The 72,089-nt window shown below is 38.7% G+C and overlaps 1 long non-coding RNA gene across 2 annotated transcripts; it reads left to right on the top strand.

The window, feature by feature from the left end:
- Nucleotides 1-44,821: 44,821 nt before the first annotated feature.
- On the top strand, nt 44,822-48,944 carry LOC148127978 (uncharacterized). Of its 2 annotated transcripts, XR_015741274.1 has the most exons (4): nt 44,822-44,974; nt 45,906-46,034; nt 47,311-47,423; nt 48,317-48,944. It is a non-coding gene; the product is annotated as an uncharacterized LOC148127978 (long non-coding RNA). The 2 variants fall into 2 exon arrangements; XR_015741273.1 differs by lacking the exon at nt 45,906-46,034.
- Nucleotides 48,945-72,089: the final 23,145 nt, after the last annotated feature.

Below are 72,089 nucleotides of genomic sequence, written 5' to 3'. Positions count from 1 at the left end.
CTCTTGTAAGGTAGCTGTACAAAATGCTTCTCTTTCTTCATCTTCTCCAGGCTTCTGGTCAGAATGGAGCAGCCAGATTGGCCATCAGAAGGAATCATGATTTATTTATTTATGGTCACCTGTACTGCCTTTATAAATACAGAATGCTACATTTATTGCCACGAGAGTAAATGGGTAGATTAGGTAGGCAAAGTTAATTAGAGATATAGGAATGGGTAAAGGGGGTGGGGAAATAGACGGTATGAGTATGCCAAGCTGACATGCTCTGTCTCAAAGCCTTACTTTAGCATTAGAGCCAGCACTCTGTTACGATGCTTCATTTTGCTTTAAGTGTGTGCAGGAGACAGCGGCATCCATGTCACCAAGCTTACTTACCTTGACTGACAGAAGCAAATATGCTTGGAGGGGCAGTTTCACTCCGAACTTCATTGAGCAAGACCCCCGCCCCCTGATACTCTGCACATCTCTAGTAGATAGATAGTAAATTATGCACCCACAAGGTAAGGCTTGGATTTGCCTGCCGTTATCATCCTCGCAAACAGGGTGTCCATTAATCTTATGTGCCATTCCGCCCATCCTCAGACAAAATTTATCAGAAAAGCTGGAAACTGAGAGATTCCTATTTGCTCATCCCCCTGACCTTTTTTTTCCCCCCTTCTCCATTCCTTGATCATTCTCTTTTTAAACAGGGGAGAAAAGTTCTTCCGTACGAAGAATGAGATTTTAGTAATTAGAGCATCATTTTCCAACCTTGGTAACTTGCAGGTGTGGACTTCAAATGCCAGAATTCAACAGCCAGCATGGCCACTGATGAGAATTCTGGGAGATTAATTCCAAAACAGCTGGAAATTAATAAGGTTGGAAAACATGGAATTTGAGACTTCAACAGAGATTCCATCTCTGCATATATTTTGCAAAAAAAGAATGATCAAATTGGTTTCAAATGAGGCAAATTCATAACGTTATCAAAGTATCTAAAACTCTGAAAACCACTAACACTTGAAGAAAGATGTATAGCTAAAGAGAGAGTCCCTTAAATTGATTTCAACTGATGTCTACATTGTCCATGTAGTTTGGGCAACAGTACTGATTAATATGCATCACACACGTTTTATACACATAAAAGCAGTTGAGGCTTTGATCAGACCAGTTGTGGCCACCATTATGACACTTTTTACATCACTTCCCTGGGCACTCTTGTTTAAGCATGCCTTCTTCCAGGATGTCTTTTCCACCCCCTCCAGTCTAAACCAGGGGTGTCCAACCTTGGAAACTTTAAGATTTGTGGACTTCAACTCCCAGGAGCATGGCTGGCTGGGGAATTCTGGGAATTGAAGTCCATAAATCTTAAACTTGCCAAGGTTGGACACCTCTGGTCTAGACTACAGGTGTCAAACTCACGGTGTCACTTTGCAATCACATGATGTTTCACAACAATTTTTCCCTTTGCAGAGCTGGGTGGGCATGGCCTGCGCATGACGCATCCGGCCCATGGATGGGCTGCCATTTTGGCATCCCTTATCTAGACTATAACCTTAGGTTTTCTGATGGTTTCCTATTCAAATATTAATCAGGTCCTTCTTCACTTTTTCAAATTTGTCAAATTTGGCTAAATGCTTCATTCAATAATAGAGTAATCTGATCAATGTTACACAAAGAATGAGAAATTGTCTTGAGGTTAGCAAAATTGTTGGAAAAGAAATTTGGATTTGAACTTGAATATCTCTGGAACTCATTGTAGTATAGACATTCAAATCACTTCCATAAAGATAATTTGCACGTGGTTCTGCACTGTGATAAAATGGCAAACATACATTGTAAATGTTACAGAATGCTTTTGAAGAGTTGGCAGAAATTATTATATCGACTGTGATGCCCAATTAGCTGGTTCTTTTGGTTGAAAGTTTTTGAAACATTGAGAAAAATCATCCGCAAATCTTTTTTTTTTTAAATGAAGCTTACTGTGGTTTGTACATTGTTAGCCACCACACTTGTTTAAAATAAAAATAGAAATAAGTAAAAAATGAAAAGAAAAATGAAAATGCATATTCATTTAATCAGTGGCATGCAGTGTGGAAATTGTCCTGGGTGAAAATTTCATACCATAAGGTGCTGTGAAAAACCTGCCAAGTACAAGATAAATTTACTCATGTCCACCCACAGTTTATTAGCTATATTAATAGTGTTTTAATAATTGTTCTTTCCCTGTAAAAATGTCATTTTGGATCGAATTATTAAACATGGAGGTTGAAAATTTTGTATTCTAAAAGATTGACTTGCCAAGTTTTTATTCTGGTTTTCCCTTTTACTTCAGTCATTTTCGTTTTGTTTTAATTATCTATATTTAGTGTTCACAGGCGATAATGATTAGGGTGAGTGATGATGGAAAGCCACACAGAGCTTTCAGTTGTAAATAAATGTGTGTGTGGCCCTAGGATATATTATTAAATAGAACAAGAGGTGAGGGGCAAGCCTTATCTCACCATTTCCATGCATTAAAAGTAATTAATGAATTAAATCTTCCCTTAAAGGTAAAGAAGGACAGTGGAGGGAATGGTCTGAGTTCTGGTGCCCCCTAGAAAGATTTTCTACAATTTCTATTTATTGTGCTGACACGGGATGTAGAAATTCTGGTCAAACATACCCAAATATGTAGCTGTAGTAAGAACAAAGCATTTCCCATTTTTTACAGAGGGCTTTTGCTGTGTATCATAGTGCTCAACTGATGCGTAATATAATTTTCTATAACTGAGGATCCACAAGGTCATTTTAATGAGCTGTTTTTAAGTAAATCTTAATTATTTGCTTTGCAGATTCAAAGTGCATTATGGTTAGGAGAAAAAAATGTCGGAGAATCATTGAGTGTTGACAACTTCTATAAAGCTGGGAAAGGCTGGTAATTATTTTGGAAGGCAAGTTTATTTTTTTAATTTTTTTTTAAAACATTTAACTAGAAAACAAAGTACCCATTTAGAGTTCACTTCAGCTTTCCTCAGGCAAGCAGAGTCCCCAGGAGGCTTCAACTGCCTCAATACGGCATGTAAGATGAATACGGAAAGTAGTTGGAACAAGCGTTATTTACACTACTGAACCCTTTGTTTGCCTGCAAGACAAAAAATGCAGCTTGGGTTTCTTTTTCTCAGCCAGTCGCAGATCTGTCATTTCTTTATTAAAGCACTTCATTACATGAAATAATACACTGGATTTATGAAAGAGAGCGACATGCATATTATTTCTATTTCAAGTTCTTATTTATCCCCAGTATGAGGAAATTCAAAAAACTCTGTACAGTGAAGACTGTATAAGTACAAAAGTACTGTAAAAGCATTCCTATTAGGAAGTCTCTTACTTTGGATCTCCTTTCAGTCTAAGATAATATTGTTCAATAGCTTTTAGGGCCTATTGCTATCCTTGCTTAGGATGAGCAACTCTATTACCAAATTCTGGGCTTTGCTTCAACATTGTTTGAGGGCCTACTTACAGAAATTCTCTCCCCCGTGTAAGATAGGGTGTCCTAGGCCTCTGGCAAGGTAGGATAGTTTTGCCCCTGAATCCCCATCATAAACCCACTGAAAGCAATACTATAAGTTTCTATATTAAAGCATGAACCATGCAATGCTGCTTTAACATGCAAGAATTTTGGAAAGGTTTTGAGCTGCGTGGTGAGGTGATGGATGGTTCCTTCTCTTTTGACGAAGTGGATCAACCGGTCATGCCTCAACCTTGGCAAGGGTGGTTGGAGCTGTAGGATGTCCAACCTTGGCAACTTTAAGACTTGTGGACTTCAACTCCCAGAATTCCCCAGCCAGAATTCTGCCTGGGCAACTTTTAAGACTTGTGGACTTCAGTTCCTAGTTCTGGGAGCTGAAGTCCAAAAGTCTTAAAAGTTCTGCCAAGGTTGGATACCCCTGATCTAGACAGTTAAAAATTATCCAACTGCAATTTTAAAATATGTGAATCTGGAATTGTTTAGGATTCACTTGGCAATGTCTTGCTTCAGAGGGCTCAGCAGGCCTCACTGCATTAGTACCAAAACTGAAGAGCTGCTACTCTTGTTCTTGGAGGAGAAAGAGCCTAGCCCGAGGAATAGTGGAGGTGAGGCAACCACAGGTTAAGGTTAACCTCCATCCCTTCCTCTTTACTACTTCTAGTATATTTCTTCTCCCACTTTCCCTTCCCCGCTCCCTAGCAACAGTAGCTCTCCATTACAGTTGTACATGGGGTCGCGATAGGCTGGACATGACTTAGCAACTAACAACAAAAACATTTCTTTTAATTTTGAAAAGCATTTGAGTGTGCCATAAAGCAAACCTGGAACACCTAGAATCCTAATTTTTTTCTAAAAATTCTCTAGGTGAAAGATGGGAGAGGACAAGAGAGAATGGCAAAATACACCCCTGCTGATTTTGTTTTTAAAGATGTGAAACATTGAATTTGGAGCCTTTCCTCCTTATGGGTTTCTGGATGCATAGCCAGCAGCACCTCAGGGGTCAGGTATTTAGTAGGTTCATGCAAGGGGGCTTGGCTTAACCTCAGTAAGGCCCTTTGTACCAAGGGGGGCAATGATACGATTCTCCACACTGAGGTGAAGAGGCAATGCAATTCTCCTCAACAAGGCTCTTCTCCTTGACAAGGTGTCACCTTGAGGCCTTATCTGTCAGCCTCTTCTGGCTATTGAACTGTTGGATAAAGCCTCAAAATGAAATAACACAACCCATTCACTTCAATTTTAGAAGTGAGGGGGGCAGGGAGAACATTACTTCATGACACAATTTCGAAGAGATGCTTTGCACAGACCTTCACTAAAGGTGAAGCACCTCTTTGGAGCTCTGCAAAATTCTTGCCTACACCCCCAGTGACTCTTTTGTCACCCTGTTCAGTATGACACCTTACGCGAGGGCTCTCTTGTACACATGGAGTGTCCTCCATCAGCCCCATGGGGAGCCATCACAACTGAGGAAGGCTCTGCTATTAGTTCTACGTGATAGATGGCAGCAGGGATGGGGCAGACAGAGTTGTGTGACTTCAGAGACATGACAAAAGGTGCCATTCATTTGTGTTGAAAATAATCTGAAAATAAATCCACTTCTGTCTTTCTATTGTTCTAAGCCTCATCTATAGATCTAAATCCTACTATATATATTTATACATCTCTTTTAATTATAGATACCAATGTTTACCTTGTTGTTAAACTTTTCTGGCTCATGATTGAAACAGTCCCACATTTGGGACATGTGCCATCATCTTTTTTTTTTTTAAAGGGGGTTTGGTGCAATTTAATTATACTATTAGTTTACCTTAATCCTTCACAATATTTCTGATAAAAGTTGTTTGTTATTATGATGTTTCTTTCTTGCAAACCATTAGATTGCATTAGTATCAAAGAGTGCTGATAACTTGTTTTATTACACTCCACGAACATAGAAAAATGATGCTTGATCTCAAAGAGAAGAGCGTTGTCCAGACTTCAGGCTTATGATATGGAGGCATGGATGCCTGAGTGTTACATTCATTAGTATAATTTTTATGAAAGCAGAATTAACCCTCCTCCCCCCTCAACAATAGCCTTCACCACGCAGGGTGCATGGTCTCAATTTTTATATTTGCAAAGCTTAATTAAGCCATAGATTCTACTTTGAAAGGCACACTAAATTTAATGAATCCCTCAAGAGGAATAATATACAACAAAAGATAATCACAACATTCATTTGTTAAACTGATGTATATCTTTAGATTTACAGTTATTTGGACTTTTATTGCATCAGGCTATAAAGGCCGATACAAGTATAACTTAAACCTATCATTGTAAATATTTATGGAATTTAATCCATTCAAAATGATACCTATCATTATTTTGATTGCTGTGACATATGTTAGCCTAGGAAACTTCCTTGCCTTAATTATATCTGTTATAAAATGGATGCATATTGTGTTAATGTAAAGCCAATACCAATGAAATCTATAACACTCAACAAATAATGGAGTCACAGTGTTCAGTATTTTGGTCTAGTGGTCAAGGTACAAGGCTAGAAACTGGGAAACTGTGAGTTCTAGTGCCACCTTAGCCATGAAAGCCAACTGGGTGACCTTGGGCCAATCACCCTCTCTCAGCCCAACCCACCTGGTTGTTGTTGTGGGGAAAATAGGTGGAGAAAGATGTGTTAACTAGGTTTACGCCTTGAGTTATTTGTAGAAATAATAAAGTCAGGATATAAATAAACAAACAAACTAGTGCTCGGCCAGTCAGTGGGGTATTTCAAAAGAGGGTGAGGCCAAATCTCAGACAACATGAGGTACATTTGTACAAAGAAGGTCCTTGGATTAGCTGGCTTGCTAAACTTCAGCATTTATGATTGCTCAGTGCCAGAGTTCAAACGTGAACAACCCAAGAACTGAGAGCCCCATTTGTTACTTGTTCCCTACCTTCAAAAAGGAGAAAGAAAAGTGGCAAAGGCTTTGGTTCAAGGGGTTGGCCATTCACCAGCCACAGGGCTGACTCTCCCTCCCCCCCCCGCTCCCCCCCATCCAAAAGCAAAAAGAGAGAGTTGCTTTCATGAGTTAATGTAAGTCACTCCCAAAGATGGCCGCACAGGTGATTATGCTTAGTGATATTCCAGTTCACACCACGGAGGGAGTTTGTGCAGGATGTTTTAGAGTGTCACAGCAAAAGATAAAATAAGTGATCCGTTTGCTGATGTCTCTAATGCCAGGTGACCAGGTGAGTGCCTCAGGACTTGTAGTAAAGGTTTTCAGAACATAGAATGGGGAAAACGGAAACAGAGGTTTCTGCTGTGTTTGTGGGTATGTGAGTATATGTTGAGCCAATAAATGAAATTACTGGCACATGAAAGTTTGTTGCATGGCATAATTGAGTTCTAAACCTTTTCACCTCTAAATATGGCAATGCAACTAATGAAACAGATAGTTCTAAAATAAGGGTTAGTTAGATTAATGCAGGAGGATAGGATTATATTAGGGAAGGCAATTCACAACTTGCAAGCAACCTTAAGCACCTCTGTGTTTATTGCTAAATCACCTAAGATTGACCCCCTTGCAGTACAGAGCAATTCCTATACCAAGAAACAAACAGAAATAGTTTAATTAAACAAAGGCTTAATGCATTTATCACACTGAAATTGGGAGTGAAAAACACCATCCTTCTCTTGCATTTATGTTACCACTATACCTCCTACACCTTTGGTGACCAAGATTCTTTTCAAATGCATAAGCAAAAGATTTCTAGTCCCTGATCTAACTCAAAAGCAACATATCATGTCAGCTATATACAGAATGTCTACATTCGTTGAGCTATCGAATATCACTAGCTAATTAATTGTATTTTCCCTGTTCCCATAAATGTTCTCTAGGGGATTACATGGCTAGTTATAAACCCAGGCCCCAAAATGGGGACTTTCCAATGCCAAACTGTACTTCATTATGTTTTGTATTTGTGGTGTGCTAGAATGTTTGGGAAACAAGAAGTGTGAACATTTAGATAACAGTTAATTAGTATAGTCAAGCATAATTGGTTTTCACTTTCAACTCTTCTCTATTCATCGACTGAAGGTAATTATATAATAGCAATCCTTGAGCAAGTTATTGTTACATGGCATCAGAAGATAGGGCTGTTTTCACACTTAAGTCCACACCAATTAACTGAATTTATCTGAAACAATTTATTCAGGCTGAATCCAATTGAGCAATATTTCAGGCAGTGTTGGGCTGCCCTTACATGGTAGGTCCAAAATATATGCTTCTACCAGTGGACACTTCCTGTGCTTCTAGGTGCAGCTTATAGCTTACAAACATAAAACATGTTCCCTGCCCTGAAAAGCTGATAATGGAGAGCTGGGGGAAGGGAGGTGATTCCATGAAGCTACACTAATTGGGCTTTGTGCCATTGACTCAGAAGCTCTTGTAGAAAGGAAATATTGCATTCTTTCCAAGGTCAAAATAACTACAGAGTGCTGCTTCCCATCCCAGCATGTAAACTAGAACTTTACTTCACAGCCTTTTCCACATCAGCTAAGCATCCAGCTTTTGTATCTCTCCTGAGGAATGTTTATGCATGAGAGTGTTTTGGGAATATTAGAGTTAGTCCTGGCTCCCTTAGAAGACTCTTCATCCAAAAAGGAAGAGCTGGATTAGATGGGGTCCTAAGGAAGCCACCTTTCATGGGTATTGAGTACCGTATCTACTCTTTTGGGGCCTACCAGCCAGGCTACACAAAACCTGCAAGCCAAATTACTGCTATGAAAACAACACTGAGGCAGAATAAAATCAGACTCAGAATAGAGACAAAATGGAGATTGGGAACACCATGTGCCATCTTGTCATGTGATCTCCAAGCCGTACACATGTATGGCTGATCATTTGACTTCTGGAAAAAATGTAGCTGAGAGAAGAACTGATAGAGGTTGCACATATACTCAAGGGAATTGGAAAAGGTGATAGTAGCACTGGAGATTTTGAAGAAAAAATGTCTAGCAAGCAAAGATGGAACCAGGCAATTTGGGGCCACTGAAGAGTTTAATGATGGTTCTATCCAACAAGAGGAGAATGATGTGAGCTGGAATTTTTTGTCCAGCTGATACATATTTCCATAAGGCGGAGAGAAAGCAAAGAAACTGAAGAAAAAAAAATCCTGGTTTTATTAGTCATGAGAGATTGTCAGCAATGCTTTAACTGAAGCCTTTGATGAATTCTTTGGAGAATATAGTTATAGCTATAACCTGGCTACAGTTTAGGTTACGGACACTATTATAGTAGCAAAAGCAATATTATTGTAAGCAGGGAGATAATTAATCTCAGAATGGAAGAGCAATTGGGTCATAAGGCAATTCACTATATTCCATTTTCCTTAGAAGCTGGACCCCAGAAAACAGGGGAAAGACCTGGAGCTTTGGTTGTGCGCATTAGCTGAATGCTGTTTGCATAGTTATCTGAATGAAACATTCAGCTTCATAGAAAAACCAATATCCTAATATCCCTGATTATGCTACAAAAAAATTTGACTCATTCCACAAGAAGGTTCTTATGTCCTACATTTTGCCTAATCAGTTCTAAGGAATCATACATGGATAGGAATGGCATGAATTGAAGGTAAATAGCAAAAGAATGCACTGATCAGTGAACAAATCCCAAGTTTTAAGATCAAGCTCCTTAAGATTAAAAGTCTACATAGGAGTGTACATTCCCTCTAAGCAGATCAGATTCCCTGGTCTGGGAGCAGTTGGAACAATCCATAGTTGAAATATTTCTTATGTTCTTTTCTTAATCTCTGGTCCTTTTTGGAATCTTAAGTCTGGCATGCATGTTCTTTGGATTCTTGTTCACACTTGATCTCTGCAAACTCTGTTGTTCTGATTCTTCATTTGGACTTCTTTTTTTTGCTTTCCTCCCCACTGTAATGTCTTCTACGCTTCTCTCTTTGGTTTTTCCGAGCTACTAATTCTGACCTTCTTTTGGGACAAGATGAACAGATGTGGTATTCAGCAGGTTCTGACCAGTTCTGGAGAACCAGTAGCAGAAATTTTGAGTAGTTCAGAGACCACCTCTGACTGGCTCTGCCCCCATCTATTCTCTGCCTCCCGAGTCCCAGCTGATTGGCTGGGTCTTCTTTTGTTGCCCTGCACAGGAGAACGGAGCTAGAAAGCAGGTTAATGGGGTGGGGAGGGAATGGGATTTTGTAGTAACCTTCCCCCAGGAGTGGAGAGGGAATGGAGATTTTGCAGTATCCTTCCCCTGCCACGCCCGCCACGCCATGCCCACCAAGCCACGCCCACAGAACCGCTAGTAAAAAAATTTGAATCCCTCCACTGAAGATGAAGATATACAAGATATACTCTGGCAAGTGTTTGTTCCATCTCCCTTTCTTCCTCAAAAGCACACTACATGTAATAGAAAAGAGACATTATGAAGTATGTGATTGAAGAATAGTTATTTTAATTGTACTGAAATTTATTGCAATAGACATGGAGCTGAAGTAAAACCAAACATAGATATTATCCTGCTTTCATTGGCTTCTTTTTTAAAATATGGCCTCCTGGCTTGTCACCCAAAGTGCAAGCGTGAGCCTTAGTTTGGGAAAAGTTATTGAGCCCACTTCAAAGAAACGAAGTTAGTTAAATCCTTTGTGTTAAGTTTGAGCAATGAGAGGCTGAACCAGAGCATGAGTGCAACAGTACTTTATTTTACAAATAAAGGGCTGACCGTGCTGCCAAGCCTGGAACTGGCTCGCAGCAATCAGCAGCCAGTTGGACCCCGCAGCCTGCTTTTATAGCTGGCTGCTGGGGAGAACCGACCAATGGGAATGGGGGAATAACGCCCACACAAAGTGAGTGGACCTGAGTGAGAACTCCTTGAGTCCTCAGGACATAACACCCCTTCCCCCAGATGCGAACACGCATAGTCCTTGAGGTAGATGGGGGTTTGTGTTGGCGCCCGGAGCGGCGCAACTCGGGAACATTGTCTGACTGTTCGGTATCAGTCTGTGACGGTTGAGCTGGCATAGTGTCGCCAACACTCTCTCTGGACTGGCATCCTCGGAAACCACCGGGTTGGTTTCTGAGTCAAACTCTCGTGGGTTGGATCCGGTTGGTCAACTCTCTGGGCGCTGTTGTCCGAGTTTGGGCTGACCTGGAATGACCGCTGGCGCAGACTGGTCACTGGGTGCGGTGTGGCTGGGTGGCGGATGGGACGGATCCCCTTCGACTGGAGACTCTGGATTCTTGTTTGCGAGGTTGCTGAGGCGCCTTCTGAGTTGGTCTATGTGTCTCCTCCAGGCGCGACCATCCTCCAGCCTGACTCAATATGATCTCGGCCGGTGACGGCGATGACCTCGCCCGGAATCCAAAGTGGGTCCCCAGCGAAATTCCTTGCGAATATCGGCTCCTGTAACATAAAATGTCTAACCCAAGTGGAAGCGAGGGGAGAGTCAGGGCAGTATTGTGGGTGCAGTCTATCCAATACAGTCCTCAGGCGCGGCCCATCAGAAGTTCCGCTGGGGACTTATTGGTGACTGCACAGGGGGTTGAGTGCTGGCTCATCAGGAACCGTGAGAGTTTGTGGTGCCAGTCATCTCTGCCAAACCTAGCGAGGGCCTCTTTGGTGGTCCTGACGGCTCTTTCAGCCAACCCATTACTCGCAGGGTGAAATGGGGCTGTGAAAATGTGGCGAATGCCTAGGTTGGCTGCAAAACGGCTGAATTCTACTGATGCGAACTGTGGGCCATTATCGGAGACCAAGGAGTCGGGTAGTCCATGGGTAACGCAACAGGCGCGCGTTAACACGTTGGTGATTGCTAGTGTGGTGGTCGTGGATAGCTGCGCCACGTCTATCCACTTGGAATAAGCGTCCACGACCACTAGGAACATCTTTCCATGCACGGGCCGGCCAGATCGATATGGATTCTAGACCAAGGGCGCTGGCGCTCTCCCATCTGGTAGGGGTGGCGATGGGGGGAGCAGGACGGGATTCCTGGCAAATGCTGCAGGAACTTACCCAATTGACAATGTCCTCGTCTAGACCCGGCCACCACACGTAGCTGCGTGCCAACGCTTCATTCTCACAATGCCGGGGTGTCCCTCGTGCAACGCTTCCAGGACTCGGGTACTGGCGAGGTCGGGATGACCACTCGAGTGCCCCACAGTAGACAACCCTGCAAACTGGACAGCTCCTGCATGCGAGTCTTAAAGGGTGCGAATTTGTTATCAACATTGCCTCCCGGCCACCCCTCCTCACTCAGTCGAGCACCTGGGCGGCGTTTGGTCTGCCTTGGTTTTGGCGGCGATGTCAAGGGCGGTGATGGGCAGGTCCAACTGGGTGATTTCAAAAATGGCATTGACAGGAGCTGGGTCTTCAGCCGGAGCGGGTAAAGGGCAGCGACTGAGCGCGTCAGCGTGGGATAGAGTTTTGCCGGGCGGTGGATAAGTTTGTATGAGTAGGCCGCTAGGAAAAGTGTCCACCTTGTCATCCGAGGGGAGAGGACTTGAGGTGTCTGTTTGTCGCCGGCCAGTAGGCCCAGGAGGGGCTTATGGTCGGTGACCAGTTCAAGAAGTGGCCAAAAAGGAATTCGTGAAACTTTTTCACGGCTGCAACAGCTGCTAGGGCTTCCTTGTCTATTTGGCTGTAATTTCGCTCCATGGCCGGAGCGTCCTGGAGAAAAAGCGATGGGGGCCTCGGCGCCATTGGCGAAGTCGGTGACTAAGGACCCCCCAATTCCAAAAGGGGATGCGTCTGCTGCCAGTACTAAAGGAAGGTTGGGGTCGAATTGGATGAGCACTGTCTCTGGCGTAAGTAGTGATTTGACGGCGTTAAACGCCTGGTCTTCTTTGTGCCCCCAGTGCCACGGTGACTTTTGTCTAGTAATCTGTGTAGGGGTTCGGCTACTGAGGCTTTATGGGGCAAAAAGGATGCATAAAAGTTTAGGAGTCCCAAGAAAGCTTGTAGCTCCATTTTGGAGGTCGGTGTGGAGCTTCAGTGGATCGCCCTGACCTTGGACTCCAGGGGGTGAATGCCAGAGGCGTCAATTTTATAACCCAGAAAGTCCACCTGTCTAGTGGCAATGGCGCATTTTCTTTTTTTAACTTGAGGCCATGCTGTCTGAACCTCTCTAACACTGCTCGCACTCTCTGGAAGAGTTGGGGTCTGTCCCTGGCCGAGACCAAGATGTCGTCCAGTAAGGGTACTACACCAGGGAGGCCCTGTAAAATCCGCTCCATGAGGGATTGAAAAATACCCGGGCAACACTTACGCCAAATTGGAGGCGCTTGCATCGGAAGGCACCCCTGTGAGTGACAATGGTCTGAAGTTCCGCTGTTTGGTTATCAACAGGGAACTGTTGATATGCTTGAGACATGTCCAATTTAGCAAAAATACTGCCCGGTTCGAATGTGTGCAATAAGTGCTGAATGACGGGCACGGGGTAGGCGCTAACTTGTAAATATTTGTTGATTGTTGTCTTGTAGTCCGAGCAAATTCTCAGGCTACCATCTTTTTGAGGGGTGTGACAATGGGCGTCTCCCACTTGGCGAAATCTGTTGGCTCAATGACCCCTTGTTTTAGTAGTTTATCCAATTCAGCGTCTAGTTTTGGTCGAATAGCAAATGGAACTCTCGTGGTTTTAATCTGATTGGGACTGCCTGGGGGTCAACAGAACGAGATGGGGTTCCATTATAACACCCCAGCTCCTCGCTGAACACATCTGCGTAGTCAGCGAATAAGGAGTCAGTGTCTGAGGTTGAGACAGCATGGACTCCTGTTAACCCTAGGCGAGGTGGGGAAACCAATCGAGCCCCAATAAGGTGGGTAGATTGCGTTAACTACCACTAGAGGTAGGTGGCCTTTAAAAGCTCTAAAACTGACAAAGAACTTGCCTCTGCCGATCACGGGAATGGCCTTCCCCTGGTAGTCCTTCAGACCGAACTGGCATCTCTGAAGCCGGGTAGTAGATAGGCTGGGGTGGAGTCTCTTGAGGGTGTTCCACGAGATTATTGAGAGCGCTGACCCTGTGTCAACCTCCATGTGGCACGGTTTACCTTCTAGGGAAACGGAGAGAGAAATTTTACTGACAGAGTGGCAAGTCGCCTGGCAAGGCGGTGCGTGCGACAGTTTAATACTTGCCTCTGTGGTCCCGAGTGCGAGGACGGGGTCTTTGTGCAGCGCTTTGGGGGCTTGGCAGACTCTCGCAATGTGCCCCCTCTTATGGCAGTTGTTGCAAGCGGCTCCTTTAAACTTGCAGGTGGCCCTTTGATGTGATCCCCCCACAGGCTAGGCACAGGGTGATGTGCTTGGGTGGACCGTGTATTCTTGTTTGGCCCCTACCTGCGACCGTCTGTCATTGGTGAGGCGATGGACATCGTTCTCATCATTGTGGCCTTCCTCCGCTTCCACCTCTTCGGAATGGACTGGGAAGCGCTGCTAGCTTGGCGCTTGGGCCTGAATTTCGGAGGCTGAGTTCGTTGCTAGCTCGGCTGCTAGGGCCTCCTCTACCGCTTGCTGCGAGGTTGAGGTCTTTTTAGCTAGCAGTCGCCTCTGTAGGTTGAGATCCTTGACCACACAAACCAATTGATCGAGGAGCATGTCCTCCAGGTATGTTCCAAACCCGCAGTGCAGGGCTGCTGTTCTGAGGCGGCCATATATTGGTTGATGGTCTCCTTACTTGATTGCTTCCTCATTCGGAACGTGAACCTCCTGGCGATTTGTGAAGGCCTGGGAGTGTAGTGGTTTGTGAGGATCTCAAGCAACTCGGACCACGGAGCGTTTTCAATTCTCTCGGCGCTACGAGTGCTGCAGCGGTATCGAAGCGGTGGCTCCGCAGTAGATTAGGAAATAGGATTTTTTCCGATGCTCTCCCGCATCCGACAGGCCGACCGCATCGATGTAATGATTGAAACGGTTCTTACTCGATTCCCACTTCTCTTCGTCTGGTTTAAACGCCGGGAATACTGGATTGGAACTCATGGTGCTGGAACGGCTGGGCTACCTGCGGGAAAAATCTCTCTGGGACTACGACGCTCGTGAGTTACTAGTGATATCAGCTCTGGAGAGGTTTTTTGCTACCCTCTCTTTCTCTCTCTCTGGGTTACCACGTTGGCTGCTAGCCGTTGGAGGTGTCTTGATTCGCGCCAAAAAAGTGGGCGTTAGTGACTCTCTACAGCGCTGTGCTGTGATTCCTACTGGCTCGAAATTCAAATGACACCGTTTGAATTTCGCGCCAAATGCAGAGCGGCTGCGGCTCGCAGCGCTTCACTTTCCCGTGGCGAGGCTAACAAGCGGCTACAGACGCTTCTAACTATTTGACTCAGACCGCTTTCTCTGGCTGCGGATCTGCGTTTGCTCTTTTTGATCGCTCGTTTCGCTAGCTGACCGCTCTCTCTGGCTGCGGATCAGCGTTTCCCTTGTCGCCAGCCGATCGCTCTCTCTGGGCTGTAGATCGGTGGCTAGTGACTCAGCGGTTGCAAGGTGCTTCTGGTAGCCATCCCATCCTCGTCGCCAGTGTTAAGTTTGAGCAATGAGAGGCTGAACCAGAGCATGAGTGCAACAGTACTTTATTTTACAAATAAAGGGCTGACCGTGCTTGCCAAGCCTGGAACTGGCTCGCAGCAATCAGCAGCCAGTTGGACCCCGCAGCCTGCTTTTATAGCTGGCTGCTGGGGAGAACCGACCAATGGGAATGGGGGAATAACGCCCACACAAAGTGAGTGGACCTGAGTGAGAACTCCTTGAGTCCTCAGGACATAACACTTTGCTTGTGTGAAAATGTCTCCAGAAACACAAAGACAACTTTCTTTCAGCCCAGGTTTTATGAAAGAAGAATGGTGGGCATGCCTTGTCCCAGAAGCCTTCTCTGTCACATCCACCATAATCTCTTGAATACATTTCAATTTGAAATAAATTGGCTTAGAATGATAGTCCAGTTCCAATTTGGTTTTATTGATTTATAAACCAGTAATTCCAGCAAGGAATTCAAGGAAGCATTCTCTATTCTCCTTCCTTTTATTCTCATAAGAACCTTGCAAAGGCATTCCAGGGAACATTAGGGTTAAATGGAAATTTTAACTTGGCTCCCCCCAATTGTACCCAGCAGCAACAAATCGATAAATCTATCAACACCCAAAATTGATCTTTATCATAGCCATAATTCAGCTATGGTGTCAAGTACCTTCGGGATAGATTCTCCTTGATAGAGGAGAAAAAATTGCAGAAAGGATGAGTAAAAACCACTCAATTTAATCATAATTACACCATAAACACATAAATTGAATATTCCATTAATGGATACTATTCCATCACAGTCAATACTGTCTGATATTGTCAGACCCTCAAGATATTCCAAACCAAATTTTTTTTAGAACAGGGATTCCAGGAACCCTCTGTTGCAGAAAAGTAGAATAATAGTAGAAATGGCAGGTGCCTTCTCCATCGCAAAGCTTGTCCTCTGGAATTGCCTTCTTCCAGAAATATATATGATTCCAACCCTGATGATGTTCTGAAAGATACTGAAAACCTAGCTATACTTCCAGGCTTTGGGCCAAGGGTGAGCATTTGTAAAACGTTTGTTGTTGTTTTCTATGCTTTCTTTTCCAGTCATGTATCATTCGTTTCTTTTTAAAATTAGCCTGCTTTATTTTATAAAGCATTCGAGGGTCAGACATTTTTTTAAATAAGTAAAATATAAAAATAAAAACAGAAGCTCGAAAACTTGTCCAAATTTCTCTGTCCCAACTTACAATATGCAAAATGAAAGTTGGGTCATTTTGAGTGTCTTTCTCACACTTCCTTCTTTCTGAGGATTGTGTAATCTTTCCTGCAAGTTCCTCTGAATTGCTTTATCTTACTACTTAATCTTATTACTGAAGCCAAATCCATAATAAGCCATTATTCAGAGCCTGCTGTCTATTACGGTGGTGGGATTCAAATTTTTTTACTATCGGTTCTGTGGGCATGGCTTATTTGGTGGGTTTGGCTTGGTGGTCATGTGACTGGGCATGGCTTAGTAGTCATGTGACCGAGTGGGTGTGGCCAACTTAATTTCACTCACATCGAGGGCTGCCTCACCTGGCCTCTCCTTTCTCAGCCATTCCTTGTCACACCCAGCTTCAACATATCTATAGTTCTGTAAAAATGTTGTTCACCTTTTTTTGACTTTATTATCTACATATTACAGATGTACTTTCATGGACCACTGAAAGAAGGAAATGGCTCACATACTTTGCCCAAGAGTGTGATAGGCAACAGGCTTTTAAGGGGCTGCCAGAAAGAAAGGGTTGGGGAGGGGGCAGAAGGCAAACAAGAAGCAACGGATGGAAACTGAACAGAGAGAGAAGCAACCTAGAACTAAGGAGAAACTTTCTGACAGTGAGAACAATTAACCAGTGGATCTGCTTGTTCCCAGAAGTTCTGGGTGATCAATCACTGGAAATTTTTAAAAGACTGGACAGGCATTTCTCTATAATGGTATTGGGTTCCCCCCAAAGTCCCTTCTAAGTGTTATTCTGACACCTTTCCCAGGACCTCTACTCAGAGTTTGGCATTCTCAGTTTTCCTGCCTGAGCAGGGGCTTGGACTAGAAGACCTCCAAGGTCCCTTTCAACTCTAGTTAAACACATGTGTATTTATGCTCTGGACTATAGACATTGATTGCATGTAAACCCTGAAAAATATGTGGTAGCCCTGAGCAAAAGAAAGTCAGTAGAATCATTCTAGGTGTAGGGACAGTGTAAAATATTAACGCATGATAAATAATGGAACAATTAAAAATAATAGGACAGAGTTTTCTCTGTCTCTGTCTCTCTCTCTCTCTCTCTCTCCCTTCCTTCCTATTTCTTTTTCTTTCTTTCTCTTTCTCTATCTCTTTCTGTCTTTCTCTCCCTGCCTTTCTTTCTTTCTCTCTCTCACACACACACCACACACACACTCTCTCTCTCTCCCCATTTCTTTTTCTTTTTCTTTCTTCCTCTTTCTTTCTCTCCCTTCCTCTTTTTCTTGTTTTCTTGTTTTCTTTCTTTCTTTCCTCTTTCTTTGTTGTTTTCTTTCTTCCTCCCTCCCTCCCTCCCTTCCTCCCTCCCTCCCTTCTTTCCTTCTTTCCTCTTCTCTCTCTCTCTCTCTCTCTCTCTCTCTCTCTCTCTTCTCTGTCTCTGTCTCTTCTCTCTCTCTCTCTCTCTCTCTCTCTCTCACACACACACACACACACACACACCTGTCAGCCTTCATTCCCTCTCACTCCAGGCACCTTACTCACAAGGGGAAGTGAATCTAGCATTGGAGAAGTTCTTCAGGTTAATGGATTTGCATTTGCAGTTCCTGCAAACTTCCCCATGGCTGGATTCCCCCCCCCACCCCCCCCAGCATTCTTTCCCTCTTGCTCCAGGCACTTTACTCACAAGGGGAAGCGATACTTCTAGTGTCCATGAAGAATCCAGCCTTGGAACAGTTTTGCAGGTTAATGGATCACTGCTCCGCCCACAGTCATGTGTTTTCAAGTGGCTGCTTGAAAATGCATGGCTAGGGAGGGGGAGCAGTCCTTCTTTAAACTGGGAAGAGCGAGCATCGGGTAGGCGGAGCAAGCAAGTGAGTGGAAACCGGGCGACGGGGTTGGGGGCGTGGCCAGCTAGATGTTGCTACCAGTTTGGCGACCCATGCCAAATTCTTGCTACCAGTTCACCCAAGTAGGTGCGAACTGGCTGAATACCACCCCTGGTCTATTATTCCCACTTTGTTTACCTTTCAAGTCCCTCTGGACTGCCAAGAAAAACCAGGACTGAGCATGAGCGATGGCAATAGCAATAGCACTTAGATGTATGTACCACTTCACAGTGCTTTACAGCCATCTCTAAGTGTTTTACAAAGCCAGCATATGGTCCCCCCAACAATCTGGGTTCCTATTTTACCAACTTCGGAAGGATGGAAGGCTGTGTCAGTCCCGAGCCAGTCAGGATCAAACGGAAGCATGAAAGCAGAAAGCATGAAAAAGCAGCAACCCATGAAAAGCATGAAAAACAAGAACGACTCAGCAACATCAATTCCTGAACACCTGATGTTACAGTGATGATATACAAGTTTTCATCTAGATACCTGGCAAACTAAGTGATATCAATAAAGGAGAACATTTGCTCTGATGATGTTACCTAGTTTGGGTAATAAAACGTCTCCAAGAAAACAGCCAAGGTCAGAGAGCACCAAGGATGTCTTAAACGAAGTATTTTTGTTGATGTCCTGTCTCTTTATCTGGAGCCTCTAGAGCAGGCATGTCAAACTCAAGGCTGGCCCATGGGATATTTAGATCTGGCCCACAGGGCTGACCTGGAAACAGTGAAGGACCAGCCTGCAGTGCCTCTGCCAGCAAAAATGGAGCTTAGGAGGGCCCATTTTAACTGACAGAGGGTTGCAGGAGGCCATTGCAGAAAACGGAGTTCGGGAGCCTGTTTTTGCTGGCAGAGACACAAGTGATGTTGAGCTGGTCCTGCCCCCTGACAACACCCCCACACACACACACCGAGGTTAAATACAACCCTGATGCGGCCCTCAATGAAGTTGAGTTTGACAGCCCTGCTCTAGAGGTACAATCAATCAATCAATCATTCAATCCTCTAGAACAGGGGTGTCAAACTTGCAGCCCTCAAGCCAGATGCATCACATGCTGGCCATGCCCACACCTGGTTTAGTGAAGGGGGAAAAAAGTCGCAATATGTCACATGATGCCACCATGACAATGTGAGCTTGACACTCCTGCTCTAGAGGTTTCGATGGGGAGCTAGCTTCAGCTCAACTGTACTAAGATTGAATGGTTCTGAATTTTAGGTTCTTCAAATTCCAGGAACTTAACACATTCAGTTCGGGATGGGTTGGCACTGCTCCAAACAGGCCTGATCAACAGTCTGAGGATTCTCTTGACTTGCTAACTCTTACTTGGAGAGTGCGTGGTAGCAGTGGTCAAAAAGCTTTTGCACAGCTTCATCTTGTGTGCCAGTTGTGCCCTTTCCTGGACTGGAGGATATGTTCTTAGTCACTCATTCCTGGGCTGCCTCTTGAATGAATTGCTGTAAGACACTTTGCATGGGCTTCCCTTGAAGACCATCCAACAAAATGCAGAGGCAGGACAGTTATTTATGCTCCTCAAACAATGCATGTTACAACTCTACTCTGCAAGCAGCATTGGCTACCAATATCCTTCCAGGTACTGCAGTGCAACTTGCTGGTTATGATCTACAAAGCCTTACACCAGTGGTGGGGTTCAACTTTTTTTTACCACCAGTTCTGTGGGTGTGGCTTGGTGGGTGTGCTTTGCACACGCACACATGCACAGAGGGTTTGGTACTGACCTTCTCCTGCAATCCTGCACTCTCCCTGTGTGTTCAACAGCTGTTGTGCAGCAATCCATGTTGCTGTACGAAGCAGCTGAGGTTCAAAACCAGAAAATAAAGTTCAGTATAGAGCTGGGGCAGGCAGGTGGACCCATCAGCTGATTGTTGGAGTGAATTGCTCACAGATGATCCTCAGAGATACTGGTTCAGCTGAACTGGGCCAAACTGGTAGACTACCACCCCTGCCCTACACGGCATGCGGTCAGGATACTTGAGGGAATGCTTCTTCCTGGTTGCATCTACCTATCCCATCAGGTCCAGCAGGAGAAGTATGCTGTAGGTGCCATCTCTGAAGAAGCATCATCTGACGGGAATCTGGAAGAGAGTCTTTTCTGCCTTGGTGCCTAGATTTTAGTTTAGGGCTTAGATTTGCCCCATTTTACTGGTCTTTAGGGATGCCCTGAAAACATGGGTTTGCCATTGCATTTGGGGCTCTGGTGGCAGTGGACGGCCTCTTCCACGGCTAAATATAGCTTCTGATTATGGTTATCTCCCTGTTTTAATGCTGCTTTTATTCATGGCATGTTTGTACATTTTTTTTAAATTGTTTTGTCATTTGGATATGTTTTAATTGTTGTGAGCTACACAGAGTCACTGAGATGAGGTGGGCAGCTATACAAATAGTGAAACGAAATGAATAAATATATTGGATGTTTTCCAATACTATTTCCTTTCAGTCTCAAATTGTGACATCACCCACACGGTAGCAAAATAGTTAAAACTAGGCAACAGTTGACTTCAGATTCAACCTGAACGCTCAATGTCCTTGAACTGTTTTGTTTTTCTTTCTTTTCTTTCTCCTCCTCCTCCTGTAGACCCCTACAATATGATTATAGTAAACAACTGAATAGGTATTAAATAAGCGTTTTCAATTATGCTCAATGAATTTCAGCAGAATTTTATTGTTTTAGTTACAGCATTGCCTTTTGTCACATTTTCAAGTAAATGTTTAGACATATTAGTATTTTAATGCTCTAATAGATTGTCATACAGCAGAGGAAGTTTGTACAAACTTAACAATTAAGCATTTGTCACAGTTTTCACTGTCATCCATACTTTTGATACTCCAGGTCTTAACTATTGTTTTTAACATTGTTCTCTTTTGTGTAAGTTGCTCAGCCAGTCTCCTTTATCCCCATTATATCATTACTGAACTTGGCCATTGACCATTATAAAGGATTTGATTGTAGGCTATGAACTTTAAAATACTCATACCGGTGTTTCTTATTCAGACATTCAGGCATGTTGGCATAGGGCAGCAAAATCGCTGGATTCTGAACCCCATATAATTTTTGGACATTGGAGGAAGAGGATCCTACATGTTCAGGTGGGGGCTGGAGATAATGGCCTATACTGAGGTCTCTGGAAAGCTCTAATGTGTCAGTTGCCATTCCTATTTTAATCTAGGCTCAGTTCAAATTAAATAATTGTTTTCTATACTAGATATCCTATTGCATGCCTTTATAAATCATGAGTTACCAAAGAAAGACTGGCTATCAGTAGTGAGGTAAAGCTACTAAGCTATATACTGTATTTCTACCTTAACTCCCAAAATCCTTTAAGCAGCAGTAGCTCTATAGACCATCTGGGTTGGTCATCCACATAGAAAAGAAGGCTATTTCAAGACCTGATAGACCATAATACCCAGTTGAGACTATTGACCAGTTTCACGGGTCACAAGAAGCACTTGGAATATCATTCCAAGTCAGTAAAAAAAAAAAAAACCCAACAGACTGTTCTGTACTACTCAATTTCTCAGCAAATGTTTAAAAACAAAATGGAGCTGTATAGATTTTATACAGGTAGTCCTCAACTTATGGTCACAATAGAACCAGAATTTCCATTGCTAAGGGATGCAGTCATTAAGGGACTCACATTCAATTTCATGAGCGCTTTTGCTGCAGTTGTTAAGAAAATCTGGTTTCCTCTGTTGATTTTCCTTGCTCGGAGCCTCCTGAAGAAGGTTAGAAATGACGATCATGTGATGCCAGAATGTTGCAACCATCACAAACACTTGCCAATAGCTACCTGCTTGAATTTTGCTTCCATGACTGCAGGGACCATGAATTTGGTTATGGTCCTCATGATATTGTCCGAATTGCTGGACTCTAAGCAGCTGCAACTAGTAGAGGTGTCCACAGGGAGGACTGGTTAAAAAAGTTGAGACCAGCATAATTGAAGCCTTCTGGTTTTTACATGTGTTGCATATTTAACACATTTAAAAAGTGGCAAGGCTGTTTTTATGGTTATGGCTACTATGTTGATTTTATTGAGCATCTCTGTATATGCTGCTGCCAGAATGGTCAAGGGGGAACGGTGCTGGAAGATAGAACAACGTCAGTGATACTTAGAATAACTGGAATAACATCTGAAAGATCATGGATTTCCTTCTAGAAATCTTTTGGCTCAGGAATTTGGTAAGGGTGCATCTTGATGTTCCAGTCAAAAAACATCAGCCCTTGCTTCTTGTGAGGTTTTCTAACCATGAAACTAGAAGTGAATCAGTGAGAGAGGTAAAAAAAATGAAACTCATATTTTCACAGGACCAGAATAACAGCTGAGGATTGAAGAGACAGCATCTGAACCATTCTCAGAACATTATGGAAGATGAAACTTGGAATTTAAAAAGTTACATGACATTGAATCAAAAAGCAATGGTGACCCACTCATTTTTAAACAAATTGTCCCTTGTCTTCCATGCCAGCCAGAATCACCGCACTGTTTTCATTTCAGTCTGACTGTTATCAGAACGGAGGGCAGACTATGTTAGCACTGGGTGAAGCAATGAAGTGGCTGGGTGAATTTGGATAAAGTAAGTCTACTCCTCTACACTTAAAGCTCTCAATTTAGACAGATTGGAGCACTGAAACATCTACATTTCTCCTGAAAGAAGTTGTGCAATCTCTAGGTGTGTTGAGTTATTTCCTGGAACGCATTTTAACACGTGGTTGGTGTTATACGGCTTGAGCAGTGAATAACAAGATGGATTATTAATTACTAATCATGAAACGAGCTCAGTCCTATTTGTAGGGTCAACATTTTGTTTTCTTTCACATTTTTAAAATTCGGTTCCAAAATAAGTTGTTTCATAGCCTATGAATTGATGAGGTTATCTTTCTAGATGTGCCTATTTTTTAAAAGGGGTACACTTTAAAATCAGTTTACCTGTTTGGCCACGATTCTCCCAGCTTCAAGGTTTTTTCAAACCCCATCTAACATAGCACATGTTGAACTGTTTGTTTATATACCTATGAAACATGCTATAGCAGGATCAAGCTTAATCCCTAAAGAGCCATTAACTTGTATTATAGTGAAGTACTTATTACAGTGGCATACGTAATGGATAATATTTGTTTACATTTTTAATTACTCACATTTTCAGCCAAGAAAATCTCGGAGGATAATGCCTCATTTACAGGAGTGTCCTGGTAAAAGACAACATAATGTAATCACACATTACCAACAATTCCATGACAACCAGGCAATGGTTTAAATATGAATTTCAAATAAAGACTTAATTATAGTATGCTATAAAAACAAAATTAAACAGAGGAGACTAGCACACAGTTTTCCATAAATTAAAGCAGCACATCCCTTTTCCTCAAGAGCTGGGAGGAATCAAACACTTGCGAAAATTAACAGGGAGAAGAAAAAGGGGTTGCTAACAGAAAAGAAATGCTGGATAATATATCTGGTTCAGTACTTCCAACAGGGAAATAGGTTCTGAAATGGAGTGAAAATCAAATCTAATTTCACCAGTACAAAAGTAACATGAAATGAAAATATAATCACCATCACCCAAATGTAAGACTCAAAGTATACTTAACAGTGGTTCAAGAAATTCAGCAATTCATTTGCTGACATGGGGCAGGGGGAATGATGTTGTGGGTGAAGACTGCAGTTACGTAGAACTGTTTCTTGCCAGGGCCTACAAATGAGAACTACTTGCTCACACAGTGTCTGTACTGTATATGTGTGATGTGGTAGGGTGAGGTGGAGTGTCTGCCCATAGAATCTTGTCTATAGTTTCCCTACTTGAAGGAAGCCATTTAGGGGAGTAATGCTTACAGGATGGCCAAAGAGGTCCCAGTGAGATTGTAGAGTTTCTTGAGAAGATAAAGTTGGCCTGGGTCATTAATGGAGAAGTTAGTCCAGAAGGTCCAGTGTCTTAAGTAGCATCGTATAGTGTTGGAGGTTCTCAACCTTTCTGGCTCAGTGGACCAGCAGTGGCGGCAATGGCAGAGGAGGAGAAAGGATGGTCTTGTGCACGTGCCTACCACTTGTGCAGTTGGAACTTAGTGCCCTCGCACACTTGCCTACCACTTGTGTGGTCTGGTTTCCAGTAGGCCATGGATGCAGGTTGCCTGATGTGACCACCAACTCAGAATTCAAATGAATGACTAATGAAACAGGTGTGGGAAGAGACCCTCTAAAAACAAGGAATAACTCTGAAAGAAATATGTGGGTCCTATAACTGTTGGTCTTTTAATCATACATATTCCTGATGTACCTATCTAAAAGCTGTATTAGGAAATGACTACTAATCTAATTAACGATAATTAATAGACATGCCAGATGTTGTTGATCTTTATAATGTAATCCAATTTACAGATCCCTATACCTGTCCAGGTGTGCTATTTAATTTACGACTTGGAACATTCTTAATTTGCTTCTTTACCCTATTAATACATCAGTCAATAACAATATTTTATGGAGTGCTTATACTTACTTAGCTCTAAGCATACAATCAGGATTAACATTTCTTGCAAGGAGTCCCAGTAATTGAAATGGTAAATTTCAAAACAATAAGAAATAATGACTATGATCTTGGTATGGCAATTGACAAACTGGGATATCTTTCCTTACCAGAATATGAAATAAATGTTCTGTTTTTTAAAATGGCATATTGCATGAAAATACATCTCAGTGAAATCAACAAAGTTTGACTACAGCAGGGTTAGCAAACATTTGCCATTTACAAACATTTGGTTTCATGCTGTTCTGACTATTTAGATTAGCTTCATTAACTAGCTTCGAGGTCCAGGCATTTGGAAAACAAGTATGAAGTTCAGCATATAAATATTGAGATTTTTTTTTTCCTGATGGGCCCTGTAGATTTACTGCCTTGGTGGAAATGGTGTGTGTGCTAAGTCAAATAGCACAAGGTGAAACTTCTGAGTTTCCTGGAGAAACTACTTTTATTATTTATGTATTTATTTATTTTTGTCAATTGTTTACAGGATAACAGCTATAAGTAAAAACATAGTTATGAATACATGGATACATATAAGAAAAATAATAATAAAAGAAACAAGACAGGGATGGTAGGCACATTGGTGCACTCATTCACGCCCCCTACAGACCTCTTAGGAAAGGGGTGAGGTCAATAGTAGATAGTCTAAGGTTAAAGTTTTTGGGGTTTGGGGAAGAAACCACAGAGTTGGTAGAGTATTCCAGACATTGACCACTCTGTTGCTGAAGTTGTATTTCCTGCAATCAAGTTTGGTGCGATTAACCTGGAGTTTGTATCTATTGTTTGCTCTTGTGTTGTTATGGTTGAAGCTGAAGTATTCATTGACAGGTAGGACATTGCAATGTATGATTTTATATACTATACTTAGATCAGACCGAAGACGGCGTAGTTGTAGGTTTTCTAGGTCTAGAATTTACTTCATTCCATTTTTAATTATGGTTAATGCAACTTTACCTGTTTTGAGAGTAAAAGAGTGAAAGAAATAAAGAATGCTGAGGATCAATGCTTGGGAAAGTTGCCTATTTGTTACTTTCAGCAGAATGGTCCACAAGGGGTACAGAATTGGCAGACTGAAGGCGTTCCTGCTACAAATCATGTTGTCATCTAGCTGTGGTGTTTTCTGAGCACCTATCAGGGTGAAGTGAAGTTTTGCAAGGGATCGCAATATTTACTTTGTGTTAGATTAGATGAGTGAGGGTGGAGTGTGAGTTTTAGGATATAATTCTGCAAGTAATCTAAAAGGTCTGAGGTGTGCATGGAGATGCCCTAGAACAGCTATTTATGTTTTCCCTTGAGCTGTGTTGCCACTGGTCACAAAGCAAAATCTTTTTCAGGGTAGACTCTCCCCTTGCTTCTCTGTGACAGGTATATAAGCAACTTTTTATTTTTTAACCATATTAGAACCTGGGAGTCATCTCTAGGGGGACTTACTCTAATGCTAGGCATGACTGATCCAGCAATGAGTGGATTCTAGAGCGTGGGTGTTAAACTCGTGGCGTCACATTACCATCACGTGATATTTCGTGACTTTTTTTTTTCTCTTCACAGAGCTGGGGTTGGTGTGGCCTGCATGTGATGTATCTGGCCCACAGGCTGCCGGTTTGACACCCTGATCTAGAGTCAAATGTATAAGTGGAATAGACAGATTTTTGAAAGGCCAAATATTTTTTTTCTGATCTATGGCTACTCAAAAACTTCTCATTCTCATAGTCTTTCATTCAAGCCGTCTGTATTTCTGAAGTCTGAGCTAGAAGAGGCTTAAAGGAAGCTTTTGGAACAGGTAGATCTTGACTTAATGCTAAAGCATGATTTGAGAAGGGGAGAGGAGGGGGAGGATGAGGAGAGAAAGGGGGAAATAAATAGAGACAGAGAGAGAAAGAAAAAAAGAAAGAGGGAAAGAAAAGAGAAAGAGAAAGAAAGAAAAAAAGAAAGAGAAAAGAAAGAAAAGAAGATGCTTTTCTGATCCCTAGTAGGTAGCTGCATATAGTTTCCATAAGTTAATTTGGAGTGGAAAACCTGTGGCTCACCAGATTGCATGCATTCCCTGCATAAATTACAATGTCAATTTTCATTCATGGCAGGGATGGGGTTTTTTTGGTTATAGAAAAATTACCATTCCTAGCATTTTCACTATTTACCATGTTGGCTAGGATCAATGGGAATGAGATTTGAGCTCTATCTGGACTGTCCCTCAGTGAAAGGTCTTAACTGGCAAAATGTGGACTTCTGAGACCCTGAATACCGCTTCCCGAATAAGTAATACTTGGGCAGATGGACAGGAGGTGAAGGATATTGTAGTTGGAGATATCTATCTATCTATCTATCTATCTATCTATCTATCTATCTATCTATCATCTATCTATCTATCTATTGATCTATTGATCTATCGATCTATTGATCTATCTATCTATCATCTATCTGTCTTCCCCAAAGAGAATATTTTAAAAGGAATATTTGTTGAAATACTTTTTTAAAAAAAATCTCTGTAACATAATTGTCTCTGAAAATTCTGTCACTCAGTAGTGCTTCCAGACATATTTGTGGTGATCAGCTTTGATCATAAAAATGCAAAAGATTCCTAGACTCTTTTTCTATTAGCATAAAAAACAAAGTTGGTCTTGTCAGAAATCCCCAAATATGCATTTTGAATCAAGTTACAACTAACTGCTACACAAAGACTCACTGTCTTGATGCTAATTCACAGAAAATGGCTTGGCCTCTAGGAATTTCCCATTGGTACTTACTGGAATTGAACTCAAAATGTCAATGTGGGGGGGAAGTGGTCACTGAAATTACATTCAAGCTGACATCTCAGCCCAAATGCTGAGCACAATGCTGGAAAAAAAGAGCAGCAATATTTATAGAATGATTTATTGGCCATTGCTCACACACAAACACTTGTAGAACATGGGGAAAATATGTATATAAAATGCTTAACTGTTGGGAACATATAAGACAGGAATATTATCTGTTATCTATTATCTAATCTATTATCTATTTATCCTTGTGACTCTGCTCCAGTATAAAGGATTGCATTAGAGTAGCTGGTGAAAGCATGCTTTGAACTTGAGTGAATTCAGAATGGAATTTCAAGACGGGGAACTGTGGTTTGAGGCTACCAGGATATTGTGCAAGTTCTTTATCTGATCAGATAGTTTCTGGTCAGTTTCTGGGCTTCATGAAAAAAAAACTGATTTTGATTTGGAAAAACTTTACAACTTATCTAAGCAGATTTTTCTGAACACTGTTCTGACCAAGGCTTCCTGAGACTGTAATTAAGCACACGCTTAGTTAAAACAACCCTTGTTTTATTTCAGCGCTGGGAATTATGTTCATTCCCAGCCCGTAATGAGTCCCAAACAGTCCCTCGAGATAAGCACCCACCTTTCTCTCCTTTGAATTGCTGCCAATAACTGAAGTGCCAAATTAACTATAAAAAACCAACTGAAGTACAAAGTCCACAAAGAGCTTCAAGGTTTAATCCAAACAAAGCGAATGGCTTTGCTTCCTGCAAAGATTTCTCTACCTTTGCACCACCTTTATACCTCTTAGGGGCGGGGCAATCACCTCCAAGCCTTACTCCTTTGTCTCAACTGCTCTTGCCTTCTAGCAGCTCTGCGCATACGTGCACTGGGAACAGGCTCCCCTTCTTCCTCTGCCTCGCTGCTGCCAGACTCTGGAGGCTCAGAGTCAGCACCCCACTCCCAGATGGTCCTGGCCCCATCTCTGTATCAGACCCAGGACCCTCATCCTAGTTCTCCCCAAACTCCCAGATTAGTCCCCATTCTTCCCCACTGTCTGATTCTGCTGCCTTCTGCACAGGCTGCCAGCAAACCACAACAAACACAGAGTGTTCTGAAGTCCTTTGAATGGGCCTCTCTAGATTTCTCCAAAGGACAAAAGTATCTTCTTGGTGTTTGTGATATACCAATTGCTATTAATTTTAAAAAAAAAACTAAAGAGGAAGAAATTCCTTTTTTTCACTGTTTCTACAGTGCTTATTTGTATTATTAATTTGAGAATTTGACATAGAAATGACTAAAATAAGTAGGATAAATAATAAAACACATAATAAATATGTAGATGTAATGAGTCACAAGATCTAATGAGGAAGTACCTGATTTTATGTCATGTATCATATTAGTGAGGCATAATTATTTAATTTGCTAATTTATTCTACTAGTCCACTATATTCTATTATTCTACTATTTAATTATACAATATATACATTTTTCCAATGCAACAAACATTTAGCAATTTCCTACATGGTTGAGCTAAGTCGCTAAGCTTGTTGATCAGAAAGGTCGGCAGTTTGGGCTTCTGGTTTGAGCTTTTTGGCAAAAGACAGAAATCTGCGGTCATGCGCGGTTTCGGTCTAGGCTCGCCACTGGAGCACCCCGAGCTGGCTGGTTTCGGGGCTAAGCCACCCTATAGAGGTGGTGAAGAGAACCCCAGCAGGGTTGAGGAGAGCCACATCTCTCCTCCTCAGCTGGCTATTACTCCCTTTCCCGAAGGCGGTTGCAGCGGTGGTCAGAAATGGTCACCTTAAAGAAGAACTCAACCAGAAAAGAATGTGCAGGAGGAAGATAAGAAGTGAAAGTTTTGGCTGACCGGGTTAAATTGCAAAAGCAACAACTAAGGTATCCTGGAATTTAAACTAAAAAAACAACAACAACGTTCCCAAAGAAGAGTCTGAAGCAGTGAAGGAAAGTGAAAAGGGAAAGGTTTGGTTTTTGTTTTTCTTCTTTCCCTTTCCCTATACTGACAACTTAAGAGACTTAAATAAGAAATCGGGAAAAAAATCCACTTTGACATCAACAGGCAATTAAGCTGAAAATAAAACAAAATGTCAAAGGGATAATAAAGATTTCTGGACATTAAAAAAAAATTATAAGCAGGAAAGGAGAGAAAAAGAATAAAAGGGCAGGATTTGGGAAAAAAAAGGGAGGAGACTGCCTGGAATTAAAAGGAATCTACAGTAAAACTTCAACAAGACTTCAAAAAGATACATTTTAACTGAAACTTGGCAACTAAATAGTAGAACCCCAGGAAGAGAAAGTGAAAAAAAAGCAAAAAGAAACAGTGTATTTGGATTACTTGGTGATCTTTGGATTCTTGGTTATTGCATTTGAATGACTAAAATTAATGGGGTGGTTGTTTAAAAATTTATACAATGGCACTACTTCTGGATGAATTGAAAATGGAACTTAAAAAGTACAAAGAAGATGCACAAGAAGGGAGGGGTTCTTTTGGCTTCGTTTTTCAATTCTTAGAAATGGAGATTTGGAACTATGAGAAACAACAAGAAACGTCTGCAAAACAAGAAGACTGGGACAAAGAAGAAGCCATCTTTAATGAACAAGTAATGCTATATGGGGAAGAAAAAGGAAAGGGCGGGGAAGAGAATGGAGAATTTAAGACTTAAAAAAACAACCAAAGAAAAGAAAAATAGTTCGAAAGATAAGTATAATATTGGAAAGCAACAGAAGAGGGGAATACAGAAGAGAGAAATAGAGGTAGAGAGACAAGGGGGTAAAAAGGGGAGAGAGAAGAAGAGAGGGAAGAAGGAAAGGAAAAGAAGTTACAAAGGACAGAAACAAGATATAGAGAAACAGGGCCTATTTAGAGATAATGGGTGAAATTTTAACTGAAAAAGGGATTCTGTAAAGGTACATAAGATTGTATTGTTATATTAGTAATAGAAATAATTTTAGAAAATTGAGGAAGAAGCGGCTTGTGGTTCTTCAGTGCAGGCAGGATTCCGTGGCTCTCCACGGTTTCTGCCTGTGTTCACTGCCTGAGTGCCTCGAGCCATTTGGCTTCGGGGCTAAGCCACCTTTGTAGAAGGTGGTGAAGACTGGGGGGTTCTGGCAGGGACGAGAGACATCGCATCTCTCTTCCCTAGCTGGCTAAATCTCCCTCTCCGACGGCAACTGAACGGCGATCTTTTATGGCCGCCATTTAGAAGAGCCCAGCCGGGGAAAGAAATGTGCTGGAGGGTTTGTGAAGAAATGAAACTGATTTTGCTGACCGGGACAAAGGAACAGTGAAAGTATCCTGGTATTTAACACCTACTAAAGACACATTGTTCCCAGACTGAGTAAGCAGCGAATGGATATCAAAGGAAAACTTTTTTCTTTTCACTCTCCTTCCAAATGGAACAGCTTTGAGAGAAATCGGAAACCCGCATTGAAGGTATGCTAAATGCTAAAGACTGTGCTAATGCCAAAGGGATATGGATTTCTAAATATTTAAAGAAAATTTTTTCTTCTGCTGTGAGTGGGAAGGGAGAGGAAAAAAAATTGAAATTGAGAATAAGGAGCAGACTGCCTAGAATTTTAAAGAGCCATTTGAACATTAATAAGACTTCAAAAGACATATTATAATTGGAATTTTGTGATTTAATAGCAACCCCAGAAAAAGAAATGGAAGAAGGGAAAAAGTGCTAAATGAAATAGTTTATCTGGATTGTTTGGTAACTTTGCATCTTTTGGGAAACTTTTTTTTCTTTGTTTAAAAACACTCAGGTGGTTGTTTTGGGAAAAAATTTTCCTCTTCATAATGGCACCACTTTTGGATGAATTTAAAACTGAATATCTAAAATATAAAAAGGAAGAACAAGACTGGAAAGATACCTTGGACATTCTTTTTCAATCTCTAGAAATGGCAGTGCATTCCTATGGAGAATTGATTGCGCAGCAGGATAATTGGGACAAAGAAGGAACCATTTTTGATGAACATGTGACCCTATTGGGGGAGAAGAAGGAGGAAGAGGAAAAGGAAAAAGGGATTTTAAAACTTAAAAAACAACCAAAAAAGATAAAAATGAGTTGAAGGGTGGATATAAGATAAAGAAACAATAGGAAGGGGGAAAGCACAAGAAGGAAAGGGAGGTGGAAAGACAAAGGGGTGAACAGGGTAAGGAAAAGAAGAAGCAAGGGAGAAAGGAGGGGGTGAGAAGTCTCAATGATGGGAAGCAAGATTTGAAGAAACAAAATTTATTTATAGACAATGGGTAAATTTAATTGAAAAAGGGATTCTGTAAGGTACATAAGATTGTGTTATTATAGGCATTTATAGAATAAAATGTTCAAGATATAAATATATAAATAAGTATTAATAGGTACGATTAAAATTTTTCTTTTTCTCTTTATATAATATATTGTGTGACTTTAGGATGTGCTAAACAGAATCCCAATACAAGTTATGTGTGATATTAAGTATTATCAGGTTAGGGGAAAGAGTTAAAGGCGTCATACTCTAATTAGTGTACAGGAGAGGTTTTGTTTAAAGAGAAAAAATGAATGGATAGTTGAGAACAGACAAAGAATGTTAAGTATTATGACTTGAACTGAGATGAGTAGAATAAAATTAAGAGAGTTAAAAAAAAGGAAGAAGCTATATAGAAAATGGAAAATGGTAATAAGATATGGAATGATATATAAAAGGAACGTGATTTTTGAAGAGGTGTCTGTATGATGAGTTTTAACCCGGGATCAAGCAACTTTCAGAAAAGATGTTTATGTTTTTATGTTTCATGTCTTTTTTTTTTTTATTGGAAGAGAATAATGAAAATGTATAAGACAGATGGATATAAAAAATGTATACAATCTAAAGTTAAAGAGATATAATTTGAATAAATAGAAGGAAAAGAAGTAATAAAGAGAAGTTTGGGATAAGATATGAAGATGAACAGATAAGGTAAATATATATATCAAATTGTGCTTGTTTGGAAATGTGATAACTTGGAATAATTCTGTCTTTAAATAAGTTGTTGTATTGGCTTTTTAAGAAAAAAAAATTCCTATGTCATTATATTTTATGTTTTGTTTGTCTGTGTATTGTTTTGGAAAATCAATAAAATTTGTTCAAAAAAAAAAGAAATAATTTTAGAAAATTGGAAACAATGTATGATTAAAATGAGGGATAAAATAGTTACTGTAATCTAGTGAAATGTTTGTTAATAAAATAAAATAAATGAAATAAAATAAATGAGAAAATTGAATTAGGAAGGGACGGGAACATTTTAATTAGTTAATGTTTTATAAAATATAAGTGAAGGGGGGGATTAATTATGGAAAGCTTATAATTGTTCCCATAGAAGTATGATATTTAATTGAAAAGTAATGTTAAAGAAGTTAAGATTTTAACGAATATTAACATTAATGATAGAATTGAATTGGAATGGAATGTGTTGTTTTAATTACATACATGAATAATCTTTTTTTTAAAAAGAATATAGTGTGTATTTTAAGAATGTACCAAGCAGAATCCGAATGGAAGTTATGTATTATATTGAATGTTATAACTTTAAGGTATATATTGAAGCTTAAATAAGAGTTAAATGGATAAACTTAAAAGATATAAAGGTGTCATACTCCAATCAACAACTATAGGAGAAACTTTGTTTAATGAGAAAAGATAATATGAAATTGAAACAGGACAGACAAAAAGTATAAATATAATGATTTGAATTGAGATGAGATAATTAAAATAAAATTGAGAAAATTAAAAGAGGGGAGAAGCTATGTAGAAAATGTAAAACAGTAATAAGATATGGAATAGAACATAAAAATGAGCATGAAATTGAATTTGTGTCTGTATGAAGAAATGTAACCCGGGATTACACTACTTTCAAAAAAGATGTTTTATTTGTATTTTTTTGTGAAAACTCAAATAAAATTTACCAAAAAAAGAAAAAGAAAAAGAAAGGTCGGCAGTTTGGCGGTTCGAATCCCTAACGCCGCATCACAGAGTGAGCTCCTGTTACTTGTCCTAGCTTCTGCCAACCCAGCAGTTAAAAAGCATGTAAAAAAAAATACAAGTAGAAAAATAGGGACCACTTTGGTGGGAAGGTAACAGCATTCCATGCACCTTCAGTGTTTAGCCATGCTGGCCACATGACCATGGAGATGTCTTTGGACAGCGCTGGCTCTTCGGCTTTGAAACAGAGATGAGCACCGCCCCCTAGAGCCAGAAACAACTAGCATGTATGTGCGAGGGGAACCTTTACCTTTTTTTTACACCATTTGAGACTACTTTGAAGATTTTAAAGAGGTTTCAGAGTGATTATATATTTATTTTACTCATTCTTATTTGGAATTAAGCAATAATTAAATTCAACAATTAATATAAGCAGTGAGCAAAAGGGAAGGAAAATAAAATATTTGATTGGTACATGCTTGTAGCCTAACCAAGATCCAGTATTTCTACCAACAGTAATATTTTGATGTAGACCTATACTTTTCAAAATTGAAATGAAATCATGGGTGATTTTCCCCTTGATTTAACAAGCTCAGAAACTGTAAGTAATGTATACTGATGTGCTGGTCAGGCTAGTTAATTTATTTTTCCCACTGAATAGATGTGTTTATTTTATGAGCCAAGATGTGAAAAGTTCATTCATGGTCAGAATGATTACTAAGAATAAGCATGCTGTTTTACTTTAGGTTAGTTCAGGAAAAGTCCCTGGGTGTGTAATCTGTGAATTGGCTCTCCGCTGTTATTGGCCAGGTTTTGTATTACTAAACTAGGGCTCATAACAAAACAAAAATGTAACCTTTAAATAGAAGCATCAAAATAATTTAAAACAGATTGGAGGGTTTAAAGGGCTTCTGCAGCTCATATTTCAATTCACTCAAGGGCTCACTATTTGGTCTTCAAAGCTCGACTCAGATTGCAGACATTTGTGCTGCTTCATTTTATATTTATACATATATAAAATCTCCCTCTCTTAAAACAATAGTTTGGCTGTTCACAGGTATAGAAGAAAAGAACTCTGCCAGCATATTGAAGAGCCAAGAAATTGAGAGGGAGGGAATGTAGAAAATGCAGACAATTGTAAAGGGATGTTTAATTTTGGTGTTTTGTTCTTTTTAATTTTCAGTGTCAAGTTTCCCTAGATCATTTGATATTTGTTTTTTGTTTTGCTTTTTGGTAGGGACTAGTCGTTATTGAAATATTCCTGGTTATTGGTTATTGCAAGTTAGTGAGAAGAAACCATTTAATTCTTTATCTATTACTTTACAGTATGTGTCTGTCTGTAGAAACCATATAATTTGTAGCTGAGTTTAGTGTTTCTTTGTTCAAGTAACCTTTAGAAGCAATATACTTTCCTAATTTTATTAAAATGTATATTTAAATGTGTGAGTTGGATGTATGAGGAAAACATAGTTTACCAGTGTAGGATAAAACTGCCTATTTCTTTTTAGTTGACCTTCACAGTAGGTTTCCACTAATAGATTTGTTCACCTGCTTGCTTGTTTACTTTTTTTTATCTATGGTGGATTAGTCTTATCTTTTTTGAATAAAAAATTACTTTAAAAGGTCCTGGCATTTCTTTTATTCTTTTCTGCTGCGTTTAGAACTTACTATCCATTTTAATTTCCGATTTGTTAACTGGCATGTTGGATTGTTTTTAGATACAATTCCGGAATGCTTTGGTAAGTAGTATGAAATTTTTAAGAGTACATATTTCAGGAAGTAGGTAGGGCTCGAAGAAACAAGAAAAAAAAACACCCTAATTTTTCGTGGAATAGTAATATAAATTTATTTAAAAGGTTCTAGATTCTTCAGGATATTTTTTTTAATTCTGTTACACGTTTTGAGGCAGATCTGGGAGCTATATTTAAAGGTTGCGAGATCTAGAAACGATGCAGCTACTTAAAGAAGTTGCTGAGAATATACTGTGCGAACACCCCTGCATCTCCAACCATTATTTTCCATTTTAATCCAAAATGCTGCATAGCTCTAGAATTGACCTCCAGAGTTCCTAGGAAACTAGATGAAATCAGTGATGTGGCAACTCTTAAAGGGAAGAGATGCATATATATCTGATACAAATCCATGTGTTTTAGATGCTTTAATTAGAGTCAACCAAGTGCTGTGTAATAGGCTGTGAGAATAACCTTGAAGAAGAGGAGGAAGAGCCATAGCTAAGGTTGACTCAGCTTTCCATCCTTCCGAGGTTGGTAAAATGAGGACCCAGATTGTTGAGGGCCATATGCTGACTCTGTAAACCACTTAGAGTAGGCTGTAAAGCACTGTGAAGCGGTATATAAGTGCTATTGCTAAGTGGAGGTGGGAGGAACATTCAGAATTGCAAGATTCTGTTACACTGACCCTGTAACAAAAGCACTTTTAACATTCATGACTTGGATATTCAAGTCTGATCTACCTCAAAGGGCTGATATAAATCTTGCAACTCCCCCGCGCCCATGTCCCCAGGATGCTTTTTCAAAAGGCAAAGGGACTTTCTTTGTTTTTTCTTGAAGATGTTTTGCATCTCATCCAAGAAATTTCTTCAGAACTGAAGAAGCTTCTTAGATGAGAAGTGAAACATCATCAAAGAAAAATAAAGAAAGTCCCTTTGCCTCTTTTTTTAAAAGCATCTTTGGGACAACCATGACCTGGATGATTGAGAATTTCCATAAACCTCTCTCCACACCTTTATCCTAAAGAGAACTAAGGGAAGTCAGTTCTTTCTTAAATTCCATTTTGCTTTGAATTTAAATTTCTTTTATCTGACCACTGCCTTGGCTGCAGTTCTTTCTTTCTTTCCTCAAGGTTATTCTCACAGTTTGTTACATGGAACCCCCTGCTAAGATCTAATTATACACATCATCTAGTTATTTATTTGGAAGCTTAATGAAAATGCAAGTGAAATCCTCTATCAGTTTATTCTACACCATTATCAATCAAAAGGCTTTTTGGTTGTTTTGTAACTCATGATAGCATAATAGTTGGGGACTACACTAGTGGTGGGATTCAAAAAAAATTATTACCGGTTCTGTGGGCGTGGCTCAATGGGCGTGGCAAGGGAAAATCTCCAGTCAGAGATGATATTTGCCGGTTCTCCAAACTACTCAAAATGTCCGCTACTGTTTCTCCAGAACTGGTCAGAACCTGCTGAATACCACCTCTGGATTACACATACCAGGGTTTATATGGTTATTGAGAATGTAGTAAAAATTCCAACAAAATACAAATAATTCTGTTTGAAAGATAATAACAACCCAGTGAAGTTTATAAGTGGTTAGGGTAATGTATGTTTGAGTGAGAGAGTTTATCTGTATTTGCTTACAGTACGGTATTTTCTTTCTTAATAAAGAAGATAAGGATAATATTTTAGAGCAATTTTTTTCAGCATTGCCAATCATCAACAAAAAGTTACCATTCTTCTTCTTTTTTTGCAGTATGACAAAGAAGCATGGAATCCTGCAACAAGAAGGGCCCATGTAGACAACTGAGTCCAACCTCCTGCTCCTCAGGATAAGACTCCAAATTAAAACATCTTGACAGATGGCTGTCTATCCAGCCTCTGCTTGAACACAGAGATAAGGAGCTGACTACCCCCCTCATTCATTGGTTCACCACTGAACTGTTTTTATTGTTCCCAATAGGCAATCACAATCTGTCTCCCTACTTGCATTTCCTTAAGTCAAACAGGTGCTCACTGAAGATCATGCTGCTGCACTGCAAAGAACAGCTGTTTGATCAAAGGAGATGACTTAGCTGATTTAAAGAGTTGCCTATAGATCCTGTGCAAGACTCTCCCACATTATGAAGCACTTTTTTTTTTCTTTAAGTCACAAAGTTTATATGGTCTTACTCAGTGGTGGGATTCAAATTTTTTTATTACCAGTTCTGTGGGCATGGCTTGGTGGATGTGGCAGGGGAAGGATACTGTAGAATCTCCAGTCAGAGATGGTATTTGCCGGTTCTCTGAACTACTCAAAATTTCTGCTACTGGTTCTCCAGAACTGGTCAGAACCTGCTGAATACCATCTCTGGTCTTACTCTGAATAAATCTCTACATACATGTATATTATGGATGGATGCCATTGACACAATGAACCTGAATTTAGGAAAACTCTGGGTGAGATGGAAGTTTAGTGGGGAGTCCATGGGGTCACAACATGACTTAGCAATTGAACAACAACAAATATTATGGAAGTATATTCCCACATTTCAATCCAGTTAGTGCCTGGAAGCTAATCCAGTAAACTTCCATGGCTAAAGATAGTCTTGGTTCAACACTGCAACCATTTCATTTTGATGAAGTGGTTAGAAATGAGCAATAATTATATAAGGTTGAATTATAAGTTATTACAATAAGTACTGTTAAGAATAAGCATCTAAGTGTTTCCCGGTGAGTAGCAAAAGTCGGTGACAATGGAAAAGGAAAAAAATAGGGAATGTGGGTGATTTGGATGAAGCAATGGTAGAAAATAAATAGAGGGATAGCATCATTTGCTAAGCCAAGGGTCAGGGCATCACATTTCATTCTTAGCAATCATCTGGAATCATTTAAGAAGAATGTACCCTTTGATAAATAATATCTGACACTTCAAAATAAAACAATGGTTCGGTTTTGTAGCTAAAGATTTACCAAATGACAAGTAAATGCCAAAATGATAAAAGAAAAAAAATGAAACAGAGCTGCTTATATATTACCAATGATATTGGTCTAATGAACACAAAACCCACAAGCATGTGAAAACCAAACATGCCCACTTAAGATGAATTTTGCACTCAGGGCAGGATAACTAATATTCGAAACAGATGCATTTGAAACAGCTGGATCTCAACATTTGCTTTCATAGAACATGATAGTTCATACACAAATAGCAAAACTGAAGAGAAACAAGAGTTGGTGTAGGTCTCTAAATGGAGGAAGAGGAATGGTAACATTTTCATTATTTCACTTTTTTTTATCAACACTTCTGCATCTCTCAGGTTACTCTGGAATCTTTCCAAATCTCCAGAGGAATTTTGAATTCCTACCCATACCCTGAACTTTCCAACGATTCTGACTAGAATCCAGTTCCAGTTGCTTATGCTTTTTCTGGTTCCGCTTAGTCTCATTTCAGTAAGGACAGATCCCCCTTATTAGATCTTCTTGGCAGTGGGGTCTGATCACCTTCTCTGAATCCAAGCTACCCAACAAGCTTTTTAAAATCCTTCACATAGCAGTTAATCAAATTTGCTTACGTTAGACTCCCATTTTCTCTGACTTCTTTGATTTACAAATTTCTATAATCAGAACTTCTTCACTGCATACCCTCCTAGCAAAGTTTGCATCCACTTTAATCCCTTTAATTATTTCTCAAATTTATCACAGCACACTAAGTTTTACTTAATTATGGTATCTCATTTCTCCATGATTTTACCAGGGCCCATCTATAGAGGTTACTTTACACGGTAGTGCTGATAGCATTGCTGCATTTTGCAAAGATGTCAGATTTTGCAAAGATGTAAGATTGGTTTAGTTTTGATGGTTTAGAATTGCAACACCAGACTTGCATATTGCTACAAAATTGTACATAATAATGGTTTACCTGTTAATGACTTTTAAAGCTTTCATTGAGATGTTACATGTGCAAACAATCACTTTAAATTTAATGTAAACTGCTCTAAACTCAATTGTTAAAAAATTGATTTTTGTAACAGAACTATCCAAGTCTGGAATATCTTACCTGATTCAGTTGTCTCAGCTATTGACATCCACAGTTTTAATTCTAATTTAACTTTTGTGGACCTCATTCCATATTTAAGAGACCCCTAATGGGGCATGCATAAGTGCATTGTTGTGCTTAATGTCCCTGACACATTTTTATTTTCTTATTTTCTTTGTTTGAATTTGTAATTGTTGTTCGACGAATAAAATAATTTTTAAAAAAAATTAGAAAAACTGAAATAAGTTACATGTTAACTCTCCATTGAATAGCACCGGGTATTCTCATATGTTTTCAGTTCTTGACAGGGCAATTATTGTGGGTGAATGAGGTATGGGCTACAATACTGGATATATTAGAAAATAAAAGTAGATTGCTGCACAGATATTATATAATAATAATATAATATAATATAATATAATATAATATAATATAATATAATATAATATAATATAATATAATATAATATAATATAATAATAAAATATAATATTTATTTGGTCAATGACCACCAAAAAATAGTACCCAATTTTCAGGTAAGGGTTAACTGAATAGCATGTACACGTAAAGGTTCTCTAAAGCACTGTATTTTAAATGAAATCAGCACAATGTACATTTAGTTGACATATGGGACAGAGGAATTGCAAAGAAATTGTATTTTTATGCTCTGTGTAAAAATACAACACAAGTTTACATTGTTTTACTATGTCCCAAAATAAACTAAAATAATAAAATAAAAACAATCTAAAAGTTCTATCTACTTTTAAGATACAGTTGGAACTATATTATTTGATATACAGTATCTGTTTTCATAACCTCTTTGGTTACACAAAATTGTTCTAGCTGAGGATGTTTCCAAGTCCATTTTGCTTTGTTTTTGCTGCAACATGCCATAAATTTATAGGTCTGATGGTCTCAGTAGTAGGCTACAGAATCTACAAGGAGAGAGTCAGTTGTGATGTAACAGATAAAATGCTGGCATTCAACCAGGAAATCTAATTTAAAAAAAATACTGCTCAGTCACAAAATCCAATGAATCAGAGGCTTACAGGGAGCAAGTAAATACTTTTGGACTGTCTGGAATGTTTTGGAAAACAGTACACTTAAGACAATTACTCTCATGTTTATTGTTATCTACACTTTTCTAGTGGCAGATTGGCACACTTTTTAGATAATGAGACAAGTGTAAGATAATTCAAGCCCACCTTTGATTTGGGATAAAAAACTGATTAATTAGTTCTGTGGCGCAGGGGATACCGTCCCAGGTGAACTTAGATTTAAATATTTCCATGCTACTTCCTAATCAACAGCTACAAAAGAAATGAAATTATTTGATTGCTATAGTACCACAAGCTTCGATTATGTTGAGGAAGGCTTATTAAGAGCAGGAGACCTATTGCTATATAAAAATTCCTGTGTTGTGCAGTACAACATTTTACAGGGTAACTTTTTTGAATGGTTCAGAGGGAGGATGGATAAACTTAAAGTTAATTTATCTTGAAATGTTTTCTATCAAATGTACCTATTTGCTATTTATCACTTAGAACAGCTAACTCTTCCTTTCCAATATGTATGCATGTACAAATATGTAAAAGTATTTTTCCATTTCAGAAGACAAATACGTTGAGCAACAAAACTATAAAGGGTACAGATACATTCAGCTCTCAATATATTTTTATTCGGTTGCTGAAGTGCACTCTCTGGAACATGCTGTCCCCCAAATTATTCCAACAGATCATTTTACACAGTCACTACACATGAGATGAAAAAAAAAATACATGTGTTTTTTTTAATTTCCTGCTGAAGAAAGACCGTAACTTGGGTTTTACTTCCAAAATACTGTGGCATGTTAATTGCTTGATCAGCCAAATGAAACTAAATGTAATTAAGACTACTGTGGGGTTAATTTGGTCCATAATTATGTTATATAAACTAAATGAAAATTGTTTCTTTCCTAAATTGCAATTCATTAAAACTACAGATATTAAAATAAGATACTATAAAATTACATGAAGCATGTACACATTAATAGCCGTTAGTAATAGCTTGATATTTCTATCTAAGCAACAGTTTATTAGAATGGCAAAAGGTTACATCTGACAACTCACATGGCTGATTTTTTCCTCTCATATATTTTTTTTTAGCTCCTGTAAGAAATGTGCTTTTTTTTTCTCTCCCAAGGTTCCTGTTTCATGGTGTTACAGTTAATGGACATGTGTCGGTTTAGTTTGTCCCACTTAAACCCACTCAGGATACATTAAGTATTTTCTAATAAACATTTCGGCACATTAGTAACACAAAGAATATTGTGTGAATCTCAACTCCATTGAATTCCTAAATATCGTTAAATTTGTTTAATGCCCCCAAAGAGCTGATTTAAAATGGGAGAATAATTTGAATTCATTATGGGTTCTTTTCTTTCTCATTGTTTACTGTGCCTAACCAAGCAACAAACAATAGGAAATTCAAGAATATAGCTGTTCATAATGTACCCTTTTGTTCTGTATATACTACTTGCTTAATTTTCAAAAGAAAAAAGTTGCTAAAGTTCATTATGTAAAACACTCCCTTCCAATCTATATTTCTTGATGCGCAGTGACTATTAATCACTGAGAAGGGATGTAAACCTGTTTGATATATTCAGAGTAGAGGCAATTGCTGGTGAGTGTTTGTGTCTGTGTGTCTGTCCTTCATCAGCATCAAAATAGTAGGCTAACAGGGCAATCAAAACCCACCTCTTTTTAATGTACACCATGCTCAAGTAAAAGTGCATAGCTTACCCTCGCCATTTGATGCTCCATCCCCCTTAGAGACACACCTGACAGAGACCAAAGCTTCACCACTGAAATATAGATAAAGGTGCTTTATATTAAGTCAGTTCATTGGTCCTCTCAGATCTATATCACCCATTTTGATTGGTTACATTTCTCCACAGTGATTAGCAGGTCAGGATGGACACCAGAGCTATAATCCTGCAGTTCTAGAGAGCAAAAACAAATTCCTTTTTAGAAGAAAGCAAACAAGATGTATAGACTTCAACTCCCAGAATGCTACATGCTATCTGGGGAATTCTGGAGTTGAAGTCCACACATCTTAAAATTGCCAAGGCTGAGAAACATTATTCTAGGATACAGATAATCCTCAGCTTGCAACAGTTTATTCAGTGACCGTTCAAAGTTACAACAGCACTGAAAAAAGTGACTTATGACCATTGCACCATCCTCAAGGTCACATGATCAGACACTTGGCACTGTTGCAGTGTCTTGGGGTCATGTGAACAGCTTTTGTGACCTTCTGACAGGCAAAATCAATGGGAAGCCAGCTTCTACTTAACAACTATGTTGATAACTTAACAACTGCTGGGATTCACTTAACAAATGTGGCAAGAGATAGTAAAACGGGGAAAAACTCACTTAACAGATGTGTCCAGATGTTGTTGAACTGCAGTTCACTAATGATTAATCCTTTTAAGCAGGTGTGAGAAACATCTGGAAAGCCATATTTACCTACCTCTGGTCTGATTTGATTGGTGAGCTCCAGAAGTGTTGCATAACAAGGAGATGCATCTCTTTGTAGGACAAGTTATAATAGCAGAAGATCTTTATAGGCTCTACTATCCATAAAAATAGAACAACTTGATCTCATTAAAACCCTAAACATTTTAAAAACAGATCAGCCTTAGTTTTTAATTTCTAATGTGTCCATTCATAAATCTATTCTCTGCTTTCCTCTGTAAATCTTCAAATGATTACTAAAAACAAATACTTGAACAATCACACAAATGTTTTTCAAATCAAGACCAATATTACAAAATTCATAACACAGCTCAAGTTAAGGACAACTATCTGCTAATCTGTGAATTAATTTAGAAAGTGTTCATTAGGTCAGTTTTTAAAAAAAGATTTTCAAAAAACACTATGCAGAAAAAAACAAATCATTACCTATCTTTAAGTGAAAATTCTTCATCTGAGATATTATGGGTTAAATATCTGATAAAGCTTGCACAACAGATTGCAACAGCAAATTATTGTAACATGCTTGTATTTCTTCCAAGCTTTTCTTTTGACTAACCACTAATTAGATGAACATACTCTTTATAATATTATTTGTTTTATTACTAAAGAAGACAGTATAGATCAAATTATAAGATCTAAAATTAAACTGTTATGCAGTCTAATTTAAACAGATAAAAAACGAACAGTATTATATTTGATATCCACCCACAATGAAAATACTAAGCATAAGACTAAAATTGGTGTGACATAAATGAGCAACACGTTCCCGGTGATGAATGTTTTGATTAATTATCACTAAAATTTATCTTAATAATTTTTTTAGTGCTCTGTGTATGAAAGTATACATGAATAACAGCATTTAGCATCCCAAATAAGTGGAGCACAGAAATGATGTTGCTGTTAAATAGCAAGTCATATCACATTTCATACACCAAACAATTTGTATAATAACCAGGGAGATTACATGAGCAAAAACACGCATATACAAATCCATGAATTTAGCTCAGATGTTGAGCTGTTATGTCAACCAATTATCTATCCTGAGGGAAAAAGATCTCTCTAGCCAAGCTTTGGCTATGAGGCCTGTTATAAATCCTTTAGTCCTCTGGAGAATCTATCACGTCAGATCAGAAATGGTTGACAATAATTAGAAAGCTGCTTCGGCCAGTATGGCACTTATTTATAATATCTTCCTAGGCGCTGGAGGAGATAACGCACGGGGAACCAGGAGAAGATGAATCCTCGAAAGGACAACCACACAATAGCCCCAAAATGGGCAGCGACAGACTAATTACTGTGGCTTCATTATAAGGTCTCTCTCTCTTTTTATATATATATAGGTCACCTGAGAGTATAATTAATGTGTATTATTGGTATATTTTTATTTATTTTTAATTTATTTTCTGATGGGGAAGCAATTACATTAAAAATCCATCCCAGGCCAAAATATGTTGAGGCAGACATAATAATGTTGGTCAACAACGTTTGTCTAAGAGAGAAAGAGCACGATAGGGGTTCATTAGCAGTAAATGTGTTAACGGGAATGCTGTTTGAAAAATGAGCCATAGAGCGGCTTTTAAATACTCAGATTAAAGGATTTATAATGTCAAGTTTAACACAGAAATTATGGATGGTATTACATTGCCATGAGTAATAGCATCTTTAATCTGACTTGGTAAAATGATTTACATTACACTTTGTGCCTGCCCCAATTATAGCAGTATATATCTATGTAATATCTAATCTACATCTACAATATATATGGCTATATTCTCCAGCATATAAATTTACTGTATAGAGTAATGCAAGATTCTGTACTACTGCACTGTTGCAAACACAAGGAGTCACTGAGTGTGCTACTTGCATGCTGTGTGCGATAATAAAATATGTATGTAAAGCATACATTTGTATTGAGAAGAGCTGTCAGGCCTTTGGAAAAGGGGTTGTCAGGTAGTTAAGCTGTGAGAGTCCACGTGGCACCATCCATGTGAAATGTGATTTCCAAATCTAGCTTTTTGCAAAGTATTTTGCCAGCCCTAAATATTTAAGGATACAGTACCTGTTATTTTGGCATCCAGAACTGCAGAGCTGACCTCCCATGTCAAGGGCACGTGGACAGTGATGAAATGCCAGTACGTTGACAATTGTGCAATGCATGAAAATAATGGAGGATAGAAAAAAGAAAACACTTAAAAAAAAAAACAAGGGCAGCAAGTGTGGGGTGGAATGAGCATCTAGGTAAGGATACAATCAGAATATTTCTCTGTATTAGAGATCATCTCAAGACTATGACAGAGCTGGGATCATGGTCTAGAGATTGGAAGAAAAACTAACCCTGTCAAAAAAGCAACAAGTGCTGGAAACATGACTTTCTGGAAACTCAAAGGTAAGTCAAGAGATCAAAATTACATTAAATTATATTTTAAACAATTCACGTTTTAGATTTCCTTTCCCATCAAAGAAAGATTGGCACCCATTGCTTTCCATTCAGAGAGTATTTTCTGTAAGGAAGTATCTTAGATTTTTGATAGGGAGTTTCTCCTCTGCTACCCTTAAACTAGTGGGCCATTCCAGGCTCAACATGGAATGTTTGCTCTGATTTTTTTTTCTTTGTGTAGAGGCCCATATATGGATGTGATTGGGCTGCATAAATAGCACCGTAGCTATTTTTGTAGAGAATGTTTATATCAAATATGAATTTCACTGTCTCCCCCCCCCACTTCCCCCCCTGAAGTATGGGGGAAGAAAAAGAGTCTGAATCTCTGTCACAAATAACCCTGTCATCTGTCACAATTATCAAAATTAAACAAATTCTTGTCCTGTCCTATCTTTCTGATTCACCTCTCACTGTGTTCATACTTCCTTCTCTTAATCCCTATCCCTTTATATTTCAGCATGACTGTTCAAAAATGTGAAATTTAATCATTCTTAGCATTAAACTATGTAGAGCCCATTTTTAGCCATCATCATAAACTATGACTGGAAGCAAGCTATGATTAGCAGTCCCTAATTACTATATGTACAGAGAGTCATTCAGTATTTGAAATGATTAAATGCATCATTGTTTTTCTTTCAGAGTAATAAAAGTACTGTGAATCTCTAGATTTATTTCAATATTCAAATTTTCCTCAGTGTTTCCCATGTACTGGGTCCCCAATAACAGTGGAAAAAAAAATCATTGATAAGGCATGCAATGAGAACTGATCAATTAATGAGAAAAATTAAGGAAATGTTTAGATAAATACCATAGATGTAATTAAATTAATAGAGCCTCCACATTGCCTTTTTTGATATTGGTTTCCCCCGAATCTTGTAAGATGTAGGCGAGAACTATTTTCAGTGCTATGCAGACGGCAGTGGTTTATCACCATGCAGGAAAGAAAAGCATTTGGGCTGCATTCTTGAAGTTCCACACAGATTTATGAGCGAGTGCCATCAATTACAAGGTCTGTGACATTCGTTAGGACTAACGTTTTTGAGTTGGATGATCTCAGAAGAGGGATCACCATGGAACTTGAAAAGTTGTCTTCTCAATAGATAGTTGTGCTTGTGTCGGCAATGAATCACAAGAAGAGGAGATTCAGGGACGCCTGTGAAATTACTGGAGAGATTGTTTTGAAGGACATGAGCCAGTATATATCTTAACAGGCTTAAGAGGCACAGCTCTGATGGTTTGGGGTCTAAGCAAACTCCTGATGTCTTTCTCTCTCTCTTGCTTCCAGTGATTTAATTTCAAAAAACTCTCAGCAAAAGACAAAACAACCTTTGTGCTGTTTCCCAGTCCCTTCATGCTGTGCCGTTAAATGAAGTGAAGGGGGAATTAATGCATAGATGGAATTTATTTTAGAACTCTGAAATTTAAAAAAAACACACAAAAGTTTTATTTTTTAACAGTGACACTGATAAAATTAATATGATTCAAGTCCAACACACACATACATATTTTTGAAAAGAAACATATCATTCCATGTATTTACAAATAGATTGTTTAGACTGTAAAAAAATTCAGCAGAACTCAAGAATTGTTTTTCTTCTTTCCTTTGTTTGAAGATTTTTATAGATATCCAATCATTGCAGTATGAGAAGCATTTGCTTCTGTTTGACCCTATGATAATTGTATTCCATATATTAAAAAAAGGATTATTTGTCAAATGTAGTGCAAGCTATCCGGAAAAATATTTAGCTGATGTTCATGCATTTGTATTTGTTCGTGCATTTGTATTTGCATCTGAGTGTTCATGAGAGGGTAAACATTTAATGCATTTAAAAACAAACCATGGGCAGAAGGAATAAAGACAGGTTACATTTTATGTAGCATAGTATTCACATACTGATATATAAAAATTGATTATATCAGATTTTGCATATAGAGACAAAGATAAAAAAGATAAAAACAGAGACAGAGTGAGAGGTAGGCATGTACTTCAGTCCTTTTAAAACTCTCAACATATGATGTTTAGTTTCTATTTCCACAATTTATCCTCCAGTCAAGATATGTGGAAATGATGGAAATAAAACCAGATTGCAATGCACCTAGATGCCATCAGCACCTAGAGGAAGACTTCTACAGCTGGGACGTGTAGTTCTGATTAATCTAAATCCAACTTCACTGATTGCTTTAATGGCAAAAGTACCATGCTGTATCCATTTTAGAGAATGTGTGAGAAAAAGACTAAAATTGCAGCTAGAAAGAAAATTGCTACTTTTTGTTTCTGGCCTCAGATGAAAATCCCTTTCCAAGGGATAGATAGGAAGAACTGAAGAAGAGACACATGAGTAGAATGACCACAATTCTATTGAATGCAGCCTATAGTGGAAAAAAAACCCTTATAAAGGTAAAGATTTACTTTCTGTCAATCTCACTATTATCTGGGTTGCTTGGCTCAGCTTACAATAAATTGGATAAGCACTGAGTTCCTCAGTTAGAAGATTGTGATAGTGGTCAAATCCAGCCTCAAAATCCTCCATTACTATACAGAATTTTTGTAAGGAAAATATTGGTTGCTTATCATATATTTAATTCTGCATTAAACCGAAGAGAGTAGAAAATTGTAAATGTAGAATATGGTAGAGAGATGGCCAGTGCATTGCTTAAACCATAAGTCAGTTAGATAGTATTCCCCCAAATAGTGTCAGTAGTTCCCTTAATTTAGAATCAAATTAATAACAAAAGCAGATAATTAAAATAGTTAATGTAACTTTAAATGTTGCATGTGACTTTGATGATCTTGCCTGAGAACTAATCAGATTTTGACATTTCCATATGGGATTTCTGAAGAACGTTGAGGGAGATCATCAAAATATCCTGAAATGTATTGATTGTGAATGGTTTTAGGTAATATTTAAGGAAAAGTCATGATGGCATGATGCCGCTATCCCTAAGGCTGGGAATGTTTCACCTCTGATTTAATGGACAATTAATGCAATTGTGGAGCTTAGGAACATTAAAAAAAAATCTCTTCTGTGTTCATTAAAATTCAGAATAAGTTAAATCTAAGTGTATGTTTAGATCTCTGATTATTTAGCACATCCAGAATTCAGCAGTGAAAATGGCAGCAGAATAGCAGCAGTAAGTTGTACTTATATGGATCTCATTGCTGCTGTTCACATCCAGTATTTTGAAGTCCTTAAGTGCTGGTGCTGCCATGTAGTCCCAAATAGTAGACAATAAATGGCAGTGGCTCTTCTGAATTTCACAGCAGATTTTTTTTTTTTTTGCCTATATCAGGGATTGATCTTGGGTCTTCAGTATACAAGCAGATCCTTTGTTATAGCACAACAACTCTAGAATAGCCAGTAATATTTTGGGATCCAGTAATATCAAAATGCAGATTTCTTCCTATGGAGTAGTCATGAATGCAAAAATATTCTCAGAAGGCAAAACCTTCGAGGATGATTTATTTCAATCAGGAGCAGGCGGAAGAGCTTTTCTGTTGCATGCAAATATTTTCTTTTGGACCCATACTTTTATGGGGGAAATTTATAATGAATGGAGGGGGCTTGGCCACTGGTGAAGTCAACAGTATTAACTTTGAACCAGTAGGGAACATTCATTACTTTATGTTCATTTGTGTAATTCTGGGCTAAGCAAATCAAGCTGTGGTCTATTTTCCCTGTGGTAATTGGGTGGTGCTAAGTTAATGAAAAGCAAGATAGTGGAAGGTGTTGGAGAATATTAATGATATTCCGTATTTGCATATACGGAATATTTATGTACTGTAATAGTACTTACGTTAATGCACTTTACTGAAATGCATATAAGTTACTATATATAGATTGATGTTGCTGAACAATGCTAAATAGGGAGAACCTTTAATAGATAGATAGATAGATAGATAGATAGATAGATAGATAGATAGATAGATAGATAGATAGATAGATATAGATATAGATATAGATATAGATATAGATATAGATATAGATATAGATATGTATTTGCACCGCACATCTGATGTCATGCAAGAGAATTATCAAGAAAGTGAGAATGAAAAAAGAGATCCCTTCAAATAGTTAAGCCATTTGATACAGGACACAACAGATAATGGGCAGTTCCAGAGATCCTAGCCTGTATGAGCATAACAAAGTAATGGTAACAGTACAGTGACGTCACAACACAAATTCCACTCTTGCATATTTATATCACAACCTCAGATGTAAATAATGGGATTTGTATTGTGACATCATGAATCATGACTCATAATTTATCCTTTGCCCCCTCTTGCTCCTCCCTACTCCATAGATGCTTAAGGAAGAGTCGCCACTCTGCCAAGGGCTGGTTTCTACCATTAAGTTGTGCTTTTATTTAAGACTTAAAGTTGAAGAAAAACTGGATTTATACCTCTTAGCTTTTGAATCAAAATAAGATCCCATACTTCTACTGCAAATACCGGTAAGGTCCCATTCATATTACATCCATTTGGTATTATCTGATATTTTATATTTCCACTGTACACTTCCAGTAGATAAGTAGAGCATTTATTTTTGAAGGACTGGTCCCTGAGTATAGTTTTGAGCTAATGTTTATTTAGTGATGGTAGGGGTGAGAAAGGTTGTTTAGGAACTTAATTTGCTTGTCCTGGCCACATTGAAAGCAACTTAAGCCATGCTTATGTATTCACTTCCAGACTACATTATAGAAATGTAATTTATGTTGCAGCTGCCTCTGAAAATAGTTTGGAAGCACAAAATGCCACTACACAGAGATCTGGAACCTGCTTTGCAAAATTTTGCACCACTTATCTTAGCTGCCTAGATGCTTCTGAACTCAGTACAAATGTTTTAATTTATGGTTTGTATAAGGGAAGTCTCAGTCATTATATACTAATATTCACTTCTTCTAAGAACTACTACACAATGAAGTACATATAATAGCATCTACTCTGTGCAATACCATTCCTCTTCACTTACACTCAGCAGCAGTCATTTCAACAAATCTTTGAACTTTAAAATCAATCTTTTGTGAGTAGCTTTTGGCAAACATGCAAATAATTCCTAAGTACATATTCTTGTTTGTTTTAGCCTTTCTTTCTCCACAATTAATGTCAGGGTATAGTGTTGTACTGTAAAACATGCCAATTAGGAAAGGTGTAAACATAAAGAGTGGATTATAAATTTTTAAAAACATTTATCAAAACTGGCTTGCAAATATTCAACATTTTCTGTTCAAGTGCACTGAATGATGCTTATTTATAGAGTCATGGTTTACAATCATTCTTTACACTGTAAGTGCTCCTTCAAGGTGTTTTGAGTTTTCAGAAATTGGAATCTTCAGCAGTATAAAAGTTAATGAAATAAAAATCCAATTGAAACAATCTTAGATTTCCTTAACATTGAATACCATCCAGTTGAAAGAATGTAGATTTCTTGGGAATGGAGAAAGAATGATTGAACTATTAAGTGGGCCATTTCAAAAAAGATTATTTAATCCTGAGACAGAGGGAAATGTGAGAAAAAAGTCCTCAAAATTACCCTGCCTTGATTTTATTTGGTATAACATGGGGAGAGAGAAATTCTCAAAGGCTTTCAAGATTCTCTTGTTCTAATTCATAACAATAAAGAACATTCCAGAATCCCTGCTGGGTCTGTTTTTTAACCTGATCTACCTCAAAGAGCTGACAACAACTAAAGCTTAAATAGTAATTAACAAAAATAATAGCAAAGCTGACTAAAATAAACACATTTTTCAAATACATTCTTTTTAATGAAAAAAAAGTCTTCAGACAATAACTATTTTTTCTGTATTTAAGAAAAGAATTCATACAAAATACATTATTTGGTGTTACAAGGCTTTGAAAAAATACTATCAGAAAAAGTTAAGTTAGCGAAACATTTTTTAAAAGGTATATCAATTTTCTTGCTAAGTTCTTTTGTCTTTTTGCCAGCCTCACCATCTGAATTAGAAATGGCCTGAATAAATTTTCCACATGAAAGCTTCACCTACTCACCTGAACCTTTGAAATGTCATATCCGTGTTAGGTAACTATTTCCTTTACCTCTTCACTTATTAGCTAAGATATTTGGCTATTTAGACTGTGCTTCTAAATGGTATTATAGGACAAACTTGTATTTGCTAGTATTAAGTTGTCATTTTGCTTTCTTTTGCTTTTTTTATTGCTGTAAATTTACCTGAGGAAAGATGAGCTAAAAATACCTAAATTTGTTTGCCTTCTGAAGCTTTCCAATAAAGTTTACTTTTATTGTCAGTAAAATAAAAAACCTCATTCAATATAAATATCAAACTCAATGTACAGATTTGACCCTCTGCTACTCCTGTTTCTTTATGGAGTTCTTTCCTGAAACTGTAAAAAGAGAGAGAGGGAAGGAGGGAGGGAAGGGGCGAAAATGGAATGGAGATCAATTAAGTACAGTGATCACAAACCTAATAACTAATTCTGCAGTAAAAATGAAGTGATGGGGTTCATTTCCTCCCTTAAACAAACAATGCGTGTTCATTAATTTTTCAGAACACAAATAATGTTATTTGTGAGCAAAATGCATCGAAGGGCAATCTTCCTTTTAAATGGCTTTCCCAGGGCCGAATAATTGAAGAAATCTTCCCAAGAGAGAAGAGGATATTCCAGTTTTCAAATCATTTAAACCATGCTTGATAAAACACATTCCTGCCAACATTGCTGCACCAGCACGGAGAATGGCATTGGCATGACATAACAAACCAGATCCTCCTCTTTTATAAGCTCGCTATGTTTTTTTTTCAGGGCTGCGCTGCATTACTCTGGCCTGTATTTCATCCTGAAAAGTGGGGGTGGTGAGCCTTTGATTACCCAAATCCGTACATGCACACAGACACACACAGACGCACACGCACGTCCACACAATCGTATGAAAAGATCCACGATTCCAAAACTGCGGGCATCTCTTAACAATCGCTGCGAAGGAGAAGCAATCCAGTCCCACTTCCATTCCACGGTGGTTTCCTAGGTAACCAGCACAGAGCCACTGAAATGGACTTCAGAAGAGTGGAAAGGCAGGAAGTGGCAACCTATTCCACTTTCACCCGCATGCACACACACGCACACACACACACACACACACACACACACCTCCCTTTCCATAATTGCATTTTAAGTCCAGGGATAATCAACCTTAGTGAGAGAAGGAGGGGAATGCCTTAGCATGATTGCATAAGGAGAAAGGACAACACAGCTGAGATACTTCACATGCAGTTGGCTTGCCCTTTGTTTGTTGCAGGTTCGTATCTTTTCCCTGGAAGGAGAGGCTGCAAAGAAAACCATTGCTTGGCCCAGGTAGATATCCAGGGGGAGTGAACTTGTGCTGCACCTTCAGGCTCCCTGCTTGCTCTCTGTCTGTGGAAAGCAGCTTCCTGGAAGGATTGTGGCCTTGGATTGTGGATCCCTAATTGAGATCTTTGGCTCAAGAGTGCACTTCTTTCCTTGAAGCTGGGCTTAAATACAGGGATCCCTTTTCCCCCTGGAAAAAATAAAGGATGCTCCTGAAAACAAGTTCAAATCTGAAACAAGTTCAGAAGGATAAAATGTTTATGTTTATAATTTTGCATTGCAAAGGAAAGTTCAAGAGCAAAACCAAGAAAATAAAGAATTAAATTAAATGCATCTAAAGAACAGCTTTCCCTGAACAAAGGACTGTCCTTTATAATAGAGGATCATATAGTTTAAAGCATCTCTGCCCTCAGACAATAACATTTCCTCCAAGGGAGATCCCAGCAACAGGGTTACTATCAAGCAGGCTTCTTTCTTGTTAGTCATTACAAAAATCTTTGTTCTGAGGATACCTTACTCTGATAACTTTATGGACCTGTGACTCTCTGGGGAGGGCAGCATGGGCTCAAAATCAGCACTACTCATCTGTCATGGCTAGCTATGAAGAGATTCTTCCAGAACATGGGATAAAGGCTTGGGGAAATGGCCTGAGAATAAACACTGGAGCAATCAATGAAGGGGCAGAAATAATGTAGTTGGGGGTGGGGCATTGTTGAGGAAGAGATGCACACCAACACAAAGAAATCAAGGTGACCGTAATGGTGCCTCCTCCAACCAGAAGCTCCTGCTTTTTAATGCTAAACCAATTGCTGGTGAAGCATTTATTATTAAAGATTTCATCTTGGATGAAAATGCTGACCTGGCATGTGTCACCGAGACCTGCTGACAGAACCACCGGTGTGTTAATCTCTTCCAGATTTTTTTGCCAGGCTGTACTATGCTACAGCAGGATAGAACCAGGGGTGGGGGGTAGGGAAGTGGAGTGGCCCTGAAATTTCATCTTGCTGCACGAATGCTTCCTACAGCAGCCTGCCAATTTTGAGCACATGCTGCTAAGGTCAGATGGCCAGAACAGTGTAGCATACTATTACTGAATTGTCCACTTCACTCCTTCTGTTCCTGAAGAAGTTTGGATGGTCTTGCATATGGTATTGAATTGACCCCCATCCTGATGATTGTAGCGTCTACGCGGAATGCTTGCTCAGCAATGAGTTTTTTCTACAATGGCCATGGACGTGTTCTTGTTTATCTGGTCCCATGACTGTAACAAGGCACATGCTGGATTTCATTTTCTAATTGGTGAAGTTGGTTATCTTGAGATGGAAAAGCCCACCTTTGTTGTAGCTACATTTCCTAGACAATTTTAGACTGGTGGGTGGTATAAAATGATTGAATCCAGATAACTGATGGAGCTAAAAATATCCCTGAATGCACTTTGGAAATTTTGTTCCTACTGCCTTCAATGGAATTAGCTTTAGTTAATTTGCGGAATATGGCTCAGCTGATTGACTATACTGGTTCTGAGTATCTCTTCCCTTTTGTCAAGTCAGATCAGCTCTTTGGTTTGCTAGGTAACTGAAAATGATGGACCTGGCTCTTTGGTTTACTACGGAACTGAAAATGATGGACCTAACCAAAGTGCAATTGAAGGAATTTACAGAGCAAATCAAATTGTATAAGACAGAGCCTACCCGAAGGTCTACATCAACTGCTAGTCTTTAGCAAAGGGTGCAGCCAGGAGTACTTAGCTTTTCTACCTCCATTGCACCATCACAGAAGAGGCTGACACCACCATGCTGTGTGGTATTTTCTCTGCCAAGATGTTGGAAGGAGGAAGACAGAATAACTGGTTGCATGCTATGAATAAATTGTATAGCTTTTTGTGGATGAAGTCATTCACAACTGCCTTGGCTTGAATTCTAAAGTTGAGACAGGTCAATCTCTGCAACTTCTCATTCTACTATTTTGGATTCTTTGCAATTTGTAGATCTCAAGAATGCGAAGAGAGAGCATGTTCAGATTTAGGGGTGCATCTTTTGTGCTTGGTTCTTAGAACCTGCTTAAATCAGCCAGGATGGAAATGACTCATGGCTAAGGTAGGTGATCAATGCCTCCTGGAAGGAGGTGCCTAAGAAACAAAAGTCTGTTTGTATATTTTTAAATTTGTTGTGGCCACCCACTCCAAAACTATTCAGAGTTTTAATGAATAAATCTTCCCTTATCCTGAATTAAAGGCCAATCTTAAATATTCCATTTCTGGGTGTACAATTATAAGCCAATTTTAAATATTCCATTTCCGAAGAAAAAGAAAGGGGTAATTTGGCAGTTTCAGGCATGCCTGAATAACTGGAGTGTTTGGTATAAATTTCAATAAGGCTTTCTGCTAAGATATTATTCAGATACTGTTTAAATGGCCTTGCAGGATATTTTATGCTGAATACTGGATGAGGGGCAGTGGTGGTAGGCTACCGGTTTGGACCGGTTCAGCCAACCCGGTAGTAAAAAAAAAAAAGCCTCCCATTATCAGCTGACAGGAGGGGAAAAAAAGCTTCAGCTGAGAGGAGAAAGAAGAGAAAAGAGCAGGATACCCATCTGCCCTTGTGCTTTTCTTTTCTTTATCATCTCAGGTGATTGGCACCGCAGGCCTCAACTGGTGCAGGGAAAGCTGCACACCTTAGGGGCGCATGCATGCGCGTGCGATCACCAAACCGGTAGTGGAACAGATAGGATTCCACTGCTAATGAGGAGATAAGACCTTACTATTTTCCTAGATTTGTTGGCATGGAACATACGTTTACTTCTGGGCTGCCTAACAGTATCGACCATTGGAGGCACATCTTACAGTGGTTCTAGTTCTTCTTGTTCGAGTTGGGCCATGTCCAGAATACATTGCTAGGGATGATTATATATAATTACAATTTTAGCATTCTTTGCCATTCAGTTCCAGGGAAACAATCAGTACACTTGAAATTCAACGATGGATAGAGGAGAAAGTGCAAGTTGAAATTCAAGGAGAAGCCCAAAATAAAATAGGAGACTGCTAAATCAGAAACTGGATCCAAGTACCAATATACAACCAACTTTGGATGAGGTTACATTTCTTCTTCCCAAAAGATTCCGTTTATAGGTCAGGATCCTCCTTGATCCTCAAGTGTTACTGGATTCAGAGCTGAGGGCTATAGTGAACAGAGCCTTCTCAAAATTATGTTTGGTGCATGAACTCAATTGCTTCCTGAGCCAGATTTGGTAAAGCTTAACATCCTGTTTCAGCTATAGCAATAAGCTCTTCATTGCTATAATCTTTGAAAAACATCTTCAGGGAGTAACTGGAAGGTGAAACTTGTACAAAATGTGATAGTTGAGCTGTTAACTAGCAGAAGACTCAGGAACATATGATAGCTGCATTAAAAGATCTGTACTAGTTGCCTATTGTTTACTGGCTACAGTTTTGTTATTGACTTTTAATGCCTTGAGGTCTAATGATTTCGTTATGTAAGGATTAGCTTCTGTAAATCTGTCTGATAGAAGTCGTTTTTAAATTGTCCCCACAGTCCTTTCCTGAAAATTTTCAGATTTTGCTTTTGTGTTTGCATTTTGTTAGTTGTGTCAGAAGAAAGACATGCAGTTCAATTAAAGTAACAAGTAAGTTTGCACTCGTGTCAGTGGCACCGAGGTGCTTCCGAGTTGCAAGGATTGGCCAGTGACATCACTGTCACTTGGAAGACCACAGGTGAGAGCTCCTTTCATGTCCCCAGCAGGAACTGGAGTGAAGGATGGGAGCTCACCCCGCTGCATGTCAGCACTCGAGTCTTGAACGTAAGATTGCTGCTTGTCAAACCAGCATCTTAGCCATGCGAGCCACCATAGCAGGTAAGTAAGCCAGGATCAGGGAATCTAAAGAAACATAGTTATTAAATAGGCTGTATAATTTGTCAGTGTAATAAGGTTCATCAATTGGAATAGACATGGCAACAAGTCAGCCAATGGGGACAGTTTGGTGACCCAGACGGCTTGGAACCTGGGCGTGGCTTAGGTTCACTGATCTGTATATATATAATTGCTTCTGGATTTATATTGCTTCTGTGATTATGACTTCTGGATTCTGGTTCATGGGTATTGCATACATGCATCATACTGTATATTATTGTATATAAAGAAGTTTCTTATATAAATGAATCCTGCTGAATTATTTACTTGTGTGCTGGTTGGATTCCTGCAAACTCTAACATAATTACAGTCCAAGTAACCATTAACTAGGGATAAGTAAGCGCATCTCCAAATTACTTGTTATTTGCATATTGTATGTATGAGTCAGCTATATAATGTTTTCAGTTAGAACATTGCTGAACTGTATTTCTCCTTTCCAAAGAGCATAATTTCCAGAGGCTATAAATGTTTTGAAACTTGGGTCCCTGATTCACTTTCAAGTGAATTCTGCTTACTGGTGTGATTCTGCCTGTGAGTTATGAGAGATGGCTAAAGATAGATTTGCCACCAAATTCCAGACAATGATAGAACATAAGGTCTACTAAGATAATACGGTTACTGAAGAAGCTTGGTGCTTATGTCATCACTACAACTTCAGTTTAAAGAGAACAAATTGAAATAATTGGTATGAAGTTAGGAAAGGAATGAGGGAATAGTTGTTCCATAGATTTTTACTAAAGAAAATGTTACAAGGTCCCAAAACTAAACACCAGTGAAGTAAGTAGGAAACCTTAGATGATACCACAATCTTATTCTTCTGGATTCTGGGGATAAGGAGGAAACGAAGTTTTGCCCTTAGCATTGTTCCTGGGTGAACTGATAAATCCCAGATGTTCAATTTATCTGGGATTAATCAGTCCATCCAGGAATTCATAAGGACAAACTCATACTCCCATTGTTTAAGAAGTCCAAGTATTCTTCTGATGGTTGCTAATTACAAGGATCCTGTGTTGGTAGTGGGACAAGCAGTTTGAGTCCTCAGATGTTGTTTGAACTCTCAGACTTGTATTTTCACGGAGGGAGAAAAAGGGAGGCAGAAGATGGTATAGAGAAGAGGAAGAAGAAGAAGGAAGGGGAGCAAACAACCTGAAACCATAATTCAAATCTGCCTAATCATATTATTGAGACTGTGCACCTACAGCTCTTTTTTTGAAAGCTGGAACTGATGGCATATCTCTGAAAGTTGTGTGGTGGTGGGGGACGACTCAATGATTGTTGTTTCTATACATGTAGCCCCAGTTGCTAGCAGACATGAACAAGGGGGTGAAGTTTATTTTATGATAAAAGTTGTGCCCCATTCATTGTATACATGCCTCATTATGTTTAACGGTTACGTAATTATTTTTAAAATAAAAGACAGCAAAAAGAGGAGCATATACTAAACCTATGTGTACATTTATACATGCACACGCCACAGCACATCACAAACTAAAGCAAAGTACTTTGGGGCTGCTGCTTCTCTCCTGCCTGGGTGCTGTATTTTTTCCTGTTGTAATACAACCATAGAAAAGACAGTCACACATTGAAAATCTCTGCATTGTCAGCTGCTGTCTCCTTCTCAGTGTGCTCCTCAGAATATCAAGAGGCTGAAGGGCTGCAAGTTATTTGCTGACCATTATATGAAAGCCAGTTTGGTGTAGTGGTTAAAGACATCAGGCTAAGATTGTGAGTCCTTGTCCTACCTTAGGAATGAAAGGTACCTCAGTGGCTTTGGACCACTCTCAGCCTTAGGAGGAAGGCAAAGGCAAACTGCCTCCAAAAATCTTGCCAAGAAATTTTCAGGGTCTTTATACAGGTAGTCATCAAGAGTTAGCTTTGACTGAAAAGCATTAAAAAAGAGATGGTTGGGGGAGAGAGAACGTATTGCGCAAGCATGGAAGTCTTTAATGAAATTTTACTGATGAAATTCTACTGTTTGGCTCAGGTACCAACCACACAATATCTATCTTGAGGGATCCAGCAAAATGCCCCACCTTGGATGCTCTGGCTACAATCTAGATGTATGAATTAATGGAGACAAGGCTGATTTGCAATCTTGCTAACCATCTACAACAGAGAAGGTCATCTTTCCAAAGACTGGGAAGGGAAGATGGCCTCTATGGTCATCAGGAAAGGGAATATATGCATAGGCTTCCTCTAGCCGACTAGAAAGCAAATGTTGTGCATATGGCAATTTGTTTTTCTCCCTTTTGATTATTCTAAAGAACGATGGAAAAGGACGAGGAAATAAAAAAGAAAGAGAAGAAAGGTGGAAGTTTCCTCGTGTCTTCTACCATAAGGCCTGATGGACTTGGGGCATAGCTGCAATGAAAGTTCCAGAGTTGGTATTCAGAATGTTCTGACTAGTTCTGGAGATCCGGTAGTGGAAATTTTGAGTAGTTTGGAGAACCAGCAAATATCACCTCTGACTGGCCCCGCCCCCATCTATTCTCTGCCTGATGAGTCCCAGCTGATTGGCTGGGTCTTCTTTGATTGCTCTGCACAGGAGAACAGAGCTGGAAAGCAGGTTAGTGGGGTGGAGCGGGAATGGTATTTTGCAGTATCCTTCCCCTGCCACACCCACCAAGCCATGCCTACCAAATCACACCACACCCACCAAGCCATGCCCACAGAATCGGTGGTAAAAAAGTTTGAATCCCACCAACTGCTGCTGTCTTCCACTTGGATCATCTTGAGTTTAAGCTGGTATAAGAGAATCATGTCAAAACTGAGTCTTGTCAGCAATACCTGCAAGGTATTCAGTCTGCACCTTGTCCTACCATTGCTGCTGTGATGTCCCACCTTTCTCCCCCATTAAAAGGATTCCCCATTGTTTTCCTGTTGTGGGCGTGTGTGTGTGTGTGTGTGTGTGTGTGTGTGTGTGTACACATGTACACACAGTCCAAACTATATTAAATTTATATGTGCAAAGTTATAGCATCAAAATATCCAACTATTTTTTAAAATAGTTACAGTATCTGTTCACTCACCAGCTCCATATGATAGAGATAGATAGATAGATAGATAGATAGATAGATAGATAGATAGATAGATAGATAGATAGATATAGATAGATATAGATAGATAGATAGATAGATAGATAGATAGATAGATAGATAGATAGATAGATAGATAGATAGATAGATAAAGATCTGCTTCTGCCATGCTATTTTCTGGCAGTAGAGGGCACTTAGAATATAGTGAAAGCACAAGAAATGTCTAACAACTTTCCACAAACAGATGTTCTTCTCTATAGGAAATGTGATGCTGTCAAGCTTACATTTCTATCATCCAAAGAATATTAATGTTAAAATTTCAAGGCTTTTAGCATTGATCGATTGTTGCTATTTATATACCTCATACTGAATAAGTGGTTTTTATTTTGTTTAGTTTAGTTTTTTTCTAGCAATATGAAAATAGCTATAAGGGTATAAAACCCCAATTCAAATAAATGTGCCATTAGAGATTATTTGTTCCTTCCAATCCTTAAAGAAAAGACAGACATGATCATCAGCCAACTTAGTAAATTGTTTTCTAAAACAATATAATGATGAGCAATTGTTAATATATTAATCACTGTCTTTCTTTCACTAATATTGTTTTTCTCTCTCACATGTATTCGATGTCTTTTATTAAACTGAAGAACGTTTTCCCTTTACCCACTTATGATTTATAACAATGGGCAGTGGATCTCCCTCCCTTCAGCTCCCAAAGAAGGCCCATGACAATAAATAGAACCGCCACATTATTTAATGGTAAAAATTTGCAACAAACCACCAGTCTCTCTAACTTGATTGCCACATATGTAGATTGACCTTTGCTTCTCTTCTGCAGTTACGAGGCATTAATCTGGCCCCACCTAGCAATAGCAATAGCACTTAGACTTATATACCGCTTCACAGTGCTTTACAGCCCACTCTAAGTGGTTTACAGAGTCAGCATATTGCCCCCAACAATCTGGGTCCTCATTTTACCCACCACAGAAGGATGAAAGGCTGATGCAACCTTGAGATTTGAACTGCCAAATTGCAGGCAACCGGCAGTCAACAGAAGTAGCCTGCAGTACTGCACTCTAACTACTGCACCACCACAGCTCTCACCACATACCAAATTAATCAGTTCCACTGATCAGAATTCATTTCGAGCACAAGCTTGGAAAGTGTAACATTTCTTTCACAAATAGCTAAGCAGTTTTGGGCCCCTTAGATAGGGAGTGTCAGCTAGACTGGAAAAATGAAAAAAAAAATCTCAGAAGTAGACAATAGCAAGCCACCTCTTTACTGTTGCTTAGGAAAGCCTCTGTGTTGCTGCTGAGCTCAGGAAAATTTTACCATTACGATTTAAAAGGATCTGTCTCCTGCTGCTAATGCAGATGAAAGGGTGGGGCTGGATTTTTTTGTGGGAGGGGGGGCGTGATATTAAAGATAGGAACAATAGCTTGTCTTCTAAATGCCCCCTACTCTTACTTCTACTCTCATTTTTGGGTTATTTGTCTGCAGAGAGTGCCACCAAAATTCAGTCTTTTTGCTGCCAATGTAGATCTTACAAGAGTCTATTACCAAAAAAAGGCCATGAACTTCCAAACATTCCCCAATACAGCTACAGTCTCAAAAAAAAAAAAGTCTAATTAAATTTAGAAACACTAAAGTGTTGTAAAAATTATGCTTACTAGAGGTTAAGTTTACACAAGATTTTGCACTGAATCTTTAAACTGGGATGGTTCAAATATTTAACAATATTCAATTGAATTGAATTTCATTACAGTATTAACATGTAGGTTAAATATTAGATTCACTTAGCTCCTGCATCACTTCATAGCTTGATTTTGTCAGCTAAAATAATACATTGTTTACAGAAAATAGAATTCATCATCGAGTTAACAAAAAGCATCCCCCCCCCCAAATGAAGTGATTGCCATGTTGAAATTTGGTTTACCTTTTAAAAAAGAATGGTGGATGTTCAAGCTCCAACTTATTTTGCTAAACCTCTTTTTAAATCGACTAATGGCAGAGTAATAAATTAAAATCGCAAGTGACAAAAGGTGTCTGCTTTATTCATCATCTATTTCTATGCATTTCATGAGTAGTCTGCAGTTTGTAAACTTTGCTAATATGCCCATATGTCAGTGAATTATAGTGATATTGGAAGGGTTCCTCTGGCTGCTGATCTCCATCTCTCTCAGGGCAGGAGTGGGTGGCAAAGCAAGCTACAAAATTATAATGGGAAGAGAGGTTTTCAATGTGAAAATCTCAAAACACCCATGACCCCAATTTCTGTTTGGGGAGTAGGAAGGAGCAGAGGATCTTTAAGAGGCCTGAGTACCCAGCTTTCATTTAGATACAGGCCTGTCAAACTTGGCAGCCTGCAGGCTGGATACATCACATGCAGGCCAAGCCCACCAAGCAAAAAATGTCCTGATCTGGCCCATGAGGCAATCAAATTTGACACCTGTGATTTAGAAGGCCTCTGGCACCTTACCTGAGCATTTTTTGTTTAATGAGACTTTGCTTCAGTTACTATCAACTCAATTCATATTGATATATTGATAATGGTATTATTATGACAATTGCCCCAGTTAGAACATGGAATGAGTAGATGTTCACCAAGAAGAACATTTTAGTTCTTCTGTTAAGATTTTTTTTTAAAAAAAAAACCCAACTACCTAACTAACTTTTTTCAGAAGTGGTGGAAATTTGGTGACCTTCTGGCCCAAATCTTTTTTTCATTTACTCCACAGTATATAACGTTTTCTGAGCCAAGGGTTACATTAGCCCTTTGAATATGTTATCTGGGATTGCATTCCGAATGAAAGAAGCGGGAAGGGCCTGATCAACAGACAAAATTGATTGGGGATAATTTTATAATTTAAATTAATTGAATACAGTTAAAGGATTATGTGCAAAGCATTTAAGAGTGCTTGCCTTCAATCTTATTAAAGCTATCAATTCTCCAGCAACTTTTGCATGGGGTCTGGCTCTGATTACTATTGCAAAATCTCAAGTTGGCTCCTCTGTTTTAGTATAGTCTGTCACATCTTGTATTTTTCTGTGTAAAGTATTGAAGAGAGTTATGTGGAATTGCAATCAGATGGATTATATTTGTTCCCAATTTAAAACAGAATGCTGGGGTTTTTATATTGTATTGTTCTATAGTTTAATTTGTAGTCTGAAATCTATTATATGGAAACACATTTGAAATTATTGGAATTTATTTTCAGTATCAGTAATTATTTGGTCAATTACCAGCAACGTTTAAAAACAAAAACAATGTAGCAAATACTAAACTGGCAACTAATAATCACAAAAATAGCTGTATAAATCACATAGCAATATAGCATTCACTCCTCTGTTACTACATTGTTACCCAGATAATAGAAATATAAAGCATTAATCAGAATAAAATAAAAACTGCATAGCCTATTACAAATTAATAATTAAGCTATATAAAACCAGAAGTAACATTTAAGCCAAGGTGATTATATCTTTAAGCATTTTTGTCTTGCTTTCATTGTGGTATCACCGATTATAGAGTTCACTTTTAAATTAATTTGTTTCAAGATCGCAGACTGTGAAGGTAGATTATGCTGCATAGTATGAATGACAGAAAAAACGTGTCATTGAACAACTGATGCGTATTTAAAAAAGAGAACTACCACACCAGAAGCTCAATAATTCTGAAATCACTAGCAAAAAATTCTTTGTAAGGAAATTACAAGAGACATCAACATCCATTGCATTACCTCCCACTCTCCTTGTTCTTATTTCTGCTTTTTTGCAAGGAATTCTTTCAAATAATATTGAAGACTTCTGTTGAATTTCTTCATTTTCAATAGCATCACATCTGTCACATTTCAGGGAATGGCACCAAAAGTCTTTTTGAAGAGATTCACTGAAACATGGAAGAAGTAAAAGTTCTCATTATAGGAGGAATATGAATGGTCTGTATCACTTGCCAAGCAAGAAGGAAAAGAAGTCATGTGAAATGAATGAACTGAACCCTGTTCTGACTTTTATTACTGGGAAGAAAGAAGAAAATTACAGGTTTGTTCTTGATGCCTTTAGCTCACTGTTCTAATGACGATTCCATCTATAACTGTACGATATTTATTTTAATTAGTGCATTTTGCCTTTCTTTAAAAGTTCATGGCAGACCTTGTGCCTCTTTTTTAACCTCCTTTTAGTCAGATTCTTTTTAATGTGAAAGAATATATTTAAGCATAAATTTCTTTCTGTTTCCTTCCTTGCAATATTTAGGAGACTCTGAAAGCTTTTGAAAGTATCACTTGAAGAACATCCATATGAAATCAAAAGTGTTGGGATCTTGGTATTTTTCTTGCAAGTGTTTCATTACCAAACTTGCTAACTTTTTCTGTGCTTTGACCCAAGGAATGGAGTTTGCTGGCTTTTTAGGGTAACAACTGGTCCTACCTAGCTTGTTGATTGTTTCTGATTGACCAATTTGGTAATGTTAATTAACCTTAACTTGTTCCTGTCTATTATATTGATTCTCCCAGTGGTGGGATTCAATTTTTTTTTACTAGTGGTTCTATGGGTGTGGGTGTGCCATGGGAAGGATACTGTAAAGTCTCCAGTCAGAGGTGGGATTTTCCAGTTCTCCAATTTACTCAAAATTTCCGCTACTGGTTCTCCAGAATTGGTCAGAACCTGCTGAATACCACCTCTGGGTTCTTCCTCATCTAAGTGTTGAATGCTGAGTATATGATAAGGGAGAAAGTGCTCTAGAGATGTTTGCTTCCTTCTTGGCCCTTTGTTTATTTTTAAAATACTGTGTAGATCAGTTTTTGTACTCTGTAGGCCAGGTTTAACAAAAGAGTGTCTGCTTGATGCAGTGGTCAGGCTAGAAACCAGCAGACCCCCTTGGACACAAAGGCTGGGTGACCTTTGACCTTTCTTCTTCATATTTAAGTGATATTTCCAGAGATTTCTGGGATGAACATATAGTCCATTAACAAGCAAACAAATGAATGACTTTTCTGTAACAACAGCATATTTTTGGCAAACTTTATCAAAGGCTTTCTGTTAGCTGTCTATTCCAATGCCTCATTCCAAGCTCTTTCTCCTTAGATAAAATGCTGCTTATCACATACAAAGAATCATCCCGTAAAAATTATGTCTTAGAAATTGGAGTTTACCTCTCATGACCTTCAGTGTTTCTTGCTCCCTTCCCACTTTCAGACAATACACATGGGTATCAGTTTCTATTCAAGAATACCACAGTGTTGAATTGAGGAAATTGTGCAAGGTATATTTCATTAATATAACACCATAATATTCTTTATGATGTGTTGAATCTAATATTGGTGGGCACCTTGCCCAGTTTAGTCAATTATTCCTTCTTATTTGATACATTTACATATGCTGCAAAGCATAAACAAATTTCACCTTTACTTTATGCTGAATAATCCTCCTCCTCCTCTTCCTCCTCCTCCTCCTCCTCCATCAGAAACAGCACCGTTTTAGCTGCATTCTTTAGTTTTATGGGGGTCAGGTCTGATGGACAGCATGTCCACTTATGCCAGTTACTTTGTGACATGTGGCAATAACTGCTGTGCTCATGTGGGATGTAACATATCACTGAAAGTGAAAAAAACAAAGCAGTTATTCTTATTCATGCCGAAATGCATTCTCTTTTTTTGTTATACTGTGAAAATGTTGTGCTAGCAGCGGGAATAAGAAAGTGTCTATGTGACAAAGTCAACCAAGAGATAAATAATGAAGCTGAGTAAATTATAGGATTGAACCAAAATAGGGTAGTGTTTCACAATTCTCAGTATATTAATTCCAATGAAACCACATTTTGTCTTTGTCATCACTGACTTGAGGAAAGGCTAGGAAATGAAGCAAAAAATCCATTTAAAATGAGATTAAGAATTATCATCCCTGCTCTGATTTGTCTTTGCAATATCATTAATACGGACTACATAATATTATTAGGAAGACTATTCACAGAAAATGGTTTTCACCGATTTGGCTTTGTGATGTCATCAGAAACAAATTGTCTCAGCTGGTTTTGTGACAATATAATTCCATGTTAGGTTCTGAAAATGAATTGTGTATGTGTTTATGTGGAATAATTGCATTTAATGAGGAACGACTACTCAAAGAAATAGCTGCAAGCAAGGAGTGAACAGAATGTGAAAATATATGAACAAATGGGAAGATGGTTGAAACATTTCTCTCCCAGTAGAACTCAAGATTGCCTTTTGGATTCTCATGTGTAAAAATTCAACATGTCTTAAAATCCATATCAATTTAAAAGTAATATTTATCCACTTCTAGGATTTTTAAGCAAATACTTTTTTGGAATGTTGTCAAATTAGCACATTTCATTTATTGTGCAATCCAAGGCTCAATTTTCCACGTAATTATGTGATTATTTCCACAACAAAGGCTATAATTGTGCTGTTCGATTATATTTTAGATATCTTTTAAAAGCCCATCATCATGTGGCACAAACATTTTTTTTTCCAATGCCTGGAAAAGTTGACAGGGTAGACCTCTTTGTTGAAAAGAGAAGACAGAACAAACCACATCATGAAAATCTGAGAACAATTCAATGTAATATACTTCTACTGTGGGAACTGTACTTTTGAGGTAAAAATTCTTTAATTAGAGGTAGTTCTTAACTTATAACTCATTTTAGCAACCTCAGAAGGATGGAAGGCTGAGTCAATCCTGAATCGGTCAGAACTGAACTGCTAGCAGCCAGCAGAATTAGCCTGCAATATTGCATTCTAACCACTGAACTACTACAGTTCTAGGAAGATCCTTATCTTGATGACAAAACTCATATTTCTCTCATGTTTCTTTCTTCACCACTCCCAGACCTAACTCTGTCACTCCAACTAAACAGTCAAATATTATCTATGTCAGCAGTCGCCAACCAGTGGGCTGTGAGAAAATTTTGGTGGGCCACAGAGAAATCTCACCTGCAGAGCACCCTCCCAAAGCAATTAATCCAGGCTGTGCAGAAACATAAGCCACCCACATGACCTGCGGGAACCCTCCCCGCACACTCACTCCTTACCTGGCAAACGTGCCTACTAAATTGCTATTTTTCCAACCATCAGCTGTTCTGCTGTGCTGGGAGATTTAGATTAGCTAGGAAGCAGGAAATGGTTGGATTTCTTGCTTTCTAGCTAATCTTTAGATCTTTGGCTTTGCTTTTAAGCACAGCCCTTAGGACTGAAGGTTCTATTATTCAGTGCAGACTCACGTCAAGCAAATTTTATGTGACAGACTGAATTAGCTGATGGCAGATAGTTAGATCACTGAATGATTCTGTGAGCAACTCAATCTGCCTTCCTGCTTTGCCTGATTTTGGGTAAAGGTTGCTCTTTTTAAATAAAAAATCAATATTTACATATATGGTATGTTGTGAGTTAATTTTGTGAGTTTGCTTGCTAGCAAATTTTATGTGACAGACTGAGCTGGCCGATGGCAGATAGATAGATAGATATCTGAATGAATCTGATTCTGTGAGCAACTCAATCTGCCTGCCTGCTTTGCCTGATTTTGGGTAAAAATTGCTCTTTTTTATATAAAAAAATCAATATTTATATAAATATTTATAATATTTACATACAAGCCATGTCCAGCCATGACCACCAAGCCACAGCCACAAATTAGGTCATGCCCACAGAACCGGTTAGTGGTCCCTTGGATTTAAAATTATGAGTTTGGTGGTTCCTGAGGTCCAAAAGGTTGGTGACCCTGATCTACGTTATAAAGATAATACTGGACAAAGCTACCAAATCAAGGCTTCTGAATATTTTAAAATGGGCTTTGCCACCAAATATCTTTGAGTATTTACTTCCTAATACTGGGATCAGCACCTTCAGCTCTCCCTAAAAAACAAGGTTTTTAAAACTGTTATTTGCTGATCCCTTTAGATGGTATGTGTACAACCATCCTGACACCATTCCCTCATTCCAAAGGACACATTTTCACAACTATATCAGTCATAGAAATTAGTGTATGCCAGATTATCTATTGATAAAGAGATTGCTTGCATAGAGGCAGGTATAATAGTTATAACCTGGATTCTGGGCATATGATAACCAGTTTGTGGGAAACAGACTGGATGCAGATTTTCTACTTACATTCAGATAGCGTTGATCCACGATATCTTGAGCAATGTTCTACACAAAATGAGATCCTATGTCTCTTTACACAGCAGACAGTCCCATGGAGCTCAAGGAAACATGTGCTTTGATTCCTGCAGAGGGCAACGTTTAGACTACATGAACTCCAACATCTTGTCCAACTGTTACATTTTATGATTCTTTGAAGTGCCTGTAATGCCGTATGTCCTGTGAATAAATGCAAGTGGATTGACACACTCCATTGATACAGTAGAGCATCAGAAAACATTTTCCGGAGCGCACAGGATGCTTCTAATTTTTCAAGCCCCTGAAGTTGACACAAAATTTGAAGATACACCATCAGTCTGCTTCTTCTTTGTCCTGGACAAAGCTCTGTAGTATCTTTGGTGTTTGCTTGGAATTATGGGCATCAGCTTTGGGGGCAAAGCTTTTTATAGTAATCCTTGGTTCTTAAGATAAACTTCAGCTTTTAGAACTGCCAAATGTTTTACATTCATCTTTGGAATACAAAGCCTGTGCTTACATCTTTGCCGTTGTTGTCTGTGCAATACATTTGTCTCGTCTTTTTGTCAGACTTTTGAATTTGCATCACCTTTATATATAGTTCTGGCTAAATTAATACACATGCAATATTAAAAAGAAAGGGAAAAAACTCTTCTTGCAGTTTTGCCTAAAGACTAATTTTATACTAATAAATACTAATTTTCTTTCTTTCTTTCTTTCTTTCTTTCTTTCTTTCTTTCTTTCTTTCTTTCTTTCTTTCTTTCTTTCTTTCTTTCTTTCTTTCTTTCTTTCTTTCTTTCTTTCTTTCTTTCTCTGACTACTGTGATAGACACCTTTGCATCTTCCTTTCCCTTTGAAGGAACAAAAATAATATAATAACCTCCTGATTATATACATAAGCAAAAGCTGATCGGCCTCTCTTGTGATTCGTTTTTAAGAGCAAGTTCCAGTTGGATTGTGCTAATGCAGATATTCATGAATCTCTCCAAACACGATTCACAGCTCTCCAGGGAACTGGTGAAGTATGCATCATTGTTTCAATGAAGTATCTTCATTATAAAACAGAGAGACTATAAAAGGTGAACACCATTTGCCTCAGCTGAATATAATCTCTAGTTTGACTTTCTCTCAGTGTAATGGTTTGGAGCGTGCGTGCATGTATGCATTACCAAATCACACTGAATAAAATGACACAAACCTAAATGAATTATTATACAATGTTATCATTTCACTTTCAAGGAGAGGGCATTCCATTCTGCTGTACAAGTAAAACAGGGGGAGTTTGTTTTGTCTTTTAAGGAAAGTACATCTCAAAGTAAATGTGATAGGAAGTAGACCTGAAGCTGTTTGGATTATTTATGTTATCTATCTATACCCATCTGTCTATCTACGGTAGTGGAGAGTAGCCAAGCAGTTTACATGGTTAGCGGTAGGATAATTCCTGCCTTTATGCTTTTATTCCAAAGAGATGCCCATAAAAATGAGGGGGGAGGGGTATGCATGAACCTATATATCTGAATGCTATCCAAAATAAGGTGTGCAGTGTAATTTTATACATGATTTGAATACTACCATCAGGTGGGCTCTAATTGCAACTTAACAGGCTGCAGTGTATCCTAATAAAGTTAGTAAATCACAGGGACAGGCTTAACAAATTTATCACTTAAGTGAATTGGAATCCAAAAGAAAGGAAAGAGCAAGCAATTAAATTAGCAATTAGAAGAGAATTGACTATATTCCTCTCTACCTTATCCCTGGCAATCATGGATACCTAAATATCTAGTGTGGGTGGACAAAATCATAAATCTGTAGCAGATATACTTGCAGAGCTGTTTGAAGGTCTGTTAGTGTTCCTTTTTCCAAGCCTTGAAGAAATACACAATATTAACTTTACGCATGACAAACTGGCCATCTTCATGCATGTAAGTCATCACTGTCCCCATGATAAGCTGTTTGGGTTGCTTCCTTTAACTCTTCAAGGTGATGGATGTTTATTTAGTTTCTTAATTAATTAATACCCTGACCTTAGAGAGCTTTCTAAGGGAGAGTACAAAAGTTAAAATTGCATTGGAAGAAATTAAATCAATGCCGATATAATAAAACATTAAAACATCACAATACAAAAGAGCCATATAAAAGCAGCTAGCTGAATTACAAACAGACCTCAGATGGTGTGGAGACTGAGAAAATAACAAGTTCTCTGCCTAACATCAAAATGACATAAGGGTAGGCTCTAGGCAAGCTCCCACTGTTGTGGTGCTCCTGTTGTGTCTCAGATGATGGATGCACCAAAGCAGGGGATCTGTTGAAAATCTTAGTGGTATGGGCAAGCACATGTGGAGACAAGGAGTCCTTGAGATACTTCATCCCAAGCTGTGAAGGGTTTTATAGGTCAAAGCTAGTATTCTGAACTGCATTAATATAGTTGGAAAATGCACACTGGCAGTATTATCATAATACCTGGTCCAATAAGCAGCCTTGAAACTATATTTTGGACTGTTTTTTTCTAAGCAGTCTTCAAAGATGACCCCATCTTTAATACATTACAGTTGTCTAATTAGAACTCCGTGGACAATGGTCCCACTTGGATGTCCGGGTGGGATTTCAAATGACTCCTCTGTTTTTAGCTGATAGAAGGCACTCTACACATAGAGGCAGTATATCCATCAAAATAGATCAAGGAAGTCTATGAATCTATAAATATATTGTCTTTGGAACAGTGCATGCAATATAGCCACTTAATGCTAACTCTTTATCTGAATTGAAATGTTTGTTGAATCTTATTAACGCTACCCTCATGCTCAGAACAGGATTATAGCCATCTCTCAGGAATTGCATAAAAGGAAGAAATAGAGTTGGGTTTCTTCATTACTGTATATTGTTTACATCACCTTCCTAGGTGGTTGGGACAGCTCCTCTTCTGAAGAAGACTTTACTATTGGACCCAACAAGATAGCTGTTAATTTAATATATCATCTGAATATGGAACCTCCAAATAATCTCATTCAGTTATTTCTATTAGATGGTAAAAACTATTTGGAAAAATAATAGAGCTCTGTTGGCCAGTATTGTACAGATGTTAAGGTATTATATTACCTCTAACTTTTAAAGATCATTCATTCTGATATATTTCTAATCTTCTAAAAACAAAACAAAAGAAATGCAGTAACTATCGGGCGAAGATAAACAGAAATTATTGCATGAATCACTTCACAGATTGACAAGGGTATTGATCAAATGTCATCAGCTTGAAGAATAATCATGTCTGGATTGTTTCATTTCTGGTAGACTACCAACTGTATCAGTTCTGGGGAATTCATTGATTTTTTAAAGCAGCTTCTAGAATTGGATATTTCATTCTAGAGAAAAAAATCTGGATAAAAATCATTGAGTTCCATTTCATCCTGATCCGCTGGATAGTGGGAAGAATATCTTCTTTCAGTCATGCTATGATTGATACTTATGCAACCTGTGCATGTAGAAAACAGACAGACAGATGGAATTAACCCCCACCTCCAAACTTTGAACTGATTATGCTTAATCTTAGAGGAAATGATATTGAGCGAGCATCAACCTGAAGTGAGAGGCAGACAGTGTCCTTCAGACAAATATGAGACAGCATACTAAAAGAAGGGTGGCTTGTTTTTAGACAAGTTTCATCTCACAAAATTAGTCTGAAAGTCAAAGTGAAGTACTGAGGAAGGCAGAAGAATCAACTATGATGAGATTAAAAACCCATCTGTGCTTTATTCTCTTTTTCTTTTATATATGTGAATTTCTTTATAAATATAAACTTATTGAAATTTCATGGTTTTTTTTCCAGTTTCCAATTCTAAACTGGATTTGGGCTCAACTTTTCCCCCCATGTTTCTGAAAGAAAAAGTATAGGTAGCTCTTTCTGCAATCTGTAGTCTTTCCTATGTGTTGAATACTACAACTTGGTCATACAAGCTGAAAATTGGGGACTTTGTATGCCCAACTTTTATCAAAATCATCAGATGGGGAAATCTAGTGTCAGACAACCCTTGACAATTTCTTACTGTGAAGTGAGAACAGTGAGAAGAATTCAACAGTGGAACAGAGGTTGTAGGTGCTCCATTATTGAATATTTTAAATAAGAGATTGGATAACCATTTGTCTGAAATGGTATAGGGTCTCCAGCTTGAGTAGGGGATCTAGAAGACCTCCAATTATATTATTCTATTATACTATCAAAAAAAGTAAATCTTCATAGAATCTTATAAGCCAAATTTATGAAGTGGAAAAAGAGGGCTAAATTACAGAAATGTGGATACATTTACTATAGCATTTCATTTAATGTTAGGGATTCATTAATTGCCAACTGCTATTTGATGTAAGGGGAGATACTCAACTTTAACTGATGAACCATCATTCGCAACCATTAAATCAATATTAAAAGAGAAAATTCGATTACATGGCACATACTGTAGATTCTTTAGGTAATCCTACTTCATAATTTTACATGTTACCATGGATTTAATGATCATAGGAAGGGTGGAGAACATTTGTAATAGTCATATGCATGACTTTTTCCTCTGCACACATGGGTTCTATATGCCTGATAAGGCACCACAAAGAAAAGTAAAATTGGAAAATTATATAATCTTTGGTGGACATGTAAGAACCCT

This window comes from Pseudonaja textilis, chromosome 1 (genome assembly GCF_049901715.1).
Source record: "Pseudonaja textilis isolate UNSWEBS1 chromosome 1, rPseTex1.2, whole genome shotgun sequence".
Lineage (NCBI taxonomy): Eukaryota > Metazoa > Chordata > Lepidosauria > Squamata > Elapidae > Pseudonaja > Pseudonaja textilis.
Note: the sequence above shows the minus strand (reverse complement) of the source record. Positions and strands in the feature narration are given on the sequence as shown.